The sequence below is a fragment of the Anabas testudineus genome, chromosome 7, assembly GCF_900324465.2.
Source record: "Anabas testudineus chromosome 7, fAnaTes1.2, whole genome shotgun sequence".
Taxonomy (NCBI): Eukaryota; Metazoa; Chordata; class Actinopteri; order Anabantiformes; family Anabantidae; genus Anabas; species Anabas testudineus.
This window is the reverse complement of record NC_046616.1, coordinates 1,793,352-1,849,165: the sequence shown is the minus strand read 5'-3', so window position 1 is coordinate 1,849,165 and position 55,814 is coordinate 1,793,352. Positions and strand designations below refer to the sequence as shown.

At 39.4% G+C, this 55,814-nt stretch overlaps 6 protein-coding genes across 9 annotated transcripts; 1 reads left to right on the top strand and 5 right to left on the bottom strand.

Annotated features, from left to right (window-relative positions):
- Positions 1 to 5,158: 5,158 nt before the first annotated feature.
- LOC113167504 lies at positions 5,159 to 10,585 on the bottom strand. Its single transcript, XM_026368177.1, has 8 exons — positions 10,496 to 10,585; positions 9,013 to 9,333; positions 8,297 to 8,617; positions 7,974 to 8,081; positions 7,352 to 7,453; positions 7,029 to 7,063; positions 6,794 to 6,949; positions 5,159 to 6,443 (listed from the first exon to the last, which is right to left on the bottom strand). The coding sequence occupies exons 1-8, from the start codon at positions 10,533 to 10,535 to the stop codon at positions 6,267 to 6,269; spliced, it is 1,260 nt and encodes a 419-aa protein (XP_026223962.1). The 5' UTR covers positions 10,536 to 10,585; the 3' UTR covers positions 5,159 to 6,266.
- A 1,497-nt stretch (positions 10,586 to 12,082) lies between these two features.
- Positions 12,083 to 16,461, bottom strand: LOC113167507 (polymeric immunoglobulin receptor-like). Of its 2 annotated transcripts, none has more exons than XM_026368187.1 (7): positions 16,212 to 16,461; positions 15,388 to 15,708; positions 14,673 to 14,993; positions 14,350 to 14,457; positions 13,649 to 13,747; positions 13,413 to 13,546; positions 12,083 to 13,124 (listed from the first exon to the last, which is right to left on the bottom strand). In XM_026368187.1, exons 1-7 carry the CDS (start codon positions 16,249 to 16,251, stop codon positions 13,002 to 13,004), a joined length of 1,146 nt encoding a protein of 381 aa, XP_026223972.1. In that variant the 5' UTR covers positions 16,252 to 16,461; the 3' UTR covers positions 12,083 to 13,001. The 2 variants fall into 2 exon arrangements, with proteins under 2 accessions (XP_026223972.1, XP_026223973.1); XM_026368188.1 differs by having other exon boundaries at positions 13,506 to 13,546; positions 16,212 to 16,459.
- Positions 16,462 to 16,530: 69 nt separating this feature from the next.
- LOC117152797 lies at positions 16,531 to 19,944 on the bottom strand. 2 transcript variants are annotated; one of them, XM_026368207.1, is made up of 6 exons: positions 19,877 to 19,944; positions 18,938 to 19,258; positions 18,114 to 18,437; positions 17,851 to 17,982; positions 17,723 to 17,757; positions 16,531 to 17,264 (listed from the first exon to the last, which is right to left on the bottom strand). In XM_026368207.1, exons 1-6 carry the CDS (start codon positions 19,914 to 19,916, stop codon positions 17,172 to 17,174), a joined length of 945 nt encoding a protein of 314 aa, XP_026223992.1. In that variant the 5' UTR covers positions 19,917 to 19,944; the 3' UTR covers positions 16,531 to 17,171. The 2 variants fall into 2 exon arrangements, with proteins under 2 accessions (XP_026223992.1, XP_026223994.1); XM_026368209.1 differs by lacking the exon at positions 17,851 to 17,982.
- An 8,937-nt stretch (positions 19,945 to 28,881) lies between these two features.
- On the bottom strand, positions 28,882 to 35,966 carry LOC113167515 (polymeric immunoglobulin receptor-like). 2 transcript variants are annotated; one of them, XM_026368206.1, is made up of 6 exons: positions 35,896 to 35,966; positions 32,875 to 33,210; positions 32,349 to 32,669; positions 31,537 to 31,638; positions 31,332 to 31,372; positions 28,882 to 29,315 (listed from the first exon to the last, which is right to left on the bottom strand). In XM_026368206.1, the coding sequence occupies exons 1-6, from the start codon at positions 35,933 to 35,935 to the stop codon at positions 29,175 to 29,177; spliced, it is 981 nt and encodes a 326-aa protein (XP_026223991.1). In that variant the 5' UTR covers positions 35,936 to 35,966; the 3' UTR covers positions 28,882 to 29,174. The 2 variants fall into 2 exon arrangements, with proteins under 2 accessions (XP_026223991.1, XP_026223990.1); XM_026368205.1 differs by having other exon boundaries at positions 32,875 to 33,213; positions 35,896 to 35,965.
- Positions 35,967 to 41,267: 5,301 nt separating this feature from the next.
- On the top strand, positions 41,268 to 44,154 carry LOC113167516 (polymeric immunoglobulin receptor-like). The gene is made up of 5 exons (XM_026368210.1): positions 41,268 to 41,353; positions 41,500 to 41,844; positions 42,256 to 42,540; positions 42,911 to 43,077; positions 43,832 to 44,154. The coding sequence occupies exons 1-5, from the start codon at positions 41,314 to 41,316 to the stop codon at positions 43,943 to 43,945; spliced, it is 951 nt and encodes a 316-aa protein (XP_026223995.1). The 5' UTR covers positions 41,268 to 41,313; the 3' UTR covers positions 43,946 to 44,154.
- A 6,814-nt stretch (positions 44,155 to 50,968) lies between these two features.
- LOC113167509 (polymeric immunoglobulin receptor-like) lies at positions 50,969 to 54,076 on the bottom strand. The gene is made up of 6 exons (XM_026368190.1): positions 54,021 to 54,076; positions 53,354 to 53,680; positions 52,632 to 52,976; positions 52,403 to 52,489; positions 51,959 to 52,071; positions 50,969 to 51,276 (listed from the first exon to the last, which is right to left on the bottom strand). The coding sequence occupies exons 1-6, from the start codon at positions 54,058 to 54,060 to the stop codon at positions 51,154 to 51,156; spliced, it is 1,035 nt and encodes a 344-aa protein (XP_026223975.1). The 5' UTR covers positions 54,061 to 54,076; the 3' UTR covers positions 50,969 to 51,153.
- Positions 54,077 to 55,814: the final 1,738 nt, after the last annotated feature.

The following is a 55,814-nucleotide window of genomic DNA, read 5'->3' as shown; positions in this document are numbered from 1 at the left end:
TTAGTATCAGGAGAGATTTCTCTTTAATTGACTTAGTGGTATTTTAAAGTAGAGTCAGCAGCGTCATCATTCAGCCTTGTAGAAGAGGTAAAGTAAAATATGTTCTGCATGTACTGGACTAAAATAAGAGGAATTTACATCCAGCTGAGTTTAATTAAGACTTTCAGATTGTTAGTTTCAGATTCTTTGAAGTTTCTCCTTCTCCTTTATGTAAAAAGACTTTCAGCTGGTATTTCTGGCTGCACTGTGTTTGATCCAACCACAGTTTTCCAGTGTAATCCTGAATCCGTGTGACTGTGTTCATCACAGGAGCACAACGTTTCTCATGCAGCGCTGCCTGAAAGCTCAAAGGTCACTTACATTCAACAGCGGTTTCTGTGCTCGGCCTTTACACTCTGAGATGAGTCTTTTTAAGGTATCATCTACTGTACATAGTGAAAGAGCTGAATTCAATGTGTCCCTGAGAAATCTCCTCTAATGAAGTTTGACACAAACCATCTTTGTTTGCTGAGACTGAGTCTTAATTAATCTCATTAAAAACGTTAATGCTGATTCTCCTTCAGAAGAAATAATCTGACAACATTCAGACTCTACAGTCGTCATACAAGTGTTCACTACGCTGAACATCTCTTAACATTCTCCAGTCCTAAGTGACAGTGTCCAGTCTAAACAGCTGCTTCTATTGTTCTGATGTTTTTCTGCCTTTTTCCAGTGAATTTCTTCGTAGTCGCCAGGAATCATATCAGATGATAACACAGTGAGTGCAGCTTCAATCAGAACTCAGTGTTAAAATTTTTTTTTATCTCCATCAAATTGACAGGGAAGTGGAATTGAAGGTGGTTTGTTGTTTTAGTCGTCTGCTCTGATTATCATGGACAGATGTGATTTTCATAAGCTGCACTTCAGTCCTTCCTAATATCTTAAATCTGACTTCTACTGAACCCTTATGAGACAGTCATCATATCACACATGCCCAAAGTGTGAATTAATTCACCAACAACGAGGGAGAAAGACAGGTAATGATGAAAGTCACCTCGACGTCCCCACTGACCAGACAAAGTGAAAGGACAGAGTGACAGAGTCATTTCTCCGGTAACCGTGCTCCATCAGGATCAAACTGAAGATCACTGCTCTGCTTCATATCAGGTAAGAATCTCTGACTTCATGTAAAGTGATTTCTGAGTTTATCAAGTTAATTTTAAACTGAAGACAAATGAAGAGAGTTTGAAACTGTACTTACTCGTGAATTACTCAATTTCTATATATATTTAAATCCACATTGTTTTGGATCTTTGCCCAAAATATAATCAGAATCAGATTAATTATGGTGTCTGGGAGGAAACTGTCGTGACCTCACAAAATACAGTTTTAAAATAACGATATTATAGATAATGTCAGCTAGAACATTTACTGGACCACATGAAGTGGCTTCAGTTGTCCTAAACACACCAGACACATAACTGGGGGCAGCATGGTGGTTTGGAGGTCGGCACTGTCGCCTCACAGCCAGAAGGACCTGGGTTTCAAACCACAGGTCGGTGCCTTTCTGTGTGGAGTTTGCATGTTCTCCTCATGTCTCTTCCCACGTCTGAAGACATGCATGTTAGCGTTAGGTGACTCTAACTTGCCCAGATTGTGACTGGCGACCTGTCCAGGGTCCACACCGCCTCCCACCCAGCTGAGAAAAGGCTGCAGGACTCACGAGGACACATTAAGAAAATGGATGGATTCAAGGCTGTGGCCAACAACAGCCTAAAAGACATTTGTTCCACTGCACTGTGATTAGAAGAGAAACTCAGAGGCAGATTCCTGAACATCAGTAACTAAACATTTTAATTATTAGTGACACCACCCACAGGACTTTACCCAAAAAACTGACATTGATCATGTTTTTAATTTGGTTTTGAATTAATTCACATTTACACTTCTGTGTAAAATTACAGAGTTTAATTATTTTTATTATTGGACCTACCATCTGCTGCCTTTTCTCCCCTTCATATGATTAGATGAGTTTCACTCCCTGACTGCAGAGAGTTTGTTGTACACAGCAAACTTGCTGTAATAATGTACACATCAGGAATTAGAGGATTCTGCAGAGAGAACACCTTTTTAAATCTACTAAGTGCTTTAAAGGATCTGGACTCCTCCTGATTTTAATGATTTCACAACCTGGAGTCTGTTTAAAGCAGAAACCTGTAAGTCTACAGCATAATAATAATAATAATAATAATAATAATAATAATAATAATAATAATAATAATAATAATAATAATAATAATTAATACAGTTACCTGCCTTGACATGGGCGCTGATTGAGCTCAACCTCTCTTCTGTTCTCACACTAAACCACAACCAGAGGAAACATGTCTGACTGAACCCAGAAAAAACTGAGGTGGGAAGGACGACGCCACAGTTTCAGCAGTAGAAGTGTCAGAGAGCATCCAGCCACTGCAGAGGGGTCAGGACCCACTCACGGCCTGCGAGGGAGAAGATGAGCGATGTCGTCTCACATGTGTCCCACAAAGTAGTTCAACTGATTTTCAAGAAATACTGTGAACTTCAAGGTTGGGAGGGTGTCACCGCTCCAGACTTAGTAAGTAAGATGCAGTTCTTTGTTCACGGACTGACGGTGAGAAGACACGAGTACAGATACAGAACAACAGCACTCGTGACAGTCGGTGTTATAAGATACATCTGCTCGGCTACAGGTCATCTAGTTACTGAAAAATCAGGTCATCGGTGGAAAAAAGTGTGGTTTCCACTGAGAAGGTGCACGTTTGTGCTTCATGTCACTCAGCTCCACATTGGGACATTTCTGATTTGGTCCACTCACCCATACAGTGAGCTGAAGGAGTTTGAATCACAAGTCCACAAACCAAACTGTAAGACTGAACTCACTATAGGGCAGTGAAGGTATCATACTGAGAATCTGAATGTCGGGGGAAAGAAACCTGATGCAGTCACTGCTGGGTCCTCCAGCAAGACAGAGACGAGAAGGACGTCCAAGTTGTTCAGAAACCTTTTGAAGGAAACTAAATCAAGGTTCTTTCAGAACCCAGATCTCAGTCCTATTAAGAATCTATGGAAGGTGCTTAAAATCAATGTTAACTGTATTTGTTCAAAGTGTGAAGTGTAAACTGAATTTCATGTGATAATTGTTAAAACATTTATAATTTATGACACAGTTTGACTTTAACTGCTGCTCATCATAAACAGTGCTCTGATTAAAAGAAAGGCTGAGTGTGTTCTCTGTGGGTGGGAACAGGGTGATATTCACTCTGCTGGTGACTGAAATAGACGGACCACTGTGGAGGCTTTTATTCTGTAAACCAAAGGCATTTGAGTTCATGAGAACTGGATGAAGGTGAGGTCACTACAGGTTTGACCTTTGAACTAATCGTTTTATCATTTATCTCGTTCGAGCAGATTCATCACCAGTGATGGACGCGCAGTGCATCCTGGTTAGTTTTGTGTCTCAAATCAGACGATTGAATGACAGATTTCTTTCAGATGACTAAAATAACATCAGCACAAACCTGACAAATATCTAAATATCTGACTAATCAATAATCTGAAGGTATTTCAACAATTATTTTAACCTATTTCATGATTCATTTGATTCATGAGGAGGTTAAATCATAAACTCTCCATCTCCCTTGTTGTTTTCTGACCCATTGTCTGACAAACTAAACGAGGGCGACATCTGCTGGACAGATCCTTGATACCGACTTTACTGTTGATTGTCACTTGACTGCAGTGGAGAAGTCTCTTCTACAGCTCAGCTTGATTCGACACTTCTGCTTTTAAAGGTCGATCTGTGTTGATTAGTCTTCAAACGCTGCACAAATCCAGTTTGACCAAGAAGAAAATAAAGAAACCTGATTGGATTTTGTGCAACAACCTGACAGAGGGAAGAAATTTGATGTCTGTTCATGTTCAGTAATAATTTATTTGTTATTTATGTTGATTATCAATACAAACTTGATATTTTAAGACAAGGTTAAGATGAATGAATTACTTTTACAACATAAGTAGTAGACTCTGGACTGTTTGCCAATACGCTTGTTGGTTTGATTTAATTGCCATTTAATTCCAGATTACGTGAAAAATAAGAAATAAGACAATTTAGTTTGGTTAATGTGTCGTCTCCATCTGGTTCTGGTCTGAGTGTAGACATGAGAGTTCTGAGTCTGCTGCACAAATAAAGCGTGCATTCATCAGAAAGACACTGACACCAAGAGCACAAAGGAGTCTGCTGTGTTCACTTGGGGGAGGTCATGAAGATTTTAATGCTGACTCTACAGTTTCTCTCTCTGAGCCTTTGGCGCCGTTAACATTTCAGTCGCATCCTGATTCTAAGAGGTTTAGATCTGGATTTGTCCAGGTGAAAAACCTGGAAGAAGTGTAACCATCGTTGTTCGGAAACAACCAGGATGGTAGAAATTCAGAACACGAAATGATGAAATTATTCTCTCAAATAGACACAAAGTGCAGAACACAACAGGAAAACAACATTTCAAAAGATAATCAAAAACAGAAAGACTGTTCACAAAGAAGAAGTTCACGACCCTGAAACTTAAGGGAAACAGTAAAAGACAGTTCAGTCAAAAAACAGTTTAAACCACTGAAGAGAAACAAACTGGTCCAGAGAGCAGAACTAAACGCTAATGACCTAAAGAGGTGTGAGTGGCTGAGAGCGAGCAGAGCTAATCAAGGTGAGTGAGACCAGGTGAGTGTGTCGAACAGGTAACTGAGAAAAGCTCAAGAGCCCAAAATAAACCAAAACATGAAATCAAACCAACCTGTGCCACGTTTCTTTTTATTTGTGGATTAAACCGGTTAACCAGTTAACTTTATGATGTTTTAATATGATCCTGTGACTCTGAGCCACCTGAGAGCAGGTGAACGAGTAAAATCAGCAGGAACAAAGAGGAAAACAAGAAATTCAGAACATGAAATGATGAAATGATCTCTCAAATAAAATAAAACTATTCTGTGCAGTGTTTTAGTGCATATATATATATATACACACACACACACACACACACACATACAGTTTTCTGTATTTATGTTGGTGTGGTTCTTTCCTGGTTTTTCCTTTTTATTCTATCTGTGCTGAGAACAACTGTAATAAGGCAAAACAATTTCCCTCTGGGATTAATAAAGTTGTTTGAATCTTGAATCTTGAATCTTGAATGAATCATGCAGGGAAGAGGACAGGGTGGCTGGATGGAGAACAGCAGCAGGTGTGAGGGAACGGGATTGACGGGACCAAACAAGTACAAAAAGGAAATATTTATTAACAAAATGAGGGGACTTCATCCAGAGACTCGGAATGTATGTGAGTTGAAACACAACCCAATGTGACGACAGCTGAGATAAAACTTTGGAAAAAGCAGCCCGACCTTCAAACGATGACTTTCAGCTCATGTCAGGTTCTGTCCAGACTTGACTTCTCCATCAAACGAGGACCTTTAGTCTGAACTGCTTTTGTTGAGACACGTTTTGGTTCTTTCTCCATTAAATAACTGAAATATTTGAACATGATGACACAGCTCAGAGTTCAGTTTCGCCGTCATCTCCCTCGTGTTGCCTTGTTCTTTGTGATGTTGAAACAAGTTATCGTTTGTGTCACAGTGGGTTCATCTCAGTTCCTTTGACTACATCTACGTTTCCCTCACTTACGTCTTAGTTCCTCCCACTAAAGATACAAGGAAAGGAAATGAGGAGAGAGGAACAGGGGACACACGAGACGTGAGACGTCCTCTCCTCTGAACCATCACCATCACCTCGCTTTATTCTGTTGTAACAGTTTCAGATCTTCACACAAAGTTTATTACAAAACACAAATACTGTTTTTATGATAAAGATTCTTTCTTGATACAGTATCTGACCTAAAATACACATACAGTAACAGTACCTTGTTTACTGAAACAAGTTACTGTTACTACAACTTGATCTGAGTGATGTGTAATACATTACTGTGACACCCTCATATACACAAGTCAATAGAACCACAGAGCAGCTGTTACCAAACAGAGAAGAAATGGAGCATAAAAAAAAAGGATGCGACACATCATCCACCTGTTAACCACTGATCAACGGTAACTGAACTGATGAAACATGTTACATGAATGAGAAAAAATAAATTCATTATAAATACATTTTAATACTAGACTTTAAATTCAAATGGTTCGTACGAGTACAAACAGTATTTAAACAGTATGTAGTAGTAGTACAAAAATAAAAGTGAACCTTCTGCTGGGTCATGTTACAGTGGAGTACAGAGCTGAATCATCTGTGGGGTGGCTGGTGTCAGAGTCTCTTTCTAGCCGAGGCACAGAGTAGACAACATCATCGTGTCTGTGCTGGGGGGCTTGGTTTGGTGTCCTGTTGGAGAAATTCACCTCAGTATACGTGAGTTTATCTGACTCCTCTTCATCCTGGAGAAAGAAAACAAAGAGAGGTTTGAAGTGTAAAACGAAAGAAGCTTCTTTCCACCCCCTGGTGGCAAGAAGGGAAGATGAACAAAGGAGAAGTGTTGGTGAGTGAGCAGGTGCCGCAAAGAGCGAGAGCAGGAGGCCAAACAAGGGGCTGAGTCATGACCTGGGTCGTGACACCAAAATCGAATCTGTTAATTCTTGAGAAATACGATCACGTGCAACAGCGGAGGACGTTTAAAATGTCAACGGTTCAACGTTGATTCTGAGACTTGTTTACTTGTTTCTTTGAATCAAACTGAAGCGACTGGTGTCTGAGCCGACAGGTAAAATCCTGTTACAGTGGTTCTTACTCTGTGCTGAGGACCGGCTGCAGTGACAAAGCAGTAGTCGTCAGTGGCTTCGACTCTGTTTGATTTGGTGAATTTGGCACGAGTGTAAACTGAAGAGATTTCCACAGCTCGACTCTCTCTGTCGTCCTGTCTGATATCCTCATACACCTGGTGGTTCTACAGGGGAGAAGAGAAGTTTGGGCTGCATCAATATCTGGTTTCACAACCGGGCAGATTTCAGATGTCCTGAACTCACCTCTGCAGAATCAAACTGTGTTTCTCTAGGAGCCTCTGGAAAACACAACACCTTTGTGTTATATTGGTGAATTGAAGGGTTGCGATAAAAACAGGATGTTGGTCAATGTAGTTTCACCTATTTATTAGTACAATCAGCAGCTACAGCTACAGCAGGACCCAATAAAGATAATAAAGGTAAGGGAAACCCTCAAAGTTCAGGTTTCCACTGCTCAAATGTTTGACTTGGTCAAACTGAGACAATATGCAAACAGCTATAAGAGAAAGATTAGTTGAGACACCTCCTAAAAGTTAAAGAAATATTCAACAAACCTCCTGCCTCACCTTTGGCTTTAGCAGACCTCTTCCTGCAGAATATCACCACAACCACTAAAAACAGGATCACAGTGACGAGCAGAGCCAGACCAACATACAGCATCCTGAAATCTGTAGAATACAAATACACAAACATTAGAAACCTCTCTGGTACTGAATGGAAGTTTCACTGTACGTTGTCCAATGAAGTCATTTAAGTGATACTTCCAGAGTCCAGTCTACTTTTAAATCTGTACTTGAATGGAAATAACTAGAAACAAAACTTGGGTCATCATCAGTTGTGCCACTGACAAAGACCAAATCCTAGGTCAGAGTTACATGATAGATAGATAGATTGATTCCACTCACATCACATTGTGATGGAGGTTTAAAGACAGTTGTAGACACAAGAATAAGACAAGACTTCAGTTTTTACCACTGTAGCAGCACAGATGGTTCATAGCTCTAAAGTCAGCACACAATTCAATAAGGTTTTCATGGCACAGTCTACATACATGGACGTTAGTGCAGATGTTGTTGATGTCATTATAAAAAAATATATATAAATATGATAAAATACCTCATTCACACAGGTTTAGCATACTATATGGATTATAAGTATTATGATGATAGACTTAAATACTTGACGTACCTTCAGTATTTGTGTCAGTGAGCTGCTCAGTGATTTGAGGCAGAGCTGATAAAGGTGTGAAACGTCCTGATGTCTCTAAACTCTGTGCTGTAGTTGATGTGAATCGAGCTGTGAACAAGTAAAACACAGAAATAAAAACATTTTGATCCAGTGAAATCCTGATGAGACTGTGTCTGTGTGTAATAAATGAACATTTCTGTTCACGCTGATGGAAACTAAACAGTACAAGTGTCTACTGATGATTTCATCAGCAGCTGTCGGTTACAAGTGTCTCCTGAAAGACAAAAATGAATTCTAGTCATGTTGTTTAAGTAGAAACTCACCATCTGTGACCATGAGCTCAAACCCCTGGTAGGATCCTTCCAGACCACACCTGTACCGTCCTGAGTCAGACTCTGTCAGCTGGGTGATGGTCACAAACACAAATCCTCCTGTAGGATTTCCTCTTAAATATCTGATGCTGTATCTTCCTCTCTGAGCTGAGAAGTTGTTTGTTTCAACAAGAACGTTCTTTTCATCTTCACATGGTTCTTTACAGAAGAACTTCCAGCTTCTAGTAGAACTAAAGGAACATTCAACTGTGATGTTTGTTCCAGTTCTTTTGTGGAGAACATTTATTTCATCTCTGTTTCCACTCAGTTGTGCTGTTGAAAAGAAGTTAAACAGACCAGAGTTAAAATGATGAAATCTGATCCCAGTAGTTAGAGATTCGTGTCCAGTTCAACCAGTCTGTGATGAACAACTGACACTGTGGACCTGTCACATTGTACAAACTGTAAATGACCTTTTAATGTAACTACTCTAATAATAATTAATCCAGATTACAGTAATCAGCTGTTCAACACGTGCTGCTGATCAGGATTAAAACTGTTGATTGAATCAGTTGAATCAATAAAGTTGTTAAAAAGTGTTCAAGTTTCAGTTCATCAGTTTCTGTTGGTTCATTTTCACAGAGGTTAAAAATAAAAAGAATAAAACAGTGAGGTTCTTTAAACCATCAGCAGCTCAACAATAAAGAAACGTTTCAGTAGAAACTCACCGTCTGTAACAATGATTTCAATCTGCTGGTATGAAGATGACCACAGAGATCGACCAACACCACACGTGTACCGTCCTGAGTCAGACTTGTTCAGCTGTGTGATGGTTACATCAACATCACCTCTATTATGTTTGATGCTGTATCTGCCCTGATGACCTGTGACACCAGCTGTTTCAATGAGAACGTTTTTTTCTTTACATGTTTCTTTACAGAAAAACGCCGAGTTTCCAGATGAAGAAAATGAACATTGAACAGTAACATCTCCTCCTTCAACTTCAGAATAGACAATGATTTCAGTGACGGTGTTTCCGTCCTGCAGAGCTGTTGGAGACATGAACAGTCAGTTATTTATTTATTCTACTTTCTGTACGATGCTGCAGTTTCATCATAAACTTCCTACTTGACATTTATACAGATCCACATTTTCACATCTGCTCAGTTCAGCCTCAGTCTGTGACTCTTACTGTTTCTTTTCTCTGTTTTATTCCTGGTCTTTCATTCTCCTGCAGAGTTTAAACAAAGATTTGAATCAAATATGACAAATAACTCAGTCCAGATCATTTTAAATTACAATATGTTGATACAGATTTTTTCTGCTCTTCTTTTTCTACAACAGTAAATCATAAAAACGAACACGACTGTGATTAAAACCTGAAACTAAAACATGCACTGCTACAGTTTTTAAGTGGTTTTGTCAAACATGATTAAAAATACTATTCCCTGTAAATCACTGTAGAACTGGTCCCTTTTTAAGATGCCTCTGTTCATTTACACACATCCTGAACCTGGATGTGCCTTTTTTTAGTTCTGCTCAGTTTAGACTTAAATGAAGTCGATGTGATGTTTTGGCTGTTTTCATCCAACCCGTGCACATCGTAGCAGCTCTTAGTGATTCTTATGAGACCACAGGCTCTGACACAGCATCAGGTTTTAACACCCTGGATTAGGAGAATGTTCATGTTCAAGACTTTATGCAATGAAAAAGTCCCGACTTCAGCAAAAAACCACAACAGCTCAGTGATTTCAACATAGTCAAAGTTTCCGTTTATCACGCTAAAAACCTGTGTGTGGTATCATTGTTGGCAGTAATCAGTAGGTGTCAGTAAAGAGAAAATTTACACAGACGTTAACGTTTTAATTAAACCTGACTTTTAAAACACATCTTCTCTCTTCAGCTCAGTAGAATAATTTGGGAACCAGCATATCCATAAATATCTTTTAACATCACTGTGATGTGACATGTTCATTTTGACTCACGCGTTCATATTTATCAGTAGGATGTGAAGGAACAGACACATGACTCTGTATGAGTGAAGAGTGTTTCTATAGTTTTACTGTCACTTAAGACTGACTTGGAAAAACACAGTAAAAGTGACTCATACTGGAGATTGACCATCACATTAATCACATTTAATCACATATCAAATAACCCTAAACGAAGACAAACAACACAGTAACTAGAGACAGCGACTGATGTACTCACAGAGGAAGAAGAAGCAGATCAAAGTGTGAAGGGTTTTCATGTTGAGGCTCGGATGGTTTCACGCTGCCTCTTTCCTCTTTACTGATAAACCAGGAACTTGTTAATGACAAAAACAGCACACAGCTCCGCTCTCTTCCTGTCTTCATCAGATCCACGTGTGATGTCAACTGTGTTGAAAACCTTTTGTTTTCTCCTGCTTCAGTTTTAATCTTTTTAGTCTTGTTAAGCATCATTGTCTTATTGACCACAGAAGAATCAAAGGATTAAATAAAAATTTTGAGCGCCTCATTTTGCTTTTCAGCCTACTGTACATGTCAGCTGCCCCACAGTGTTGGTAAAGGTTGTTGGGGGTGTACCAGTATCATTGTATGTAGAACCTCCTGCAGCCGCTACACAGGACAAACAGAACATACTGCCAGTTTTGTTTTTAAGGTTAAAACATAATTTAAGCTGTATTTGTATGCTGGCTGCCTGTCAGTACCTCGTATCCTAAAAACTACAGCTGGGGGCAGAGCTTTTTCTTACAAAGCCCCAAAGTTATGGAATAGCCTTCCAAACAGCGTTCGGGACTCAGACACAGTCTCTGTGTTTAAGTCTAGGCTGAAAACCTATTTATTTAGTCAAGCATTTTGTAAATAGATTTGGGAAGGACTCATGGACGTAGAGCATTATGGTGAACTGGTATGTTTAGATGCTGTCTTCCCAACTCTCACTGATCACTCGTTTGTTGATGGTGAAGTGTTTGGTTGCTCTACATCCCAGTGAGCCCTCAACTCTGTGTTTCCTTCTGAACCCACCCTTTTAGTTAGGCTGTCATAATTAGTCCTGCCGGAGTCCCTGCTGCACTACACTAAATATACATTCACCTCAAACTTTATCTGACTGTGAATACAACTAACTGCCATCTCTCTCTTTCTCTACCTCTCTATTTCCCTCTTTCTGTCTCTCTGTCGAGCTACACGTCATTCCACCCTTTGCCCTCTGGACCTGTCTGACTCGTCCTGATGCCCAACTTCTGTCTGGAGATCTCGTCGCCTGGATCCACCGTTTGCCCTATGGGATGCGTTTGGAGACTGGAGTTGGTCACAAGCTACTATGATGTCGGTCCCGGCCTCGGCGGACGTCGGCAGCTGTTTCTCGGAGGTCTCGACTCAACGCTCGATAGTCCAGGAATGGAACAAGTCTGCCTGCAATAACTAACTGGACTCCATATTAACTTAAAGACATTAACTGTTATACTGGACTGCCTGCTGCCTACACAGCATGTAATCACCCATATGAGGATGGGTTCCCTGTTGAGTCTGGTTCATCTCAAGGTTTCTTCCTGTTGCCTTCTCAGGGAGTTTTTCTTGCCACTGTCGCCCTCGGCTTGCTCATCAGGGACAATCTGATTATTATGACTCATACACATACACTGTTCATGTACTGTTCTTTGGTTGTGTAAAGCTGCTTTGTGACAATGTCAATAGTAAAAAGCGCTCTACAAATAAAATTGAATTGAATTGAATTTTTTATTTCCAGAAAGAATTATAGCAAAAAGGTGCTCGAACAGAGAGTTAATCAGAAACGACTGTTGGTGAGAGAGGATCCAGGTCTTTTCCTTCAAGCTCACTCTACAATGGCGCTCAAAGACAGTCTAACATACAACAAGCTCAGAATAGATAACATGGTTTTAAAAAAACAAGGAAGTAGACAGGTTTGCCAACCACAGTGTGTGTGTTAGATTAGATTCAACTTTACTGTCATAACACAAAGTACAAGTACAAGGCAACGAAGTGAAATGAAGTTTAGAGACAGGTATGGAGTTAAAGATTTGATATTTATTTGATATTTATTCTACATTTAAGAAGTAAACGTTGTACAAATCAAAAACACAACCATAAACATCTCACTTCTAACCTGACTACACTTTTTTTTTTTGCAACAAAATGATGACACGTACATCGGCAGTAGCTCAGGTGGTAGAGCAGTCGTCTACGAACCCCAGTGTGAGTGGTTTGATTCCTGGTTCCTTCTGGCTACTTGCTGAGGTGTCCTTGGACAAGGCACTAAAACCCTGTAGACATGTGCCGTCTGGCAGCTGTCCAACTGCTATTTCACCAAGGGGATCAATAAAGTATTAATTATTATTATAAATCTGATTTACTCTTTCAAAGCAGCAACAACACACTGACACACCTCATACAAACCACTGCTGCCTTTAGTTGTTGTTTGCAGGTACGTTGCTTTCTTATAAACACGTCAGTGAAAGAAAGGCTGATGTAAAATACTGCGAACCACAATGACAGTGTCGAGTTTTGCAAGAAGTGTGTTGGAAAAGAGCAAAGCACCAAATGTGTAGTTTTACTTTTGGTGTCTTTGTTAAAGTTACGGTGATGAGACTTGATGTTTTCATGTTTTTGTCACAGCGTTTGGTTTCGGTGTGTAAGCAATGATGTAAAACTGTAAAAACCAGGAGACATATAGAACAAACCCAAACTAAACAATGGACACTGAAGGAGGAGGTTCATGTACGTTGTGTTGGTCTGAGTGTAGCGTAGGTTTGGTTCTGATCTCTGGTGGCTGGGTGGAGGCTCAGGTAGGTGGAGTCTTCAGATTTAGAGTCTGGACAGTTCTCATAGAGAGAAACCTGAAAACAGATATTAAACAGATGATTAAAACAGCTAGACCTTTAATACAAGATGACATCAGCAGAACTTTAAACTTTAAACCCAAAAAACCCTGAAATCGGAATCAGCGCTTCCTAGAGGACTTCACTTTAAAGTTCGTCTCCTTGGCTTAGATATGTCTTGTTTTGTAATAAATCGTCCTGGAATAAAAGTGTCTGCAAAATAACTAAATGTAACGTTTACCTATAGACGTTGAACTTTTATTTTGGAAGGTGATGTGAGAGCAGGACACAGAAACAGAAAACTACCTCACTGATGCTGTCAGCTGTTACACATCTGTATATAGTCAGTTTGACCGTTTTAGCCGAGAGTAAAAAGTAAACGATGAGTTGAGGAGTCACCTCCTTGTTTGTGCCTCTTGAGTTTCCTGTGTTCTGCGAACCTGTGGAACAGTCAGAGCATTTTAGCAGATGAGCCTGGACAAGTGGAGCTGATGAATATTTAGTGTGTGATGCAGTCGTCTGTTCTTCTGCTGGTGCCTCACCTGAGGATTTATGAAACCTCTTCCTGCAGAGTATCAACACAACTACTGATAACACGAGCACAATGATGACCACAGTCACGATGACCAACAGCCACACACCTGTAGTAGGTAGATAGACACACAGCAGTGTTTATACACATTACATGTGAATATAAATACTTTAGAAAGATTGTTCTGAGACTTTCTTGCTGACAGTAAGTGATGATGACTTAATAAAGATAAAAATAAAGATAAATTAAAAATAAATTAATAAAGATGAATAAATTTAACAATGTATTTAAATGATAAAACTAGGCATAAACTGGCTTTTGGCCTTCGCTTCTTGTTTTTATTTATTCATATTTAAAAGGTAGTATTTATTTATCATCTATGTTAACATGAAATATGATCTGTTCACCAGAAAACTCTGCATGACCTAATTAGAAAACATGTTGTTTACTACATTCTGCTATTGTGAGGAACTAGACGGGGTTTTATATAGATACGGAAACACAGATGATCTACACTCTCTGAATGTACCAAACGCACGGTGATGATAGTCTCCAGCACTCCGACGACCCTTATGGACAATAATGGACAGATTTAAGCAAAACACCACATCAGGTGTTTCTTGACACTGCACCTCTTTGACCACAAAGACCCAAAGGCTGGCGTTACACCATCACAGGTTCTGATACTCATGTATCAGATACAAGACGTACCTTCAGTATTTGTGTCAGTGAGCTGCTCAGTGATTTGAGGCAGAGCTGATAAAGGTGTGAAACGTCCTGATGTCTCTAAACTCTGTGCTGTAGTTGATGTGAATCGAGCTGTGAACAAGTAAAACACAGAAATAAAAACATATTGATCCAGTGAAATCCTGACAAGACTGTGTCTGTGTGTAATAAATGAACATTTCTGTTCACGCTGATGGAAACTAAACAGTACAAGTGTCTACTGATGATTTCATCAGCAGCTGTCAGTTACAAGTGTCTCCTGAAAGACAAAAATGAATTCTAGTCATGTTGTTTAAGTAGAAACTCACCATCTGTGACCATGAGCTCAAACCCCCGGTAGGATCCTTCCAGACCACACCTGTACCGTCCTGAGTCAGACTCTGTCAGCTGGGTGATGGTCACAAACACAGATCCTTCTGTAGGATTTCCTCTTAAATATCTGATGCTGTATCTTCCTCTCTGAGCTGAGAAGTCGTTTGTTTCAACAAGAACGTTCTTTTCATCTTCACATGGTTCTTTACAGAAGAACTTCCAGCTTCTAGTAGAACTAAAGGAACATTCAACTGTGATGTTTGTTCCAGTTCTTTTGTGGAGAACATTTATTTCATCTCTGTTTCCACTCAGTTGTGCTGTTGAAAAGAAGTTAAACAGACCAGAGTTAAAATGATGAAATCTGATCCCAGTAGTTAGAGATTCGTGTCCAGTTCAACCAGTCTGTGATGAACAACTGACACTGTGGACCTGTCACATTGTACAAACTGAAAATGACCTTTTAATGTAACTACTCTAATAATAATTAATCCAGATTACAGTAATCAGCTGTTCAACACGTGCTGCTGATCAGGATTAAAACTGTTGATTGAATCAGTTGAATCAATAAAGTTGTTAAAAAGTGTTCAAGTTTCAGTTCATCAGTTTCTGTTGGTTCATTTTCACAGAGGTTAAAAATAAAAAGAATAAAACATGAGGTTCTTTAAACCATCAGCAGCTCAACAATAAAGAAACGTTTCAGTAGAAACTCACCGTCTGTAACAATGATTTCAATCTGCTGGTATGAAGATGACCACAGAGATCGACCAACACCACACCTGTACCGTCCTGAGTCAGACTTGTTCAGCTGTGTGATGGTTACATCAACATCACCTCTATTATGTTTGATGCTGTATCTGCCCTGATGACCTCTGACACCAGTTGTTTTAATGAGAACGTTTTTTTCTTTACATGTTTCTTTACAGAAAAACGCCGAGTTTCCAGATGAAGAAAATGAACATTGAACAGTAACATCTCCTCCTTCAACTTCAGAATAGACAATGATTTCAGTGACGGTGTTTCCGTCCTGCAGAGCTGTTGGAGACATGAACAGTCAGTTATTTATTTATTCTACTTTCTGTACGATGCTGCAGTTTCATCATAAACTTCCTACTTGACATTTATACAGCTGCTCAGTTCAGCCTCAGTCTGTTTCTTTTCTCTGTTTTATTCAGTGTTCATTTTCCACTTATATAAAATACATCACTCATATCACTTTGTGTGTGAAAAGACTTTAGCAACAAACCACATCAATGATTTCAACATCCTCAAGTTTCTCTTCCGATTTATTTAAAGACATGTAAATGTTTTAATTCATTGTGACTTTTCTAACATATTCAGCTCAGTGTCAATAGAATCATTTAGGAACCAGCAAAACATATCTTTTATATTTTATATCTTTTAACATGGAGACTGATGGTTTACTGAACACTTTCTGTAAAGTGACTCAAACAAACTCTTTAGAAACCAAACGTGAAGAAATCAAAACGACACAGTAAGTAGAGAAAGTGACAGGAACACAGAATGACCGTACTCACACAGGAAGAAGAAGCAGCTCACGGTGTAGAAGAGTTTCATATTGAGGTTCTGATGGTTTCACGCTGCCTTTATCAGGGTGCCGTAGACACACTGATAAACCAGGAACTTCTCACTTCTCTAAATGATGGAGTCCCTCCTCCACACATCAGTTGGTCGAGCAGTCATGAAACCCAGAGCCTGTGGTTCAACCCCCAGTTCCTTCTGGCTACAAGTCCTTCTGTTCTCCACCGCTACTCCCAGGTCCTTTTTGAAATATTCAGTCTATTAGATTAGACTTCTTCTATTTGATCATCACTTGGTGTTGCTACATCTGTCACTTCCTGTTTGTGAGTTAGAATAAATGACAAGCAGACAACCCTATCAACCAGAGGTCACTTATTTATTATACATTTTAACAACCATAAATGTCTGTGACATAGCTGTGAATGCGTTGCAGTTTTTTGCGAATGCTTAACTGGTTTAAAACCAAACAAACCCTTCTCAAAGGAGGATTTTGCAACCAAAGGATCGACACATGCACCTTCTGTATAAGTCTTTCAAAGCAGCAAGAACACACTAATATAATCTGCAGCACTTCATTTTCTCATACACAATTCTGAGAAAGATAGTTCCAGTAAAGAATCCACTCATATTACATCATATTAACATGTAGAAATATACAGCTTAGTCTCTGCAGTTTCCACTTGATAACTCATACAATAAAGTATTTTTACTGTAGTACTGTACAGTAATGAACTACTATGACCTTTTACTGTGAACTGAAACAAAAGCAATTTTGTAGCATCAACATCTGAGTTCAGCGGTAAAATCAAAACCAGTACGATGAGAGATTGTGAGGGACGGGTGGAGGTTTTATGGAACCCGCCTTCTGTTAGGGTCTCGACACAAATAAGTTCAATATAAACAACACGATAAAATAAAGAAGAAACTAAAAGCACGGATTGTTCATGTTGCATGTATCAAATTGTAGAGTAGATTTGGTTCTGATCCCAGGTGGGCGGATGGAGGTTCTGGTAGATGGACTCTGGAGGCTGGTTCTCATGGAAAGCAATCTGAAACCAGAGAGTTAAATCAAACCTGACGTACAGACACCGAACAGGACACTGAAAACTAAAACCTCTGATGTTTGTCCACAGCGGTCACACATTTGTTTTAACGTCATGCAGGTGGGTGGAAACTGAGGCCGTGGACTATGTGGCTGCATGTAGTTGAAAATATCAGTGAGGGAGAGAAAATGGAAGAGTCCGTTTTTCTGTCCATTGACATTTTGATAGAGTAACTGCTCCTGGGAACTACAGCCAAGTTTAAAAGGTAATTCCCTGCTAGCTTTAATAAGACTGGTAAAGATTTGAGTACAGTTGGAGTTTCACAGAAAGGAAACTGGTGTCGTGTTGTGAAACACGGTACATCCACCTCGTGACCAAACCCTCACTGAAGTTCTGTGTGTTCTGGAAGTTGGGATGTCAAACTTCAACTACCTGAGAGTTAAACACCGAGTTAGGACAGTTACCTCCATCTTTGCACTGTTTCCTCTGGTCTCCAAACCTGTGGAAGAGACAAAGGATTTTTGCACTTGAGCAGCACTAATGTTCACGTTTCTCTTTGCAAGTACAGTTTGACTATCTTAATTGCTCGTACAGTGGTCTGGTTGCCTTTCTCCCTCTTTGTCCTTATCTTTACGTTTGCACATCTTCCTGAAGTATATCGTCACACCCACAGAAACCAGCAGCGTGACAATGATCACAGGCACAATGACATGCAGCTTCAGATCTGCAGAAGGTACACACTTATACAAGACTTATACTTACACAACAAATACATTCATGAACATTGTTAACATGCTTTAGAGGACTTTACAAGGTGCATTTTGATAAGCAGTTTCTGTTCTAGTGAGAACTCACCTTTGGAGACAATGATCTGAAACCCCAGGTAAGAACTGTTGAGACCACACGTGTACCATCCTGTGTCCGACTCTGTCAGCTGGGCGATGGTCACATACAAACTTCCTCCATGAGTTCCCCGTAAATATCTGATGCTGTATCTGCCTCTCTGAGCTGAGTTAACATCTGTTTGAACGAGAATGTCCTTTTCCTGTTCGCATTGTTCCTTACAGAACACCTTCCTCGTTCCACGGTCATTAAAGTAGCATTTAACTGTGAGACTTCTTCCAGTTCTTGTAAGAAGAGGATTTCTTTTAATAGCAGCACTGTTTTCTGGGAGCCGTGCTGCAGAAAAGGTAAACAGTTAAAATAATTAAAGTAATTGCAGTAGGATATTCGATCACACTGTTGAACTGTTGTAACAGGTGATATATTCACAAGAATTTACATAGATTCTTAGAAAAATGGTAAAAAAAACACATTTCAATCAACATTTAGCAAACGTATACAGTGGAAAACTACTGCATTGAATATGGTAGATTATTAAAGATGACTTTATTCACCTTTCCTAATACTCTTATAATAAAAAGTTTTGTCAGATTAAGAAGAGAAATATGAAAACATAAAAAATGTTTTTAACATTTGTAAAATAATTGGAATGATACTTCTAATGTTGTGTGATGGGACGTGAACACATTGTGCTGCACAAACAGTTCAGAAACATGACAGTGCTGGTTGGATACTACAACACACATTAAAGCTGGTGCTTCCATCCTGCTGTGTTCAACTGCAGCGCTCGAGTCATTTTCACTCTGACTACTGAACGACTTCCAGCAGAAACTCACCGTCAACAACAACGACTTCAACCTGCTTGTATGAAGCTGATGACAGAGATCGACCCAAACCACACATGTACAGTCCTGAGTCGGACTTGGTCAGCTGTGTAATGGTCACAGAAATGTCTTCATCTTTGTACCGGATTTGGTATCGGCCCTCTGAGCGCCTTTCACCAGTTGTTTGAATGAGAACGTTTTTTTCTTCACATTCTCCTTTACAGAAAAACCTTCTAGTTCCAGATGAAGGAAATGAGCATTTAACAGTGACACTGCCTCCTTCAACTCCTGCGAAGACAGTCAGTGCACCGACAGTGTTTCCATCCTGCAGAGCTGTTGGAGACATGAACAGTCAGTTATCTCTGTTTTCTACTTCATGTTCGATGCTGCACTTTGTACTTTTTGTTTTATCCATCATCTTTACTTCTTCCTGCTTTACTTCTTCCAGTTTACACAAATCTTACAAACTGTTTATCCTTTTTCCTGGATCAGAGAAACAGGTCAGCAGCATCAGACTAAAACAATATGATAACGGTTGTGTTATCGTGTCTCCCTATTTGTGAGCTATAGGTTTTATTTATGCTGATTTGTTGTAATCCTAGCTCGCAGTGCACATTTCCAACTGTTCGAATCATTTTCAAATGACCGATGTGTGTTTTTAGACCAAAACTTTGAACTTACAGCTGTTCATAGATAAATTATAGCGTCCATATGTTTGAAAGAAGGAACATTTCTTCCAGTGTAACTGTGTGTGGATCATTTGTATGGTTTTAATAGTTAACTGTAATTGCTTGGGATTAAATTGAGTAATTGCTTCTGTGTAAATACACATCATCAGCTGTATCTGACAAAAATGATTAGAATCATCGTACTGGAGTTTTAGCATCGTGTTAAATCACCCTGTGACTAAAGACAAACTAAATGAAAACTAGACAAAGTGACAGGACTCACAGAGGAAGAAGAAGCAGATCAAAGTGTGAAGGTTTTTCATGTTGAAGCTCTGATGGTTGAACGCTGCCTCTTTCTTCTTTACTGATAAACCAGGAACCTCTCACTTCTCTAAATGATGGAGTGCCTCCTGCAAACACCCCCCCCCCCCCCTTTTTTTTTTTAGTACATATCTGTATTAGTGGCATGCATTTAATGTGTTCAATTTAAAATTTGATTTGGACTCAAGCACAGTTGATGCACATAATCCATGACTGGTTGGGCTGCATCTTCAAGCACAAACTGCTTCTGCTGCAGCTTTCCTTGAACCACTTGCACATGTTTGCTGTACAGTGACTGAAACTCTGCTGAAAGAAGCTACTTTTGAGTCTAGACCTTTAACTGATTATAGACCCATATCAAACCTGTCCTTTAACTGTAAAATCCTTGAAAAAGCAACTGCAGAGCAAGTACGTGAGCACCTGGACAGGTAATAATCCAGAAACACCAGTGACTGAATGTATTTTACCCAGCAGACTTTGAGAGTGTGAGGGATCAGGCTCTGGGTGTCAGGAACCAAATGAGAATGGAGTCCGGAATACCTGCATGACTCCACGAAAGAGTAATGCAGCTTTAATATGTTACAAATGATCCATGATCATGACACATGATGATTCACAAATATGTACTTATGACCTTGACCTCATTCTAATTCTTTATCAATGTTTGTCTCATGAGTCAGATAAGAATCTTCTTTGAAACTTGCACCATCTATTAAACAGAGTCTCCTTTTCCTTAGCCGACAAAACACAGGTTGGTTCATCAGCCTTGTTGGTGATAGGCCTCAGGATGTAGCTCATAAACTGTATATATGTCATTTTTATCTTACTGTTGTCAATGCTTAGAGCAGAATAAACTCCTCGTGCCTCTCCTGCCAAAACAAAAAGCAGCACATGGGCAGGCAGACTCAGGCCACGTTCACATGGTTACCACATGTGTGAAATGCAGAAAGTACTTTTCAACATCTTTTCCACAGAAGAGGAAACTGACTTTATATCTTTGACCACATTAAAGATGGTTCACTTGCAGAAAACAACAACAAACAGGTGTGAAAAGTGTCTTTTTCAACCAAAGCAGCAAATGAATGCTTTCTGCACCTAAAACCTTTCCGAGCCACATGACTAGCAGCAGTATTTGAAGGTTTGTTTGAATGTGATAATAGTTACCAACAAATTAACAAATCACTTCTAATGCAGCTTCTAAAGTCAGAAATCAGCACAGTAAGCTTCTTGTGCCTTCACTAACAAACACACTTTACATAATTGAGGCCCAGGCTTCCTGATGCAAGACTGCATTCGTTGCTTCACGTTTAGGATGACAAAATTACCTTTCAACATAGTTTTTTTTTTTTAACAAAAGGAGGAACTAACTTAATGTTTTTGATGATAGATTGACCCTCTCTACTTTTAAAACATTTCTTTTTTGCCATAGCCTGTAGTCAGAACTGGCTCAGATGACTCTGAACCAGCTCTCAGATGGAGAGATAGAGTTAGTCTACTGGGGGAACTGTACGTTTCCAGTGTGTAGTTACTGGTCCAGTCGAGCTCCCTGGTGTTTTATTTGTTATTTGTTTTTATTCTTCCCTCTCTCCGAAACAAATGGTCGAGGCAGATGGCTGCCCAGTCTAGTTTTGCTGGTTTTGAGCAGCTAGATCCCAACTACCTCAATCAATTACTCAGTGCCCTTAGACAAAACACTGCATCTGTCCACATGACAAATGGAAACCTTTTAAATCAGCTGCATGTTTTTACTCTACATTTACTAGTGAAAAAGTGCCAGGCTGCAGTGCAAAAAGCAAGAATGTGCAACCAAAAGAGTGATAACATGGTTAGAGTATTAGTAGCATTGGAACTACTGAACCAATAAAGTACTGCATAATAGATATTTTAAACGATAGAGATGAGACATAAGTTTCAGAATTGTTTTTTCCTGTTTCTGTTGACACAGAAACCAAATGACTTGATGCAGTTAATGATGTAACTGCTTGCATTTCCTGTGAACTACAGCCAAGTTTAATTGTATGAAACGTGGAAGTTTTATTTTTTTATCACATAATATTCTTCTCACTTTCCTGTTGTACAGAGTGAGTAACTAAAAACATGAACTGTAACAGATTAAGGGGAAAAGGAACGAGGCAGGTATGGACGGAAAATGCGGAAAACTCCAGATGGCAGCAGTCTCACCTCCTGAGCACTGAACATGCAGCAATAACATCAGCTCACTATTAAATGGGGAAAAGTAATACAAGGAAAGCCATCTTTAACCCGACCTGCATTCACCTGCTCAGATCTGCCGTCACATGTTCTCCCCTGATGTGCTCCACCACAATGTCATTCACCTGCTTTACTCACACTGTTCAACACAACTCAAAAACGTAGCTGGATGCGTTTCTGGGTTCAAAAAGCAACAGAAAACAACAGCTCATCAAATGATTATTAAATTAAGTTATGAACAAACTAAACATAATAAAAAAAGCTGGATGAGCACATGAAGAACAAAAACACACTCATAGTTGAACTGAAAGATGCTCAAGGATTTAGGTTTTGTAATACATGTCGTAAACACAGTTTCCAAATGGACAGTATGTATGCATGTGTATTATGAGGCTGTAAGTTTGATAATATTGTTCCCAGTCTAGGGTCTGGATTATACAAAAGGGCCAGACAGATCCGATCCGAGGGTCATAATGATTTAATGGGAAAAATAAAGAAGATTTCTTCTGGTTTCTTTTTTTTAATCTATTTTTTATCTATTTTCATAACCGTGCTCATTTTTCCTCTGTAGAGATAACTTACGTAAAATGAAACCATCTGAGAAGTTTAGAGAAGAAATGCCTCTTTTGTAAAAGTTAGTAGTAGTAGTTAGTAGTCACATCACAGTGCTGAGTGAGAGTCGTGGTGTTCAAGTTGTATCTGCTGTTCCTAAAAGCGTCACCTGTCAAATGAGGGGAGGCAAAGTAGAGTTCAAAGTTAAAAACATATCTCAGACGTATGAATGCTGACTAGTGGAAACTCCAAAGACAACTCTGACGAGGAGGGAGAGTTTGTGACTGCACCTCGACACATAACGCCTGATAAGCTGATCTGAAAAACACCTCAGTTGACAAAAGGTCAAAAACAGACCCAGGGTAAAAGTTCACCACTTGGATGTTGTGGTAGTTTGCTGCTTCTTTTGAAGAGGAAAAACCACGTCATGCTCGACATCTCTGTCCAGAACCAAAACCCTTTCCTTGCCTGAAGCCAACCTCACATAAGATTCTGGACTCGTGTCATTAATTCAAAAAATACTTTACATTACTAGTTAGTTATGTGTGTGAAAGTGGTTAAAGCTTCTTATTTTTTTATATATATATATATACATATATATTTATTTACATACATACATACATATATATATATATATATATATATATATATATATATATATATATATATATATATATATATATATATATATATATATATATATATATATATATATATACTTATTCATCCACCAAATATATATATATATATATATATATATATATATATATATATATATTATTGTGGATCAATAAGTTGAAGAAAAGAGAAAAGCCCAGTTTATCTGTTCATCTATGTCTATTATTAAATAGTGTAGAAAGGATGCACACAGTTGTTTTAACCTCAGAGGAGAGTTTAAAAAAAACCCATATTAATCTTTCTGCAGCACAAAAACTAAGAAATCTACTAAGACCTACCAAGTTTTTCATAAATGAAAGTGGTGCCGAGTGTGAAATGTTGTAGACGTGGAGCGGATACTAATCACATGGTCTAAGTAGAGATAATGTGTCATGTAACACACCCAACACACTTCAATATGACATTTATCATTATCACCATCATGCTACATGTGAAGCTAAAGCTGTGAACGATCACTCAGAGCTGGATGAAGGAAGTGTTTCATCCGCTGCATCTTCTTGAACGATCACTCAGACGGAGTGGAAGGAGCCGAGTGACAGAGGGAGTTCGATTTTCCTCCATCTCGAACAAATTCAGAATGAAAATCCACCACGTTCTGCTCTTCTGCTTCTCATCAGGTAACCGACCATCAAACTGTGCTTAAATCTACTCTGTGGAACTTCAGTAGAATATTTCTTCAATGCGAACATGCTCCAGAAATAATGTCAAGTTGCAGGGATGCTGTTTAACGGCTCTGTGACTCAGATTCAGACTCAGATCTATAAGAAAGAGAGAGATATTTTCTTATGAACGTTATTTTAAACAGTCTGAGAATTTCTGTTTGATAAGCAGCTTCTTGTTGATGCAATCGTAATTAATCTGATAATACTTTTATTTAAGTAACATTTGAATGCAGACTTTCACTTGTGTACTTATTTACCTTGTGGTAATGATACCCTGTACCTAAAAGGGGAGGTGAAGCCCTTGTTTGCTTGTTTTCCAGTATTTCTACATTACTGAAGGGTCTGATTGATCCTGTTCATCTTTCAGTGGCACTGTGGGAAGGAAACACCAGTGTGACAGTCTTTCAAAAGTCTGAAGGATCAGATATGTCCATGGTATGGTACTTCTCTTCCTCTGAAAGCAGGAAATTCTTCTGTAAGAGAGAATGTAAAGACGGAGACGTTCTTATTGACACGAATGAAAACAGAGCTCAGAGAGGCAGATACAGCATTGAATATAAGAACACAGAACCCGCAGGAGGATTTCTGTCAGTGAACATTGCCAATCTGGTCAAGTCCGACTCAGGACGCTACAGGTTTGGCGTTGGCCGACCTTTGTTTCCAGATTCATTTGGGGAATTTGAGGTCCGAGTTTTAAGTGGTGAGTTTCTCATGATATAAGTAGTGAACCATAAATAAATGTTATTGAATCAGGCTGCTTGTTGGTCTGTGTAGAGTTGAGTCATCTAACGGAAAGTACGAGCAGCATCTAATCATTGTTTGTCTTTTGAGCAGCTCTCCAGTATAGAAACACAGAGGGACTCAACATTCATTCAGGAGCTGAAGGAGACGAAGTCCGAGTTTCTTGTCTTTTCTCTTTCTCTAAAAGTACAAAGTTCTTCTGTAAGGACAGATGTACACAAGGAAACATTCTCATTGAAACAACTGCTGACCGAGCTCAGAGTGGCAGATACAGCATCAAATATACAAAAGAAGCAGCCATAAATACTTTTCTTCTGCGCATGACCATCACCAACCTGACCAGGTCAGACTCAGGACGCTACTCGTGTGGTTTGGGTGAATCTGTGTCTTCAGCTTCATTCCAGAGGTTTGAGATCAGTGTTACTGATGGTGAGATGTAGTCTGTATCTGTTCATCCAAATTAGAGTCTTCATAGAGATCTGTCACAGTCTCTTTTCTTTTTCTTGTTCACAGCTCCAGTCTGGACTCTCCGACCTGCAGCAGCCTCCAAACCAACAACACACAGTTTAGGCTCCACTCCAGGAAGTTTCTTGTCAGCTTCCACTGAATCCACTGGCCAGTTTACAGGTACAGCAGGTCTTCTTCAGTAGCTCTCTCTTCAACGCTGCAGAACACACTGTGTTGTATCAGGTGTTGCTGCAGGTAACTGGTTGTGTTGTTGATATTGAGAATTCCTTACACAGCTAAAGAGCTTTAAACTAAATGTAGCATGTCTTTGTTGGGTTTAGATATTACAGGTAAAGACAGAAACAACATTAAGCCGTGCTTAGGGGCCTGTGGGAGGGTTGGCATGATTACAAAATCTATCATTTCCTTATCTGATTTGTAAAACTGATAAAAACATAACAGGATACGTCACTGAGACCTCTGTGTCGTTTCTCCGTCTCTGACGTCAGTTGTGATGTAGTTTATCTTATTATTATGAGCAGTGGACATTTTAAACTTCAACAGGTCGAGTGTTGTCGAGTTAATGGGTCTTTGTGAGTGTGAATCCCATTTGTCAGAATGAATTACAGAATTGTCAACATAATGAGCCACAAGACCAACAACACCAGCAGATAACGATGGACAACATTAGTTTTATAATTAAATTTCACTAACATGACTTACAACCAGATATATGCAGCTAAAGTAGTAACTTGACTAATTAGCTGAATTCACCTGCTAAGTAATGTTTGTCTCATCTTTTTTATTGTCCACAGCTCCAAACACTTCCAGACCAGCCTGGACTCTCCAACCTTTGTCATCATCAGCCTTCACACCAACACAGAGTTTACCATCAAGTTCAGAGGGTTTCTCATCAGTTTGCATCGACCAGCACCCAGGTACATGACTCTACTCTGATAAAACCCTGTTTTAATTAACTATTATACATATGAAGAATATAAATATGTACATCATGTATGTACAGTGTGTACTGTATGTACAGTGTGTACTGTATGTACAGTGTGTACAACATGTACTGTATGTACAGTGTGTACTGTATGTACAGTGTGTACAACATGTACTGTATGTACAGTGTGTACTGTATGTACAGTGTGTACTGTATGTACAGTGTGTACAACATGTACTGCATGTACAGTGTGTACTGTATGTACAGTGTTTACAACATGTACTGCATGTACAGTGTGTACTGTATGTACAGTGTGTACAACGTGTACTGCATGTACAGTGTGTACTGTATGTACAGTGTGTACAACGTGTAGTGTATGTACAGTGTGTACTGTATGTACAGTGTTTACAACATGTACTGCATGTACAGTGTGTACTGTATGTACAGTGTGTACAACATGTACTGTATGTACAGTGTGTACTGTATGTACAGTGTGTACAACATGTACTGCATGTACAGTGTGTACTGTATGTACAGTGTGTACAACGTGTACTGTATGTACAGTGTATACTGTATGTACAGTATGTACAACGTGTACTGTATGTACAGTGTGTACTGTATGTACAGTGTTTACAACATGTACTGCATGTACAGTGTGTACTGTATGTACAGTGTGTACAACATGTAGTGTATGTACAGTGTGTACTGTATGTACAGTGTGTACAACATGTACTGCATGTACAGTGTGTACTGCATGTACAGTGTGTACTGTATGTACAGTGTGTACAACATGTAGTGTATGTACAGTGTGTACTGTATGTACAGTGTGTACAACATGTACTGCATGTACAGTGTGTACTGTATGTACAGTGTGTACTGTATGTACAGTGTGTACAACATGTACTGCATGTACAGTGTGTACTGTATGTACAGTGTGTACTGTATGTACAGTGTGTACAACATGTAGTGTATGTACAGTGTGTACTGTATGTACAGTGTGTACAACATGTACTGCATGTACAGTGTGTACTGCATGTACAGTGTGTACTGTATGTACAGTGTGTACAACATGTAGTGTATGTACAGTGTGTACTGTATGTACAGTGTGTACAACATGTACTGCATGTACAGTGTGTACTGTATGTACAGTGTGTACTGTATGTACAGTGTGTACAACATGTACTGCATGTACAGTGTGTACTGTATGTACAGTGTGTACTGTATGTACAGTGTGTACAACATGTAGTGTATGTACAGTGTGTACTGTATGTACAGTGTGTACAACATGTACTGCATGTACAGTGTGTACTGTATGTACAGTGTGTACAACATGTATTGTATGTACAGTGTGTACAGTATTCCCCCCCCCCCTGAATCTGTTTTAACCTGTCTTTTCATGTCCCAGTCTCTCTGATTCTGGCTCTGGCTCTGTGTGTGGCTGTGATTGTTATGTTGTTGTTTGCTGTCGTTCTGCTGCTCGTCTACAAACTGAAGACAAACAGGAACAAGGTGAGAACGTTTTTAAAATAATTTCTGTCTCTGCAAAGCACCATGGTACAATGTATTAAAGCTACATTAGCTGGATTTGGCCACTGACTACAACACCCCACCACTGAAACAGCTCCCAGACATACTTTGTGTACTCCATGGGACGACATCAGCAGCTTAAATATACTCCATATTTTATTAGTACAAGAGTACAAATACTCCTTGACCAGATCTACTGTAGTTATTCTAAGACCTCTAAGCTTGTTCCAAAGTGAATTCAAAAATTAGAGAATATTCAAAAACTGCTCCCTGGTTTTTCTTAGTGTTAAACGATCATCTGCTGAATCCTTCAAACTGTTTACACAACAACATGTCGTCCTTGTTCTCTTGAGTTCTTACGTTGATTTGTTTCAACAATTCACATATTAATTAAAAGGTGGGGGGAAGCAGAAATTGGTGAGACTATCATCAGGGGAGAAAAGCCACAAACTAAATGTATATTTAAAAATATTTTGAATGCTCTTCCTCATATTTCAGCACCCTCCTGGATACTAACAGCTGTTTCCATTTTCAGTCTGTCACAGATGAGAACCGGCCTTCAGTGTCCAAATGTGAAGACTCCACGTACCAGAGACTTGATCCAGCGAGCAGGGATCTGGACCAGACCTACTGCACACTGATGCACACATGAGCCTGTTCAGAACGGGATTCTATTACACACTTGACAATTTAAGTATACCCCCCTTACCGTCTGTCAACATGATATTTAGTTGTTTATTGAAATCCTCCAATCAAATGTCTGATTAACTTTAATATAGATGAGGGATCAGAGGTTCTCATGTTGATTTCTGAACAGTTTATCACATTAATCACTATTCAATAACCTCTTATATAATCATTTGTTGTTTCCCTTCTTAGTGCCTCAGCTGAAATTTAAAAACTGGTCAAAATGTCATAAGACCGTTTTATAACTGTCTGTGTGATGTGTCACGTGTTTTTATTGATTTTGTATGTGACAACATACAGTATGAAGTGTCTGCATTGACAGGATATGATATAATAATGTCCAGACATAGTTCACGTCACGAACTGGAAAGAATTTAGTTTGAGAACTGTATTGATATTTTAATGTGTATATAATATGTCATGTCATCTTCTCCCTGTTATGTGATTGTGTTGATGCATAAAGCACATTTCCACCTGGGCACAAATAAAAATCTTATTTTATCCATCAAACTTTATTTTTTGCACATTTTATTACAGTTTATGAAATTTAAATGCTTTCCAGCCAAATTTAGAACTTTTTCAGAAATGCAATAAAAAAACTACAAAAGTACAAAGTTATTGAAAACATGACACGTACCTATGAACACGTACATTTATTATCACACTACAACAACACACACGTTAACTGAGGCACACGCTAATCTGACATGTGAGACAGGTAAATACAAAATATGACCTTTCTCATGTTGCAGTGTACTGTGTTCACTGTACTGTACAAACTCAAATACTCACAGTAATCATTTCAAGTGTTAAGGCACAAAGTCTCGTGCACGTTGTGTGTGTGTGAGCGTGCAGTAGATTTGGTTCAGGTCCCTGGTGGCCGGATGGAGGATCAGGTAGGTGAAGTCTTCACCTGTGGTGACTTGAGCATCGTTCTCATAGAGAGTGATCTGAAAACATTAAAGACACACAGAGTGACAGACTCTGCTCTGACAGGGTGTTTGTGTTGTGAAATCCATTCAGCAGACCACTCTGAACCTGGACTGGAGTCACTAATACTTAAATAATGATGAATCCGTCATTCATTCCCATGGGGAAATGGTGTGAGAAACACGAGGGTGAGGGTACAATATCAATAATCAGTAATCCAGAGACTAAATCCAGGAGAGAAGAGCAAAGGTTCAAACACATGAGAGCAGGCGACCAACATTAGTCAAGGGGATGGCAAGAAAAAGGTTTGAAGATGGTAAATGTTCTGCACTTATATAGCGCTTTTCTACCTAGCAGGCACTCAAACCGCTTTACACTGCTTCTCATTCACCCATTCACACACACAAGCACACGCACATTCACACACCGATGGCAGAGCTGCTATGCAGCTGACCTGACTCACCGGGGGCAACTAGGGGTTCAGTATCTTGCCCAAGGACACTTTGGCATGTGACGTGGCAGCCGGGAATCGAACCACCAATCCTATGATTGGTAGTCAACTGCTCTACCTATTGAGCCACAGCCACCCCCTAGCGATGAAAATAGGGCAAAAAACTATTAAACTAGGCACAACGCGAAAAGCTGGGGAACCGGGAATGGCTGGAGAGCAGTTATAGCAACTGACAATCAGATAGTGATGGGCAAATGATACTGAGGCTTCGGAGCGTGTGTCACTCTTCCTGAAGCTCAGTGATTCGAAACGCTGTATTGGAGCTTGTATGGAAACACCAGAGTCACGTGACAGATGACGTTTCGAACATCATCGCTGTTTCGTTTCGCGCTTCGTTCCTTCAAAATGTTTCGAAGCTTTTTATTGGCTCAGATCTTTCAGTCTTTCAGTGTGTTTCATTGGCTCATGACGTTTCAATGCATTCTGACAGCTTAACATGTTTTACAGATTTGAGTTGTTTGGTGCTGTACCAGCTGTATAAGATGCATCATTATGCTTCAAATGAGGTTGTGAGGAGACAGAGATTTGGAGAGTGAGAGTATTTTGGCTGGTGAGTACCACCAATAAGAGATATTCTAAAGTTTGGGATCATTTTGACACTGCGACACTTGCGTACCAGGCAGGAGCCGACTGAAGCCTGCGACAGTAGAAAAAACATTATTTCTCTATAAAAACCTGTGAAAACAACTAACTTGTCTGCTTCTGTAAATAATCATTCCAACTCAACCATACAAGTCCTTAACTGACAAACCATTATCTTTAAAGGTTTTCCATAAAAACACTGAAGTCAAACACTGATCATTTGCAATGTAGGAAGGATCCTGGATCCTGTTAGGGATAATAAACCCTTAACCAACCTTTAACCCATATTATACTTTGCCTTGATTCTTTGGGTTAATCTGTAATGTGTTTTAGAGTATGGGAGAGAGCATCTGCATATTTTACTGTAATGACTATATAACCATTATGTGGTATGAATGAACAAAACACTTGAATGATTACACAGATTTTTCTGAACTTTTACTGCTGTCATGGGATTGAAACAGTGCCAGAGCTTCCGTCGTGCCCTTTAGAGGTTGCTATGGCTTCAGTTGTCCACCAGATGTCACTGAGGCCTTGAAGCTTTGAACCTTTTTCAACACAATCATTAGGAAAGCCTTCATTTGACCACCACTACAATCTGACAAGGAAACAAGCTCTGAGGGGTTCTTAAGAGGATCAGGGAAGAGCAGGTGAAGCAGATCAGGGGATTACTGGCAGGGGAGAGAGGGTGAAATCAATGAGGGATGATTAGATGAAGCTAGAGAGGGGACTGTCAAAATAAAAGCCAGGGACAGGACGTGCAGGACAGGATCATGACAAATAGATGCTGGACAGCTGCACATAGTTTGACATGTGACCCTGGAGGCTCATACTGGAAAGGACTCCTCTAAAAACAGAGTTACAGCCGGTGCCAAATTAAATTAGCAGTTCTTTGGATCGGTCCACTGTTCTGTCAGATCACAGAAGTGTTGAAGACAGTTACCTCGGGGTTTTTACCATCTCTGCTCCCTCTGGTCTCCAAACCTGTGGAACACACCAATTGATATTTAACATTTTTTTCTCTGTTGTATGTGAAGAAGATGAAGTTGGTCACGCTGGTTGAGATGCAGAAATAAAACCTAATCTTCTTGTTTTAGAAAAACACATTTGAATAAAGTGGTGAAAGAATTTTAAATCTGTTGTCTCACCTGTAGGTTTACGATGCCTCCTCCTGCAGATCAGCAGCACAACCAGTGGGAACGGGAGCACGGCGATGAGCAGAGGAACACCAACATACAGCATCAGACTATCTGCAGGACGTACATACACACATTCAATTTGTGTGTACACGCGACCTTAGATACTCATAGAATAGACAGACATAGACAGAAAGATGTCCTGACACTTATTCACGCACGTCTAAATGTGTGACTTCACACATGCTGGAGTCAACAAGCTATACGGAGTGTTAAATGGGACTTTCTGTCGTCCTCTCCATGGAAACAACTCAATTCTGATTGGCTGGAAGGTTTCAGTGACATCAAACCTACATCCAGAAATCAATTCAGACTAAAAAACTAAATCAATTCAACCAAGAGAGAAACAATGAATGTAGAAAGTGTTTCAATTGACTTTAATGTAAGTGATTAGAGTGAGACTGATACAGTCTGGACAGTGGTGGTGGGAGTGTGGAGAAGAGACGGTTGAAGATGTGAATGGAGTGGATGTAAATTCAGGAGGATCTGATGAGATCTGGTTGCTTCAGTCCAGCCTGAACTCTTAAAATGTGACTGTTACAGGAAGAGGATTAGAATAAAAATCTAATCTGAAATCTGACTTTAATCTCTGAATTCTGAGATCAGTAGATGAATCAGATGAACTCAGATGAGACTCTCTGAGCTCACAGCCTGTGTCTGTGTGCTGTCGGCTTTTTAACGTCAGCAGCTGAGTGGAAACCCTCTGAACATATAAAATAAGAGTCATTCTCATTTAAACCTTCTCACTTGAGGTGGAAACTCACCTTGTGTGACCACGATCTCAAACCCCAGGTAGGATCCGTCCAGACCGCACCAGTACCATCCTGAGTCCGACGCTGTCAGCTGTGTGATGGTCACATACAGACGTCCCTCTGTACGAAATCCTAAATATTCGACGCTGTATCTGCCTCTCTGACCTGTGGCACCATAAGTTTCAGTGAGAACGTCCTCCTCATGACACCGCTCCTTACAGAAGAACCTCCTGCTGCCACTGAACGTAAAGGAGCATCGAACCGTCACATTTCTCCCAGCCTTCGTATAAAGAGGTTTGTCTTTCGAAGCACCATGTTTTCCATCCAGCAGAGCTGTTGAAGACAAACACCAGTTACTATTTACAGTTAGGACGATGTAGTCAAACTGGGAGCTGCCCAGTCAGACCAGTGTCTGTGGCTGTAATAGTTTAACACAACCATTAGTCCAACAGAGCTGCAAGCGGATTCTTTCACTGTTGACTTCATCACTCTTTAACGTAACTTGATGAAATGACAGAAACATGTTGATGCAACTCACCATCCACGACGATGAGTTCGATGTTCCTGTACGACGTTGAAGATGAAGGTGCGCCCACACCACACCTGTAGAGTCCTGCGTCAGACTTGCTCAGCTGTGTGATGCTCACAAGCAGAGTTTCTTCTGAGAATCGTTTGTCATGGCTGATGCTGTATCTGCCACTTTGAGCTCTTTGAGCTCTGGTTTCAATCAGAACGTCTTCTTCTTCACATTGTTCCTTACAGAAAAACTTTGCTGTCCCAGGTGATTTTAATGGGCACAGAACGTGGACGTCGCCTCCTTCCACTCCCTCATTGATCAGGATGTTTGTATTGACAGTGTTTCCATCCTGCAGAGCTGCTAAAAACATGAACAGTCAGTTGTTGTTGCGTCGTTATCTTTTATTTACACCACGTTTACTCAAACTGTCAAATCTGTGTAGATCATTTAATCGTTTTAGTCCTGCTGCTGTGGGAGAAGACAAAGAGAAACATGTTCTAGTTTTTAATTCATGGTCAAATAAAGAAATGTACCCACACAAATCAGCCTCAGCAGGGATGGATAACTGGTTCTGTCCTCTGTTTACTGGTTCTGTCCTCTGTTTACTGGTCCTGTCCTCTGTTTACTGGTTCTGTCCTCTGTTTACTGGTTCTGTCCTCCGTTAACTGGTTCTGTCCTCTGTTTACTGGTTCTGTCCTCTGTTAACTGGTTCTGTCCTCTGTTAACTGGTTCTGTCCTCTGTTTACTGGTTCTGTCCTCTGTTTACTGGTTCTGTCCTCTGTTTACTGGTTCTGTCCTCTGTTTACTGGTCCTGTCCTCTGTTAACTGGTTCTGTCCTCTGTTAACTGGTTCTGTCCTCTGTTAACTGGTTCTGTCCTCTGTTAACTGGTTCTGTCCTCTGTTTACTGGTTCTGTCCTCTGTTTACTGGTCCTGTCCTCTGTTTACTGGTTCTGTCCTCTGTTTACTGGTCCTGTCCTCTGTTAACTGGTTCTGTCCTCTGTTTACTGGTCCTGTCCTCTGTTTACTGGTCCTGTCCTCTGTTAACTGGTTCTGTCCTCTGTTAACTGGTTCTGTCCTCCGTTAACTGGTTCTGTCCTCTGTTTACTGGTTCTGTCCTCTGTTAACTGGTCCTGTCCTCTGTTTACTGGTTCTGTCCTCTGTTTACTGGTCCTGTCCTCTGTTAACTGGTCCTGTCCTCTGTTTACTGGTTCTGTCCTCTGTTTACTGGTTCTGTCCTCTGTTAACTGGTTCTGTCCTCTGTTAACTGGTTCTGTCCTCTGTTAACTGGTTCTGTCCTCTGTTAACTGGTTCTGTCCTCTGTTAACTGGTTCTGTCCTCTGTTAACTGGTTCTGTCCTCCATTTACTGGTTCTGTCCTCCGTTTACTGGTTCTGTCCTCTGTTTACTGGTTCTGTCCTCTGTTAACTGGTTCTGTCCTCCATTTACTGGTTCTGTCCTCCATTTACTGGTTCTGTCCTCCGTTAACTGGTTCTCTCCTCCGTTTACTGGTTCTCTCCTCCATTTACTGGTTCTGTCCTCCATTTACTGGTTCTGTCCTCCATTTACTGGTTCTGTCCTCCATTTACTGGTTCTGTCCTCCGTTAACTGGTTCTGTCCTCCGTTAACTGGTTCTGTCCTCTGTTTACTGGTTCTGTCCTCTGTTTACTGGTTCTGTCCTCTGTTAACTGGTTCTGTCCTCTGTTAACTGGTTCTGTCCTCCATTTACTGGTTCTCTCCTCCGTTAACTGGTTCTCTCCTCCGTTAACTGGTTCTGTCCTCTGTTTACTGGTTCTCTCCTCCGTTAACTGGTTCTGTCCTCTGTTTACTGGTTCTGTCCTCTGTTTACTGGTTCTGTCCTCTGTTAACTGGTTCTGTCCTCTGTTAACTGGTTCTGTCCTCTGTTAACTGGTTCTTTCCTCCATTTACTGGTCCTGTCCTCTGTTAACTGGTTCTGTCCTCTGTTAACTGGTTCTGTCCTCTGTTTACTGGTTCTGTCCTCTGTTAACTGGTTCTGTCCTCTGTTAACTGGTTCTTTCCTCCATTTACTGGTCCTGTCCTCTGTTAACTGGTTCTGTCCTCTGTTAACTGGTTCTGTCCTCCGTTAACTGGTTCTGTCCTCTGCTAACTGGTTCTGTCCTCTGTTAACTGGTTCTGTCCTCCATTTACTGGTTCTGTCCTCCGTTAACTGGTTCTGTCCTCCGTTAACTGGTTCTGTCCTCTGTTTACTAGGCGTTTGGTTAGTGTAGTGGTAACATCACCGCCTCCCATGTGGGAGAGTGGGGTTCAAATCCCAGCTGTGGCCTAACACCAGTAGGGGTCCTTAGGCAAGACCTCCTCACGCTCACCCTGCCTACCTTTGTACCTTGTAATGACTTGTAAGTCGCTTTGGATAAAAGCGTCTGCTAAATGACTAAAATGTAAATGTAAATGTTTACTGGTTCTCTCCAAACACTGAAGTACTTAAGGAAATATATTAATCAGTAAAAACAAACAAACCAACGTTTTTGTTTTGCTGTTACATATTTTTACATTTTAAAATCCTTTTAAATCAGTTCCTACATTTTCTTGTGTTGAAATGTTTATTTGAGGAAGTAACAAGCACTTTCTAATGTTCACTTGTTCAACTTAGCCCTAAATACTCCAGCCTGTATTTTTTTCTGTGGTTGTTTTTCTGTCCGTATTAGTCACATGTTAAAAGTGACACTTCTTAATTCAGTTTTTCTGTTACTGAGTCTACTTTGTGTAAATATATTCTAATGCCACAGGGAAACATATTTTACATTTTGTCCGTTATTTTTGAAAGTACATGTTTCTTTTTTATTTATTTTTCCAAATTAAGCTAAACTCCTGCTAAGTGAAGGCACCGTCGATTCATTCATCATTCATATTTCTTGTAATACTAAGTGTTAAACAATTTGTTGCTGAGTTTGATCATCATGAGAAACTGTTAGATTACTGGTACCAAAGATGAATAAAGACAGTAAAGAGAAACATCACAATGACTAAGAGACATTGACAGAAATTCAAAGTGAATGTACTCACAGAGGAAGAAGAAGCAGGTCAAACAGTGAGGCAGGTTCATATTTAGGCTCTGATGGTTTAACGCTGCCTCTTCTTCTTTATCACTGACAAACTAGAAACGTTTCACTTCTCTACATGAGGGAGACACAAACAAAAAGCGCTCGGATCTCTTCCTCTCTCTGTCTGAGGTGGTCAGCACATTTATTTAAGACGTTACATAAACACTGTCTGGAAACTTCAGATTTCATTGTCAACCTCAAAAGGAACACCTGCAGACATTACTCAGGGTGAGAGAAACACACTTTTACACGAAATATTGAAAACGCAGTCAGAACCAAGACGGTGAAGTCGAAGCTGTTTGGAGTAATGATCAAATATTAATATTCTTGTTTTATTAGTTTTCATCTTCATTATTTCTCTTCTGAAGTCAAAGTTCTACTTTTCAGTGGATTTATTGTCTTATGATCCTCAGCATGATAGAATAATATCATAGATAAGTTGAAAAACTCTCTTCATTCCACACCAAAGGACAATCAAAGGGGTTCTTTTGTATTTAAACAGTTCTTCACAGCTCGTCCCTGCAATCAGCCCACAGTCCGTTTGCTGTTTGGCCCCTAGTGATGAACAAATGAAGCAATGAACCACTAAAACTATGTCTTCATAATGACGTGATGAGTGTAACTCGGGTTTGTTTGAATAATCAACATACATTTTTGTGAAGATTGACTGCTCAGCTGATTCTGTAGATGTTTGTAGTGTAGTTGTTAAGACACAGTGTGTTTGGGGAAATAGAGGATGTGCCGGGATGGTGGGGAGGGAATGTGTACGTGGGACAGGGAGTCAAAGATTTTTTATTGGGAAACAATATTTTTTCCACAGTTTCTGGACTGAGCTGGTTTTGTTACGAAGCAGCCTCGACTGGTTTGAACCACTCACATGATTTAGTCATGATTCAGGGACGCAATCGGCCTTTTTCCACTCTAAGCTTTGAAGCAGTGGTTCACGGAAAATGCAACTGTGAGTTTGAAGCTTGTTTTGTTTTCTGTCCAACCTGCTGATGCTAAATCATTGTTACTCACCTGACACCAGCAGTGTCTCAGTTGGTAGATGTGAGTTGTTCTATGTCAAAGGGTTCAATTATAATACAACAGCATAGTTCTCGTTTTACATTTCTAATTTGTTTGTATGGAGAAGCCTTTGTTAAAAAAAAGTCAAGTGTCAAGAGATGATTATGCATTATAGACAAAAGAAATCACTCAAAGACGTTGATGATAAATAAATCAATTAAAGAAATAGAGCAGGTGTGGATACTTAGTGCAGACTGAAGTTACCCAACCAGTGTCGAGCAGAATTGTAACAGGTGGTAGTAAATGTATAATTTAAGACACATGATTATACTATTTAAAACAATTCTGTATGATGCCTTCCTATCATCAGATAGCAGCAGAATCCCTTCTGTGGTTCATCTTGGTGGACCTGATGTTTTTCTGAAGGTGTTCCCGTGTCCATTCAAACAGGCCCAGAGGACCATTCCCCAGAAAGAGTACCAGAGATTCTGCTTTCACATTATCTTGTGACATTTCTGTCAGAAATAGGAAGTTAGCTTCTTCTTAGATTCCATACAGACATGTTGGACTTCCTCCTCATCCCCTTAGTTCCACTCACCACCAACGTGATGGTTCTGATATTTTAGCTGAAGAAAAATAGAGAAGCGTCTGTAGCTATTGTGATATTATCACGATATGGACCAGAGTAAAAGGGAAACAGTCGATGAGCTTTAGCTTAGAGCTCCAGTGTAAGTCCTGGTTGATCAGACAGTGGAGGGAGTGCGGGGATGGAGGCAGCTCTCCTGTAATTTTGATCAGCGTCAACTTCAGAATGAAAATCCATCATGTTCTGCTCTTCTGCTTCTTATCCTGTGAGGACTAGTTACCAGTCTGTCTCTTAGATTCTTAGCACAGTTATCGAATTTGTTCAAATATTTGAGTGTTGTACGTGGGAACACTGTACAACACCCATAATATCAGACAACACCAAGTAGTGATCGTTAAAATTCCCTGTATCTCTTCAGCAGCACTGTGTGGTGGGAACACTGGGCTGGTCAGTGCACAAATCCCCATTTATACAGGAGCTGAAGGAGAAGGTGGTTCAATAAATTGCTTTTTGACTCTTCCTGGAAGCACGATGTTCTTCTGTAAGGAACAATGTCAAGAAGAAAACATACTCATTGAAACCAATGGCGTCACAGCTAAGATACAGGCAGATACAGCGCTGCACACAACATGGCATCATCAGGAGAAGAAATTGTCTCTGTGACCATCACAAATCTGACAAAGTCTGACTCAGGCCGATACAGATGTGGTCTGGGCAAATCTACAACTCCGGATTCGTACGCTGACTTTGAGGTCAGAGTTTCAGATGGTGAGTTTTACTGAAAGTCATTTACATACTTCTTAAATATTTATCATCATTGAGTTTTAAAGTATCCAAACCATTTACAACACACTTTTAAAATTCTCTATTTTAGCATTTATAAAAATAATCAACTGATAAATTACAAAACAAATGCCCCTTCACACCAAATTAACATGTTCATTATTATTAAACTACTTCAACCTCCACCTGAAGACTTATTTTATTAACTGTTGTGTGTTAATGTGAAACAGGAAACATCACCAACTGATTCTTTTCTCATCTTTTCTACAGAACTGTTGAAAAACAGAAACTGAAGGAAGAAACGTCACATTTTCCTGCCCTGCTGTCGATGCTACAAGCTGGATGTTCTTGTGTAAAAGTCCATGTGCAAAAGAAGAGGACGTCCTGGTCGACACAAGTAAAGTCACAGCTCAGAGCAGCAGATACAGCATTAAAAAAGGATCCGTGTACTGGCTGCTTGTCACAATCACACAGGTGACCAAGTCCGACACAGGACTGTACACGTGTGGCTACGGCGCGCCTTTCTCTCCTCTGTCATACTCATGGAAACAGATCATTATTATAGATGGTGAGTGTCATCTGAAGCTTGTGGACATGGTTCTAAATTCTCTGGTTCTATACTGACATTGTCAGTATAGATAGTTTTAGGAAATCTTAATTATTCAAATGTTCTGTTCTGTTCTGTTCTGTGATCTCCAGGTATTAAGCATCTCATGTCTACATCGACTTCTCCAGAATACACAAAAGTAAGAGTTGGGACATGGACTTTAGAATCATCATACATGTACTGCATCAGATAAATAATGTTACACATGAATATTACACAGTTTATTAGACTGAAAAAAAATAAAATGATGAAGTGAGACTGGCAGAGACAGATGTCCACCACGTCCTCTGACAGTCTGTATAAATACAAGGTTTGGACGGCAGCTCTGTGGTTTTTAGGAGACGTGGTCGGATGATTTGAACTACACTCTTCAATCGAGTGTAGTGGTTTGTTTTACGAGGGGATAACATTAATAATTAATCTGTTACCTGATTTATTTTACTTCTGCAGTAAACAAGTATAACAGCAACACTTAAATGTACCGATGACTCCAAACGTGACGCACATCCCTGTGCTTATGTGCAGCACCTCGAATCAAAGTTCTTGCTTAACTCTGGCTAATGCATTATTTCGATGTCATTCCTCTTTTATTTTCAGGTGTCTGTAATCTATGAGAACTGGGCTTCAGACCCCACACGTGAAGACTCTTTGTACGAGGGCACTGATCCAGCCGCCAGGAGTCAGGACCAAAACTATTATATAATTAAAAAGACAGATAAAAAATAGTTGTTTGTGTTGTGCATCTTATAACGTTCTGCAAGGTCCTATAAACACAACATGTTATTATTAAACATGCTAATTAAATTATATCTCATATGAGTGTGACTGATGGAGTTGATTGTCTGTGTTGGGATTCCAGGTGTGCACTCCACGTCTCTTATGTGGTGACATTTACTTCCAGGTTTATAGTAAGATTTCATGCACATGGTTTTCAACTTTGTCTTCTGTAAAACATCCACTGTGTAAAGCTGGATAAAGACACTGTCATGTTCAGTTCATGGTACATACAAATAAATATTTTAATTTATGACTGTTTAACCTTGATATCTTGGCTGAATGATTTTAGCATGTCCAAACACTCAATTCTAGTCATTATTATGTTAATATTAATATGGAATGCACAAACAAAAAATGCAATGTCAGTCATTGACATGATTTATTAATATATTACCAAACTTCACTGTCCCTCCTTTTTAGAACATTGATAAGTCTTAATCGTCTTCACTGTGACTGCAGTAATATAGGCTGAGAAGGATCCAGTGGATCCAGCTGCTGTTCTCAGCACCACAGAGCATGGTCCAGGTTAATGGTCACACAGCTCAGTCTTCTTCATGTGAAAGGCAGACTTGCCACATTCAGTTAAATTCAATGTTATTTGTATAGCGTCAAATCACAACAAATCCTGAGAATCTAAAGGCACTTTACAGTTTTTAAGGTTTAAGACCTCACAAATATAACTGTATACAGAATTATATAGAAAACCAAAAACCCCACTGAGCAGCACCAGGAGACAGTGGAGAGGAAAAACTCCTTTAGAGGAAGAAACCTGCAGCAGAACCAGGCTCAGGGTGGGCGGCCATCTGCCTCGACAGGTTATAGTGAGTGGAAAGAGGAGAGAGAAAAGAACAGCAGGTAACAAACAACAACAACAAGCAGCAAAAACACTGGACAGGTTGGTAGGACCAGTAACTGGACTCTCGAGATAAACAGCTCCAAGGAGGAGGAAGGATACCATCAGAGGAGAACAGAGAGAGGAGGAAACACAACTACAGGAGAGAGAAGAAGTTAATGACATGTAATGTTGACACATGTCACATGAGCACTGAGCCACTGGCAGAGGCCATATGACATAAAACAATAGTTGTACTAGAGATCAGTCATGAAATATTTCATTATATGGATGACACGTTTATTTACCTTTCAGAGGTTCTCACCTTCTTCTCTTGTCATGATCTTTGCAACACTGCGCTATGTGCAGCACCTGATACCTCTGTAATCAGCCTCTTGTCGTCTGCTGACGTGAGGCACAGTTATAAAATCAGAGAAATGTAAATGTTAATAATAGTCAAAACCACTGTGCTGTTAAAAAGAGGAAGCTGAGTTCTTTATGGATACAAATGTCAGACATGTACATTTGGACTTCCTCCTCGTACCTATACGTTCCCTACATGATGGTTCTCATATTTTAGCTGAAGAACTGTGAACATAGAGAAGCTTGTACCTGCATCACCTGTGTCATTGTCAGACTGTGAAGCAGTGATCTCTGTTAAAAAGAGGAACAGAATTAATGAGGACTCTTTTTTTCTTTCCAGTATAAGTCCTGGTTGATCAGAAAGCGAAGGGAGAGATGTGACAGAGGCCGTTCTGAAGTTTTCTTCATCAGCATCATCTTCAGAATGGAAACACACCACGTTCTGCTCTTCTGCTTCTTATCAGGTGAGAACTGAACACTCTTCTTAATTCTGCTACTTTAGGACACTTGTTGTCCAAATGTTTCACCACACATGTTGACTTTACTTGAACACCCACAACAGGAGATAAACACAAAGTAGTGATCAGAATGATCTGCATCTGTTCTACAGCACTGTGTGGTGGGAACACCGGGATCGTCAGTGCACAAATCCCCATTTATACAGGAGCTGAAGGAGGAAACGCTTCACTTGGTTGTGGCTTGTCTCCGATTGGAAGCATGAAGTTCTTCTGTAGGGAACAATGCCAAGAGGGAAACATTCTCATTAAAACAGCTGCTGTCACAGGTACCAGTGGCAGATACAGCTTAACATTTATAAATGACACGAATGGACGACAAATTCTGGTCGTGGCCTTCACAAATATGGCCCAGTCTGACTCTGGACTATACAGGTGTGGTTTTGGGACCTCTTCTGGTCCATATTCATACTGGGACTTTGAGATCAGAGTTTCCGTTGGTGAGTTTCTAACTTTATCAATTAGTTTATGAATTAGATTTAAACAGGAACAGAGCACTGGTTGTCATTTAGCAGTTGTTTAACAGTCTACAGAACACAGAGTGTAATGCATTTTTAAAAATCCTGATTTAAATAGCTTGAGCGTATCTTTAACTTGAACCCCTCCTACAAAGCGTTTATATCCTTAAACACCTAGAGGCATTTATAAATGTATGGGACTGATTTCAACATGCATGAACAGAAATGATAAAAATCTGAAATGTAAGAATGTGTCTTATTCCTGATCATTTTATTAGTGTTAAATCATAACCCCCCATGTTATCACAGTGAATTAGTGTTAATGAGAAACAGGAAACACTGTGTTGAGAAAGCACTGTGTTGAATAACTGTGGTTATTCATCTTTTTCACAGCTCCGTTTAACATCATCGATGGACAGAACGCTACGATTCCATGCAACAATACAGTCAGTGGAAGCAGATTCATCTTCTGCAAGAATATGTGTATCATCAAGGAGGATTTTCTCATTAACACTACTGACATCACAGCTCAGACTGGAAGATACATCGTCCAATACGTCCAGGGATCTTTGTCCACTATAATCACACAAGTGACCACGTCTGACACAGGATGGTACTGGTGTGGTTACGGCAGTCCTTCATCGTTAGTTTCAGTCTTTCCTATGATTGTTGTAGATGGTGAGTGTCCTTTAAAATCCATCCACGCTGTTAATAGCTTCAGCTAATAATCAAAAGTTTTGCTTTAAGGTTACAGACAGAATTCGATTTTTCTGACAGGTGTCTGGGGCCAGATTTCACGTCTAGAACTGAAGCCAAACTAAATATTCTAACACAACTACGCATACACTTCTACAGGAGACTGAGCAGGAGCATTAAACATGCGCTGAACATGCACTACTGCAGTTTCCTTCAGTTTAACAAAGGAGAGTCATGCAGGTTAAAAAGGGGAATTTTTATATTAGGTGAACTTTGATGTTGTCTTTCTGAACGTATGTGTTTCTCTGCCTCTGTATTTGTTCAGCAGCTGATTGTTTTTGTCTCTTTACAGCTCCAACACATTCCAGTGTCTCCCAGCCACCATACTTATGGCCTCTTGTTGTGTGTGTGTCCCTGGTTGCTGTATTACTGTTGGCTGCGTTCCTCTTCTACAAATGGAAGACTAAGAGAAACCTTGGCGGAAACAGCAGCGGACATAAAGATGCCACAGAAACAAGGGTGATCGACTTTATCTTGTTAAGTCTCTGTTTAAGTTGGTTTGGTTCAGTACTGTGTTTGTGTAACTGGACAGGACATTAACGTTGGACCAGTCATTCAGTTCCCAGTGTGTTGACACCATGTCTGATTTTATCTATACTCTATAGTATAGACCCTAATGATGAATCTTAATTATGCTGATGGTTCTAATTTTCATTTAGCACCACTATAAAGATCAGTTTGTAACACTGTGACTTCCATAAATGCTAACTGGTTCTTGTTGGTATGTTTAGAGAGAGAATGCAGCTTTTTTCATTTGTGTAGCTCTCAAGTATGGCTCAGAGCTATTTCCTATTTCCTAATATGAGGAAGTACCTCCAACACTATTAGCACTGTAAAGTATTCCAACAATACAGTAAAACATGAAATCTAGAAATAGGACCACAGGATTAATGAGCCCCTGAAATCTGGAGGTTCTTGGAAGTCTCCCTGTCTCTCCTCAAGTGTGGTAAACGTTTCTTCACAAAGGGAAAAGTAGAAGACAAATAAATGGAAGAAAGATGGAGCAGCCAGAGGTTAGGTTGTTTTTCTCCTGTGTATTTGTTGAATATTCAATGTCCATCCATCATAGTATAACAAGTATAACAGCAACACACATGAAACCACCTCCAATGTAATCCACGTGTTCCTTTATGTGTAGCACACAGAAGCATAATTCCATCTTTACTCTGACTAATGCAGTATTTCAACTTTGTCATTCCCATTTTATTTTCAGGAATCTGTCGTCTATGAGAATTACCCTTCAGGCCGCACACATGAAGACTCGTTATACGAGGGCATTGATCCAGCCACCAGGGATCAGGACTATTGTACAATTACCAATAGATAAAACTAAATCAGTTAAATTCTCAAATGTCTAATCTGTCTTTAAAAAGTAGGTGTTCTTCTTCTTTTTCTTCTCCAACAATATGAAGATGTAGATGTACAAGTGCAGCCTTTACCTGTTGTCAGCCCAAGTTATATCTTCTCATTAAAGCAACGTGAAGCCGTATTTCAGTTCCTATTGTTATTTTGTTTCAGCTTCACTCCATTCACTCAAATCGGTCAAATATCAAATAATGTGCAGAGGATCTGCTCCTTGTAGTATTTTACAGTAAATGCCTTTAATAAACCATTATGTTCACAGTTTCTTGGTGTTTTTGTTTTCACCCATTGATGTAGACGTAGTAGATGGTAATAAAAGTTACGTCACATCTTTATCATATGCTATATTTGTCTTCTATTACAGCAGTTACATTATTTTATCCATAAACACAGCATTACATTATACTGTGTGGAACTCCTTTCCTCCATCTATCAAAACTTCCACCGAACCTGTAGTGACCTATATACAGTTCAACACATCCCCACAGAGAGGAGCCAACACTTCAGACAAATTAGTCTGAGTCTAAACTGTTTACATGATATAACCCCTGCAGCTGTCAGCAGACACTCTTCTACGGTCCCTTTCAGCAGGATCTTGTTCTGTTTATACACTGGTTCACTGTATTCTGTACATGAATGTGCAAAAAACAAGAGAACTCCCAACAACAGCTGCCATAAGGAATAATTTACACCAAGAATGCTTCAGAGTTTGCAGATTGTATTGATGATGCACTTTATTACTCCTTAGTAAGTTTCTAAAGGACTTTTAAACTTAACATTTCATTGTCAGCTCTTAATCTCAGTGAAGAACTGTGAGGTACAGGATCAGGTCTGAATGGTATTGTTTGTGTATGTTTAAGCCAGAGAAGAGGAGCTTGATGTGATGCAGGTGTAAGAAACACAACTTAATTAGTGAGTGACTGCAGCTGAGAGAGCGTCTGTGTCTCTGTGTGAGGGCAGAGTGGGATCTGAACTAAAGAGTAAACCTGAAACAAACATTAAAAACAACGTGAACAAATAGTAAAACTGGGACTGAGTCTTTCATGGGCTGATTTCACAGTTCACAGTTTTGCCTTCAGGCTACATTTAGACTGCTTTATGTTGTTGGGTCTGTGTGTAGTATAAAAAGAATATAACCACACATGAAGACAGTGCTAAATTTCTTTTCAGATCAAAATATAATTGAATTTATTATTTAATTTGCAGTTGAGATTGAGACATTCTCAGCACTTAATCTTTTTAGCAAAACTTTGGTCCATGTTTAAACAGACTGTGTATTGTGCAGCTCATTGAGGAGAGGTGTGTTATTAGGTTTTGTATTTTGTAATGTATTTCAGTGATTTTATATAAAGTTTTAAAGATCCTTACATTTATAATGGGAGTCTAAGGATTAAGGATATCCAGCAGTCTCCCATTTGTACACATATTTCCCATAACTGCATCTTTTCTTGAATCTTGTAGAGAGTGAATGATAGTGTCTAAGTTGAACTTTATGTGCTGACATTTGGAGTTGTATTTAACCAAATACACCAAAGAATATTTAAAATGCACAGTTGTACATGTCCCTGGATGCACATGAGCACATGATGTCCAATGGCAGATACACTGGTTATTTGCATTTGTCAGTCTTCTGTTTGTAAATGTATTATTCAGAGCTCCTTTTTTATAAGGTTTGCTTTTCTGCAGTCTGAGGTCAGTTGGTTAGAGACCACACATTTATCTTGCTTGGTTTCACTTCACATCTGGCTTAAATTAGCACATTAGGATGTGAACAGCGGTTTGAGGGAGTGCTAAAACATCACATACTATATGTGTAGCACGAATGTGGAAAGAAATTGACACATTTTAATGGGTCTGAAAGGCAAACTAGCTAGATTAACTAACTTTACATCCCAGGTTTTAGTCTTTTGTGTCTGTGCTCTGTAAATAATGGTCAATATGTGATAACAGACATATACTAAGACATACATTTCAATCTGCTGAACATTCAGGGGCAGTGGTATTAAAACTGGCTGTTGTTCTGGAGCGGAGAATATTCAAAATTCAAGATTAAAAAAACTTTATTAATGCCACAGGGAAATTGTTTTGCCTCATTACAGTTGTTCTCAACACAAACAGAAAGGGAACCACAACCAGGAAAGATCAACATAAATTCACAATAACATCAATAGAGAGAACTTAATATATGTATAGAATATATGAGATGAATAAAAATAGGTCAATAATTATAGTCCAGGGTGGAATGACAGCAATTATATGACATAAGTTGTCAGTTCCCCCTCCCTTTACTGAGGGGGGAAGAATTGTAAAGATTAATGGCCACAGGCAGAAAGGACCTCCTGTGGAGCACTTCATGTTTATCAGTCTTTGAATATGTTCTCTTTTAACAATTATACTGACAAACGAATCAATTAAAATGTACAAAGAGTGGATTTTATTGATCTACAACATCCAGTTTTCTTTGCTGCCTAAATATCTGATCTTGCAGTACAACATTCACTTTGCTGAATACACACACTTCAGCCATTCTCTGCCCCTAAATAAAACTGTCTTTATCATCTAGACCAAATCTGTCATGGTGCTCTGAACCCAAACCAGCAATATTTAACAAACAGCATGGGTACTAGGTTGTATAATTGTCCAGTAGGTTTGATCCTGATACTTAGTGGTTGGATCAAGAGTCAAGTTAAGTCTTCATATGAGGAGACTGGAGGATGGTTCTCATAGAGGACAATCTGCAAACAAGAATGAAACCATGACAACACCTGACACAAGAGCAGTAAGCAGGAAGTAAAAACCACCACATGAAGTTGTAATCACTAGAGGTGATGCATGAAGGTGCAGAGAAGGTATGCTCTCAGCTATATTTAGTGACAATGTCTACACTGATAGAAAGTGTCCTATGATCAGAAGTAGTTTACTTTCTGATGATGCTGTCACTGTTTTCTGCAGCAATATAAAGTATGTTTAATAAGATTGATAACGTTCAAGATTTTTCTTGGTATATATATAATATATTATAGATAAATAGATATATAGATAGATTATATATATTATAGATATCTTCATTCTCATTGTCGTGTGCTACAGAGTCAGTAAATGCTAACATACTGTAATATAACATAATACATACGTTCACCTTACCAGCCTGAACCACCATTTGTTGTGAGGACGCTCTACATGGATTCATTTGGTCATGTGCCAAACTGAATACCATTTTCCGCACTATAAGGCGCACCACATTATAAGGCGCACCTTCAATGAATGGCCTATTTTCAAACTTTTTCCATATATAAGGTGCACCGCATTATAAGGCGCATAGAATAGACGCTACAGTAGAGGCTGGGGTTACGTTATGCAACATTATATGGAGCTGCGCTAAAGGGAATGTAAACAAAACAGTCAGATAGGTCGGTCAAACTTTAATTAATAGATTACAAACCAGCATTCTGACAACGCTATACTATAGTATTGTTCTTAAAATTTATTAGAGTGAGAGTTGTGTATTTTAGTTGATCTTTGTTAAGATAATTAGTTGCAGAGTGAGCGCTCTTTCCACTCTAAAATTAAACTAGTTTAGTTTCCACAGTAAAACCAACTGGTTCATGTCTATGCTGAGTGTGCTTTATACGTTTGTGCCTTGGAAAGCATTTGTCTTTGTAAGTATTAACATGTTTATTGTCATTAGAAGTATGTTAGTTGTTACATGTGATAAATTACGTGTGCGTGTTATTGTAATTAGCTTCATTCAAGTCAAGCTAGCGTGTGCGAGTGTAACACACCAAATGTGTAACGATGTGTATTATTTGTTAATTTAGTTTCTTTCTGTTTCTTTCAGTTACATAAAGAAAAGATAGGATAAAATGTAGTTGAGAGAAATGTACTCCTCAGTTCACAACTCCAGTAAAGACAAGAAACCGCACCATTGATTCATTAATGTTAAATTCTCTCGCTGCTGGTCTGTTCCCGTGTTCTACTGCGTGACTGAATTGAATATTGATCCATATATAAGGCGCACCGGATTATAAGGCGCACTGTCGGCTTTTGAGAAAATTGAAGGCTTTCAGGTGCGCCTTATAGTGCGGAAAATACGGTAGCTTTTTCTTGGATTTTAACTTTACAGTGTAAATAAAGACTTCACCTCCATGTCATTTCTGTCCGAGTTTCCTCTGGTCTCCAAATCTGTGGAACAGAAGAATATTTGCATATGAGCGTGGTCACACTTGCTCAGATGAAGCTGCTGCCAATAGTAAAACACCAACCACAGCCACAAAGGAATAGAAGCTACACAATATTTTTACAGACACAAAAAACACATTATTTTGACAGAACATACAGTTTTCTACCTGTGCTGTATGTGCATGTGATGTTACTTCACCTTTAAATTTAAAAGATGACATCCTGCAGAATAATAGCACAACCACTGCTAACAGGAGCATGGTGACGACTAGAGGCACGCCAGCATACAGCACCACAGTATCTGCAGTATGTACAGAATCATATGTCATCTACGTAAACATGTATGCATGAGTAAATATGCAGAAAACTGTTGAAGCAGAAAAGTTGAGTTTTTTTCTAAAAGAAAAAACAAAAAAGAAAACTAGAAATATTAATTTCCGATGTTAAAGTTGATAAAGTAAATGTGAAATTTCAGCCTGCTTAAAAACTAATAAAGTACACCAGTCTGCTTTTGTCCTATCACTATCATATTTGATAATTAAGAATAAGTCAGGCTAGGGTTGGGCCAACTAGCTGCTAGCTTTCTTTTTACATATTGAAATTCAAAACATTATGTTCAAGGTTAATTACTGTTTTTTAAATTTGTGAAAAATGTTATTTGGTTTAAAACTAGGAATTATTTTAATTGTTGATGCTTTTTTAACAATAGAACGTTATTAATAGCTGGTATTTATTTATTCCATGTAACGAGTGGTAAAAAATTTTACTGCTAAAAGGTCCTGCACACCAGAATACCCTAAAACGCTAAGTCAGAGTTTAATGTGTGAAAGCCCATCTGTGGCTGCACCTTTAGCCGACTGCTCAGTGATTTGAGGCAGAGCTGATAAAGGTGTGGGACGTCCTGATGTCTCTCTAATCACCTGGGAGATGACCAACTCACCGTGTCACAGAAGAAGAAAAAATTATTCTACAACAGAACAGAAACACTTGAAACAAGTGGAGAGGATGCTCTAAGTTGATTTGAAGAAGAACCTGAATCAAACTCTTCAAGTGGTTTGAGCAAACGTACGAGGGTGTGAAAATGTCCTCATTGATTCTCTGGCATCAGTGAAGAAATGTAATTTAGTTTATTCAGAACTTGACCCTTTAACATGGGATAATATTACTACCTTCATCCAAGAGCAGAGTTTTTGAATTTTCATCCATAATTTGGTGATTTCATGTTCAAACTGTTTCCTCAGACTCAAAATGTTGCTGCTCGAGCTCAGATTTGCTCTGTTCCTGTGTAGAACTGTAAATGTGCATTAAGGGTTATTGTTCTTTTTCATTGTTTTGCTCTGTCTTGTGTTTTAAATGAGGTTAAAAGTCTAACTTGAACCAAGTTTAACTACATATATTAAACACTCATGAGAAACTGTTACACTGCTGGTGCCAAATATACATAAAGACATTGTATTAACTACAGGTAGTGACAGAAATACAGAACAAATGTACTCACAGAGGAAGAAGAGGCAGATTAAAGTGTGGAAGATTTTTATGATGAGGCTCTGATGGTTTATCGCTGCCTCTTTCTTCTTCACTGATAAACAAGGAACCTCTCACTTCTCCAGTGATGGAGTCCCTCCTCCAAACACAACACACAAAGTTCTTTCCCCTCGCTCCAATAATTAGTCTTTATTTTTACTGAAGGGTGTGAGATTATTTAACATATTCATGTTTGACCACAGAGGAAAGAAGAATATAGAAATGTCGATATACTCCGAATCATGTGGTTCAGGGCCGTGCGTGCAGTGAGCACCACCAAGTGTCAACATACGTGCTCTGTCGTAGATGGACACAGTTAGAGATGAGCTGGGGACCAGGACCCCTGGAGCAAGTTAAGATCAGGATGTTTGAGGAAACAGTGTCAGGCCTTCACACACAGGACACAGACGGACACACAGCTTATTTTAAAGCTGCATTACTCAAACTTCCTTTGACCATCATTTCTAAAAATAGAGCTCTGGTGTCTAAAGGTCACAGACGTCATGTACTGTGTGTACTGTGTTTAAGGAAATGACACATTAAAGGCTGTGGAGACAAACCTTTGACTGGTAGCAAGCAAACACAACAGACATCAGGACATCAACTTAACATCTTTTTCTCATGTTCAGCTTTTTTGTCTTTGTGAATTTCTTTTCTTCTTCTTCAACTTTTCTTTGTGCCGTTCTTTTAGATAAGAACTTGTCATTGGTCAGCAGCTTCTGAGCGATCGCCGTCTTTTTCAGAATTTGCTTTCTCTAGTTTCCAGTTAACATTGAGACATTATCAGCACCTTCTTTCCTCCTTAAACTTTTGACCACTTTAGCAAAATTTGGATCTCTTCACATCTTCTACTGTTTGTTACCATTTCAACAGACTGTGTACTGTGCAGCTCATTGAGGAGAGGTGTGCTATTAGCACATTTATATGAATGTTTAAAGCATTTATAAATCTATGGATTCAAGAAATCCAGGGGTGCATCCCGAGTCTCCTATGTGTACTGACATTTCCCAAACCTGCATCTTTTCATTGCAGCTTAGACGTCAGGAAGAAAGAAAACAAGACAATTAGTTTTAGAGACATGAGATGTCGGTCGAACTTAAGAGTTGTTGCCAGGAAGTATTCACACAAGTACAATGATTTTTCATGATTTTGCGTTTATACACAACCACAATTGAAATAAAAACAATTAGGATGTTATAAAAGTGTAGGATTTCAGCTTTATTTTAAGAGGTTTCATAAAAATACAGTATTAAGGATTTGGAATTAGATCCTTTTTGTGCAGAGCAGCAGCAGCAGCCAACATAACAAGTAACAGAGGTGCCTGTGCAGAGAGCAGGAGACGGGAAGGTCTGCTTTTTTTTTGTGCTTTTTTTTTTGGTTTTCTATTTACATGCTCTTTAACCCCCAGTGCACTGAGGGCAACTCTACAAACTCAAATATCGGTGCACAGTAACAGATCAAAGTGTGAGTTCACAAATTGTGATGTAAGTAGTGTGTGTGTCTGAGTGTAGAGTAGAATTGGGCCTGATTCCTGGTGGCTGGATCGAGGCTCTGGTAGGTAGAGTCAGGAGGATCATTCTCATTAATAACAACCTGAAACAGTATCAAAAAGATATTTAACAGAGAATAAAAACTGAATCTATTGTGTTCAAAGTGTTGTGAGAGCAGGAGACAGAATAAAAACCACTGCTGTTGGCTTTAACCACAGTGTGTTCAGACCTGAGGTGGGAGACTGAAGCCAGGAACTTACATTAGTCTGGACTCTACATTAGTTCTAATACGTTTAAAAGTTTCAAAAGTCTCAGTGGAAGATATTTTAAAACTTGTTGTCTAGAGTTCTTTGAGTTTTCTGTACAGTAAACTAATGGCTATAGAAAGTCACCTCCATGTTTCTGCCGTCTCTGCACCTGTGGAACACACAAAGAACTTTTCTCTGTTGTGTCTGAGAAATTGTTCAAAGTGCAGATGAGGTTGGTCACAGTTACTGAGAAGCAGCTGCATAAAACAGCCAAAGAAAAAACACACGAAATAAAATCTTTATGTTTCAGGAAACATCCCAAATGAAAGAATTTAGAGAAATTTCTTAACTGTTTGTTCCTACTGTCTATCGACTAATGTATAAACAACAAGTATCACAACAGTAACAGCAGATCCTAGATTGAAGCAGGACAAATGTACAGTGAATAGTATATATTAATATTATTATATATTAATATTATACAGGTCAAATAGATGATTGGGTCTGGTTGTCTGCCTGTGTGCGTGTGTGCATCACCTGTTTACCACCTTTGGGTTTACAAAACCTCTTCCTGCAAAATATCAGCACAACCGCAGGTAAAAGAAGCGCGACGATGACGAGAGACACTCCAGCATACAGCACCACAGTATCTGTTGTACATATACATATATTACATATATTTACAACTACTTTGAATGGGAGCATCAATCTAGAGTCTGAAAGTTGACCTGGTGTCCAGTATGATCACACAACAGGACTCAAACATCTCTTTAACCAGCACGTAGGACTGTTTAACTACAGATGAACAATAATGTTGGTAAAATACATGAACCATGTGTGAACCTGACAACACACAAACATTGTTCAACAGCCTGTTTTTTTTTCAGCCTTCTAAGTATTTATTATGATTAGTGGTACAAGATCTTACTGCTAGATACTGATTTTATAGATATCAAACCCTGTGTGTGGATGTTCCTTTACCGGTTCTCTCAGTTTGACGCTGTCCAGACTGAGGAGTGATTCCAGGAAAAGCTGATAGAAGTGTGGAGCTTCCTGATCTGGGTGGAGCTGTAAATAATGACAAACACATTAAAAATATGGAGTTCTGAGCCTCCACCAGTGTACATCGTGATGGAAATAGTAGTAACTACGTCAGTTTGTTTAAAACTCCACAGACATAAAAAAATAAAATCCCATTAGTTTTATTTACACTGTGTAAACTCATCATTTAGAACAATGAGGGCAAACCCCAGGGTGGACGTGTTCAGGCCACACCAGTACCATCCAGAGTCCGACTCTGTCAGCTGTGTGATGGTCACATGCACAAATCCTCCTCCATCCAGTCCTTTCACGTATCGGAGGCTGTATCTGCCACTGAGAGCTCTGTAGCCATCTGTTTCAACAAGAACGTCATTTCCTTCACATTGCTCCTTACAGAAGAACCTCCAGTGTCCAGGCCGAGCAAAGTAACACACAACTGAAACATATCTTCCAGCTTTTGTTTGGAGCTTTGTAGAGCTTTCTTCAGATGAATAGCGGTCTACACCGAGCAGTGCTGTTGAAACAGATAAACGAGTTTAGATTCATCCACCAAACACACAAAACAATATTATCAGCTCTCCAACGTTCATCATAGAATTGGTTTCTACTGGATTCATTACATTTTCACACACACTTATAACTAATTAACTCAGCTAATATTTTGATTATCATATGTGTAGAAATGAACCTTTTTGACATTTTTACCTGTTTCCTGCCTCCTGCGTATGGTGCACGTATCATTAAGATTAAGATATTATTGGATGTATTTATGTGTATGTATGATATCACAGTGATTATAAAACTTCTAAACTTTTAAAAGCAGCTGTCGGTGAACATTAAAACTTTTCTTCAGACCTCCTGAAGCATTTTCACGACTTAACTTCAACTCACCGTCAGCAACAAAGATTTCAGTCCTTTTGTATAAAGTTGGTGTTGAAGGTCTGTCCAAACCACACCAGTACTGTCCCGAGTCAGACTTGGTGAGCTGTCTGATGGTCATTAAAAACCCCTCTCCATCAGGTTCCATGCTGTACCTTCCACTTCGAGCTCCGTCACCATTCGTTTCAATGACAATGTCTTTTTTTTCACATTCGTTCTTACAGAAAAACTTTCTGGTTCCAGATGATGAAAATGAGCAGTTGACAGTCACATCTTCACCTTCAGTTCTTGTATGCAGAATGGTTTTTGCACTGACAGTGTTTCCATCCTGCAGAGCTGCTGAAAAGATGAACACTCAGCTGTTACTGATTCTACTTAAAGGATGCTGCAGTCTGATCACAGTATTTCCCACAGATCCATGGTTGATTCACAGTCGATGATTCTTGTTATAGGTCATTTGTTATTCTTTCCATTAACAGTGAATCTTAATTATGAAGTCATGAAGATTATATTAATTCTCTCTGAAGTTTATCTGAAGAGAAACTGAAGTTTCTGTTTTACGACTCACTGAAAATGTGAATTTATCCTTTGAATTGACCCGAATTTAAAAAGTTTCAATTGACCTGAATTTGATCATCATGTTTAACCACGTCTCTCATGACAAAGTGAATGTACTCACAGATGAGGAAGAAGCAGATCAAAGTGGGAAAGTTGTTCATGTTGAGGTTCTGATGGTTTCACGCTGCTTCTTTCTCCTTCACTGATAGAACAGGAAGTTTTCACGTTTCTAAAATGATGAGTCCCTCCTCCAAACACAACACAAACTGCTCTGCTCTCTTCCTCTATGTCAGATGTCATTGGCACATATGTTTGTCGCTTTACTGTGTAAATTATGTCTGACTATTTACACTTTATTTTAAGCTGATTTCTTACTGGTGTGTGTTTGATCACATTACTGTTCACAGTGTATAGATGAAGGAGAGCTCTCACTGTACACTCAGGTCACAGGGTTTGTAATTTTGCATCTGTACATTACCACAGTAAATTTAAAATGAAGCCATACAGAGTCATTAAAGTGTCACCGTGTCGGCCTGGCACCCGGCCAGCTTTGGATTTTCCCCAGCTCCTCTCCCTGTTGTCTCCCCCCACCACATACTTCTCTCCCAGTCAATAATTGCACATTGGCTCCACTGTGTCCCCCTCTCCCTACAAAAACTCTCCTCAGTCCTCTCCCCACTGTCAGATTGTCATCATTCACCAGCCTGCTACCAACCTACTACCAACTTGCTACCAACTTGCTATTAACGGTCGTTCCTCAACATGCTACCTGTCTGCTACCGACCGTCGTTTACTAGTCTGCTTCCAACCCTGCTCCTGCTATCAGCCTGGTTCCTAGCCGTCCTCCTCAGCCATGTTTTCATGCCCCCTGGATCCTCAGGACTCTGACTCTACCTGTTTCCGTGAGTTGTCTTTTGTACTTTGGTTTTTTGTTTTGTTCTTTTGTTCCGCGCCACGTTGGTAGTTTTATGTTGTTACTTTGTCAGCTTTTGAAGTGTCCGTTGACACCCTTCTTAGTTCCTTGTTTTTGTAGTTTTCTATGAATAAATGCTATTTCAGTTCATCCCTTCCCCTTTAATTGTGACAAAGTGTGGACCTTTCGACTTAAGCAGACACCACTTGGCGTGAAACTACGAATTCAGTTAGTTAGTCATTCTGTCTGTTGGTAAATAAAAGTGCCCGTGCCAAGTATGAGCTCCACACATTAAACAGCAACTGTTAAACTTGCCGTCAATATTTCCTGCAGCAGCTGGATGACTGACACTGAAACAGCCACATTAACCACAAGCATGTGAAACTCTGCTCTGGTCCTATATAGAAACTTTCCTCCAGCATAAACCAGCAACCCCCAACACTTAGTTCACAACATTTCTTCTTTACTCCTCCATGTTTGACGGATAATTATTGGACATCATTGGAAAATAGGATTTATGAGGCTGAGGTGCTTACAGCAGCTGGCAGAAAGAAGGCAGTTTATAAGATATATATATATGATAATCTGCCACGATCAGCCTGAGACATTTCTGTTAAACTGTGCAGGGCTGTTAAAGAATGAAAAAGAAGATGCGTTTAATTAATGAATTACATTTTTCCATTTTGATCATTTGTTCATCTTCATAGTTTGTTTAAAGCACCAATGCTAACGTTTCAAAAACTTTCAAAAACAAAAGCAACGCCATATTTTTGTTCGCTCCATTGAGGGCTCTTTTTAAAAAGGATATTTTGTGTATGTATGATATTCTACATTTACACTGAATCATTCTGTAGGTTAAACCATGAATATCTGCAGCCGCTGGAAACCAGAGTGACATTTGACCTCTGGATCAAAAATGATACAGACGACAGAGAGGAGAGAGATAAAGACGACAGAGAGGAGAGAGACAGACGACAGAGAGGAGAGAGACAGACGACAGAG

Excerpts from the sequence above, each read along its gene's own strand:
- LOC113167504 (XM_026368177.1), bottom strand. The coding sequence starts at position 10,535 with ATGAAAACCCTTCACACTTTGATCTGCTTCTTCTTCCTCT. Across the intron at positions 7,454-7,973 it reads CACTGACACAAATACTGAAG|ATTTCAGGATGCTGTATGTT; the intron begins GTACGTCAAGTA and ends TGTATTCTACAG. Across the intron at positions 6,444-6,793 it reads CAGCCGGTCCTCAGCACAGA|GATGAAGAGGAGTCAGATAA; the intron begins GTAAGAACCACT and ends TTCTTTCTCCAG.
- LOC113167507 (XM_026368187.1), bottom strand. The coding sequence starts at position 16,251 with ATGAAACTCTTCTACACCGTGAGCTGCTTCTTCTTCCTGT. Across the intron at positions 15,709-16,211 it reads GAGCTGCTTCTTCTTCCTGT|CTCTGCAGGACGGAAACACC; the intron begins GTGAGTACGGTC and ends TGTCTCCAACAG. Across the intron at positions 13,748-14,349 it reads CACTGACACAAATACTGAAG|GTGTGTGGCTGTTGGTCATC; the intron begins GTACGTCTTGTA and ends TACCTACTACAG.
- LOC117152797 (XM_026368207.1), bottom strand. The coding sequence starts at position 19,916 with ATGAAAAACCTTCACACTTTGATCTGCTTCTTCTTCCTCT. Across the intron at positions 19,259-19,876 it reads GATCTGCTTCTTCTTCCTCT|CTCTGCAGGATGGAAACACT; the intron begins GTGAGTCCTGTC and ends TGTCTCCAACAG. Across the intron at positions 17,265-17,722 it reads GAAACAGTGCAAAGATGGAG|ATTGCTTTCCATGAGAACCA; the intron begins GTAACTGTCCTA and ends CTCTGGTTTCAG.
- LOC113167515 (XM_026368205.1), bottom strand. The coding sequence starts at position 35,935 with ATGAACCTGCCTCACTGTTTGACCTGCTTCTTCTTCCTCT. Across the intron at positions 33,214-35,895 it reads GACCTGCTTCTTCTTCCTCT|CAGCTCTGCAGGATGGAAAC; the intron begins GTGAGTACATTC and ends TCATGTTTTTAG. Across the intron at positions 31,639-32,348 it reads TGAGATCGTGGTCACACAAG|ATAGTCTGATGCTGTATGTT; the intron begins GTGAGTTTCCAC and ends TACGTCCTGCAG.
- LOC113167516 (XM_026368210.1), top strand. The coding sequence starts at position 41,314 with ATGGAAACACACCACGTTCTGCTCTTCTGCTTCTTATCAG. Across the intron at positions 41,354-41,499 it reads GCTCTTCTGCTTCTTATCAG|CACTGTGTGGTGGGAACACC; the intron begins GTGAGAACTGAA and ends TCTGTTCTACAG. Across the intron at positions 42,541-42,910 it reads TCCTATGATTGTTGTAGATG|CTCCAACACATTCCAGTGTC; the intron begins GTGAGTGTCCTT and ends GTCTCTTTACAG.
- LOC113167509 (XM_026368190.1), bottom strand. The coding sequence starts at position 54,060 with ATGAACAACTTTCCCACTTTGATCTGCTTCTTCCTCATCT. Across the intron at positions 52,490-52,631 it reads AAATGATGAGTTTACACAGT|CTCCACCCAGATCAGGAAGC; the intron begins GTAAATAAAACT and ends CATTATTTACAG. Across the intron at positions 52,072-52,402 it reads GCGTCAAACTGAGAGAACCG|ATACTGTGGTGCTGTATGCT; the intron begins GTAAAGGAACAT and ends TATGTACAACAG.